This window comes from Eleutherodactylus coqui, chromosome 4, assembly GCF_035609145.1.
Source record: "Eleutherodactylus coqui strain aEleCoq1 chromosome 4, aEleCoq1.hap1, whole genome shotgun sequence".
Classification (NCBI taxonomy): domain Eukaryota; kingdom Metazoa; phylum Chordata; class Amphibia; order Anura; family Eleutherodactylidae; genus Eleutherodactylus; species Eleutherodactylus coqui.
This window is the reverse complement of record NC_089840.1, coordinates 207,047,019-207,119,107: the sequence shown is the minus strand read 5'-3', so window position 1 is coordinate 207,119,107 and position 72,089 is coordinate 207,047,019. Positions and strand designations below refer to the sequence as shown.

At 48.1% G+C, this 72,089-nt stretch overlaps 1 long non-coding RNA gene across 1 annotated transcript; it reads right to left on the bottom strand.

The window, feature by feature from the left end:
- Positions 1-20,009: 20,009 nt before the first annotated feature.
- Positions 20,010-53,861, bottom strand: LOC136624845 (uncharacterized). Its single transcript, XR_010792456.1, has 3 exons — positions 53,758-53,861; positions 52,010-52,069; positions 20,010-20,219 (listed from the first exon to the last, which is right to left on the bottom strand). It is a non-coding gene; the product is annotated as an uncharacterized lncRNA (long non-coding RNA).
- Between the last annotated feature and the right edge of the window lie 18,228 nt (positions 53,862-72,089).

The window sequence follows — 72,089 nt, the reverse complement described above, 5'->3', positions numbered from 1 at the left end:
CACATGACACGCCCACCGCGTCACATGAAAGCAAGTGGGGTTATACACTTCTGTATGGCCACATTAATGCACTTTGTAATATACATCGTGCATTAAATATGAGCCATACAGAAGTTATTCACTTACCTGCTCCGTTGCTGGCGTCCCCGTCGCCATGGATCCGTCTAATTTCAGCGTCTAATCTCCCGATTAGACGCGCTTGCGCGGAAGGGTCTTCTCCCATCTGTTCGGTCCGGCACGAGCGGCATTCTGAGCCTCCTGATTAGCTGGAATTGGCACACGTGACGGGGCGGAGCTACGCGATGATGCGTAGAAGGGGGCAGAGCCAGAACGCCGCTCATGCCGGACTGAACAGATGGGAGAAGACCCTTCTGCGCAAGCGCGTCTAATCAGGAGATTAGATGCTGAAATTAGACGGAGCCATGGAGACGGGGACGCCAGCGCAGGGAAGGTAAGTGAATAACTTCTGTATGGCTCATATTTAATGCACGATGTATATTACAAAGTGCATTAATATGGCCATACAGAAGTGCATAACCCCACTTGCTTTCGCGAGACAACCCCTTTAACTTTTGGCTGGAGTTATTAACATTTACTAAATTCCTAGAAAAAGTAGTTTCTACTTTAGAAACAAATATAATGCAATAAGTATATGTGAGTACAAGTTATGGAAGTTTCAATCCTCTGTGTTGATAGATAAGCCCCCCTGTAAACCCACCTTTTCTGTATACTTAAAAAAAATTATTTTGCCTAAAAATATGTATTAAAATTATATTGGTTCTGTTTTGAAAACCGAAGTCCTTACTGCACCTAAACTACTTATATGAGCGGCTTCTAACCTTACCTATTGTCTCCTCTTCTCTGGTAGTTTGTAAGCACTTGTGAGCCGGGTCCTTTCTCCCATTGTACCAATTTTTCATTCACCTAGTCATGTTTATTGCTCTTGTTGTTTCTTTGTTATCTACAGTAAACTCTTTTCCTATGTATAGCTCCTTGGAATTAACCCCTTGGTGACAGTCCATATGTCTTTTTACAGAGGTCACTCATGGGACTTATTCAGATGTATATGCCTTTTTATGGCACTGCACCAGAATACAGACACGGGTCCCCTGTGCCGGAAGGGAGTGGGGGCTCGGCTCTCTGATGCCATGTTCATAATGACCCATTTAAAAAAAAAAGTTAGTACATTAGTAAATCCACACATTGCACACCATGAAATATGAGAAACATGGCGAAAAAAGCTAATTTTGCATATCTTGCCTCTCAAAGAACAGAATAGAAAGAGATCAAAACTAAGAATCACCAAATGGTACCATTAAAAAGGACCACTTGTCTTGCGCAGCACCGAAGACGGAAAAAAATGTTAGGATTAGAGAAGAGCGAGCATACTTGTCCGAGCTTGATGCTCGCTCGAGTATTAGGGTGTTCGAGATGCTCGTTACTCGAGACGAGCACCACGCGTTACTCGAGTCAATTACATTTCCTTCCCTGAAAGTTTTGCGCCATTTTCTGGCCAATAGACATTCAGGGAAGGCATTACAACTTCCTCCTGTGACGTTCCAGCCCTATCCCACCCCCCTGCAGTGAGTGGTTGGCGAGATCAGGTGACCGACGAGTATTTAAAGCTTTCCCGCCTGCGGCTCGCCTCAGACACACTCTGGCAGAGATTAGGGAGGGTGCTGCTGGTGCTATAGTTAGAGTGTTGGCATCTTCAAGAGCCCCAACGGTCCTTCTTAGGGCCACATCTCAGCGTGTGCATTACTGTTGTGGCTGCTGTGAGCAGTTTAGCTCATTTTTTTTTCTTTTTATATTGGGCATGCAGGCTATAGCGTTCTCAGGCTGCAGTCTGTACTACGTAGTATAGGGGCAGTATTGATCAGGCAGAGACAGTGGGTAGTGTACAAGAACCCTAACAGTCCTTTTTAGGGCCACATCTTACCGTGTGCATTACTGTTGTGGCTGCTGGTAGCAGTTTTGCACCATTTTTTTTCTCATCTTGGGCTCTGCAGAGTATTGTGTTCTCAGTCTGCAGCCAATTATACAGAGTATAGGGGCAGTATTAGTGAGACAGAGACAGTGCTAGTGTAGAATCCTGTCAATAAGTACCCCAAAAAAGCTCCTGCTTAGGGCTATCTGTGACCGTCTGCATTTAACTCTGTGGCTGCTGGCAGTTCTAGTACCTCACTACTGCACAGCTAGGCCTGCTTGCAGGCTTCTGTATTATTTTTGGTCCTGGGTGCAGTTTGTGTAACATAAGTGCTGTTTCCCTCCAACTGCACTCCAATAATTCCAAAATTGTTTACACCGCTGTGTGTCTGCCGTCAACTGCATGCACAGCGGACGGCGACAGCCCCCGATAGAGGGAAAGTCAGATGCACGATATACAGCCTGCATTGCATTTCCCAAAAATTAGAAGAAAAAAAACACCTTACGGCTAGCTGTGACTCTCTGCATTTCACTGCGTGGTTGCTGTCAGTTCAGGTGCATCACTATTGCATATTGCACAGCTAGGCCTGCTTGCAGGCTTTCATATTATTTTTTGTCCTGGGTGCAGTTTGCGTAACATAAGCGCTGTTTCCCTCCAACTGCACGCCAATAATTCCCAAATTTTTTACACCGCTGTGTGTCTGCCATCAACTGCACGCGCAGCGGACGGCGACAGCCCCCGATAGAGAAAAAGTCAGATGCACGATATATAGCCTGCATTGCACTTTCCCAAAAGTTAAAAAAAGAACAAAACCTTCTTACGGCTAGCTGTGACCCTCTGCATTTCACTGCGTGGCTGCTGTCAGTTTAGGTGCATCACTATTGCATATCGCACAGCTAGGCCTGCTTGCAGGCTTCCGTATTATTTTTTGTCCTGGGTGCAGTTTGTGTAACATAAGCGCTATTTCCCTCCAACTGCATGCCAATAATTCCAAAATTTTTTACACCGCTCTGTGTCTGCTCTATTCATAATCCACCATGCTGAGGGGTAGGGGTAAGGCTAGAGGACAGGGACATGGACGCGGTCGAGGACGCGGATTTCCAAGTGAGGGTGTGGGCATAGGCTGAGTTCCTGGTCCAGGTGAATCGCAGCCGGCTGCTGCGGGATTAGGAGAGAGGAAACTTTCTGGGGTCCCCAGCTTCATATCACAATTTTTGGGTCTACGTCGTAGACCTTTATTACAAAATGAGCAGTGTGAGCAGGTCTTGTCGTGGATGGCAGAAAGTGCATCCAGCAATGTCTCCAGCAACCTGTCTTCTATGCTGTCCACTGCTGCAACTCTGAATCTTCTCGCTGCTGCTCCTTCTTCTTCCCAGCCTCTTCACTCCATGAAAATGACACATTCTGATGACCAGGCAGACTCCCAGGAACTGTTCTCGGGCCCCTGCCCTGATTGGGAAAAAATGGTTCCTCTCCCACCAGAGGAGTTTGTCGTGACCGATGTCAACCTTTGGAAAGTTCCCGGGGTCTGGGTGATGAGGCTGGGGACTTACGGCAACTGTCTCAAGAGCTTTCAGTGGGTGAGGAGGTCGATGATGATGATGAGACACAGTTGTCTATCAGTGAGGCAGTAGTAAGGGCAGTAAGTCTGAGGGAGGAGCGCACAGAGAATTCGGAGGAAGAGCCGCTGGACGATGAGGTGACTGAACCCACCTGGTTTGATAAGCCAACTGAGGACAGGTCTTCAGAGGGAGAGGCACGTGCAGCAGCAGGACAGGTTGGAAGAGGCAGTGGGAAGGCCAGGGGTAGAGGCAGGGCCAGAGCGAATAATCCCCCAACTGTTTCCCAAAGCAACCCCTCGCGACAAGCCACCGTGCAGAGGCCAAGGTGCTCAAACGTATGGCAGTTTTTCACTGAGAGCGCGGGCGACCGACGGACAGTGGTGTGCAACCTTTGTCACGCCAAGATCAGCCGGGGAGCCACCACTACCAGCCTCACCACCACCAGCATGCGCAGGCGTATGATGGCCAAGCACCCCACAAGGTGGGACGAAGCCTGTTCACCGCCTCCGGGTTGCACCACTTCCTCTCCCCCTGTGCCCAAACCTGCCACTGAGATCCAACCCCCCTCTCAGGACACAGGCACGAGCGTCTCCCGGCTTGCACCCACACCCTCACCTCCGAAGTCCTCAGCCCCATCCAGCAATGTCTCTCAGCGCAGCGTCCAGCTGTCGCTAGCACAAGCGTTGGAGCGCAAATACGCCGCCACGCACCCGCACGCTCAAGCTTTAAACGTGCACATTGCCACAGTGATCAGCCTGGAGATGCTGCCGTACAGGCCTGTGGAAATGGAGGCTTTCAAAAACATGATGGCGGCGGCAGCCCCGCGCTACTCGGTCCCCAGTCGCCACTATTTTTCACGATGTGCGATCCCAGCCCTGCACAACCACGTCTCCCGCAACATTGTATGCGCCCTCACCAACGCGGTTACTGGGAAGGTCCACTTAACAACGGACACGTGGACAAGCACAGGCGTGCAGGGCCACTATATCTCCCTGACGGCACATTGGGTTAATTTAGTGGAGGCTGGGACCGAGTCAAAGCCTGGGACCGCTCACGTCCTACCCATCCCCAGAATAGCGGGCCCCAGCTCGGTGCAGGTATCTGCGGCGGTGTATGCTACCTCCACTAAACCTTCCCCCTCCTCCTCCTCCTCCTCCTCCTCCTCCTACGCAACCTCTACCTCTCAATTAAGATGTGTCAGCAGCATGTTGCCAGCAGTCGCTGTCGCACGGCAGCACAGCGGTGGGCGAGCGTCAGCAGGCCATTCTGAAACTACTCAGCTTAGGAGAGAAGAGGCACATGGCCCACGAACAGTTGCATGGTCTGACAGAGCAGACCGACCGCTGGCTTTCGCCGCTGAGCCTCCAACCGGGTATGGTCGTGTGTGACAACGGCCGTAACCTGGTGGCGGCTCTGCAGCTCGGCAGCCTCACACACATGTGCCATGCCTGGCCCACGTCTTTAATTTGGTGGTTCAGCGGTTTCTGAAAGGCTACCCACACTTGTCAGACCTCCTCGGCAAGGTGCGCCGGGTCAGCGCACATTTCCGCAAGTCCAACACGGACGCTGCCACCCTGTGGACCCTGCAACATCGGTTTAATCTGCCAGTGCACCGACTGCTGTGCAACGTGCCCACACGGTGGAACTCTACGCTGCACATGTTGGCCAGGCTGTATGAGCAGCGTAGAGCTATAGTGGAATACCAACTCCAACATGGGCGGCGTAGTGGGAGTCAGCCTCCTCAATTCTTTACAGAGGAGTGGGCATGGATGGCAGATATCTGCCAGGTCCTTGGAAACTTTGAGGAGTCTACCCAGATGGTGAGTGGCGATGCTGCAATCATTAGCATCACCATTCCTCTGCTATGCCTGTTGAGAAGTGCCCTGCAAAGCATAAAGGCTGACGCTTTGCGGTCGGAACAGGAGACTGGGGAAGACAGTATGTCGCTGGATAGTCAGAGCACCCTCATGTCTATATCTCAGCGCGTTTTGGAGGAGGAGAAGGGGGAGGAGCCTGAGGAGGAGGAGGGGGAAGAGACAGCTGGGCCCACTGCAGAGGGTACCCATCCTGCTTGCCTCTCATCTGTTCAGCGTGTATGGCCTGTGGAGGAGGAGGCTGAAAGTGATCTTCCAAGTGAGAACAGCGATGTGTTGCGTACAGGTACCCTGGCATACATGGCTGACTTCATGTTAGGATGCCTTTCTCGTGACCCTCGTGTTTGACGCATTCTGGCCACTACGAATTACTGGGTGTACACACTGCTCGACCCACTGTATAAAGAGAACCTTTCGACTCTCATTCCCGAAGAGGAAAGGGGTTGGAGAGTGATGCAATACCACAGAGCCCTGGTGGACAAACTGATGGTAAACTTCCCATCTGACAGCGCTAGTGGCAGAAGGCGCAGTTCCGAGGGCCAAGTAGCAGGGGAGGCACGGTGATCAGGCAGCATGTTCAACGTAGGCAAGGGAACACTCTCCAAGGCCTTTGCCAGCTTTATGGCTCCCCAGCAAGACTGCGTCACCACTCCCCAGTGAAGGCTGAGTCGGAGGGAGCACTGTAAAAAGATAGTGAGGGAGTACGTAGCCGATCGTACCACCGTCCTCTGTGACGCCTCTGCTCCGTACAACTACTGCGTGTCAAAGCTGGACACGTGGCACGAACTTGCTCTGTATGCCCTGGAGGTGCTTGCTTGCCCTGCCGCTAGTGTCTTGTCAGAGAGGGTGTTTAGTGCAGCTGGGGGAATCATCACGGATAAGCGTACCCGCCTGTCAACTGACAGTGCCAACATGCTTACACTCATAAAGATGAACAAAGCGTGGATTTCCCCAGTCTTCTCTTCTCCACCAGCGGAGAGCAGTGTTACCTAAACATTCTTTTCGCTGCAACCGCGGATGCAAGCATTGTTCTCTATCACCGTAAAAAAGGGACATTTACCTTTGTCAATCTGTGTATGATATTAGTCCTCCTCCTCCTGCTCATCCTCCTGAAACATCCTGTCATCACGCTGAACTGCCAATTTTTCTGCGACCCAAAAGGCTCATTTAACTTTTTTCAAACAATATTTCTACGTTTATATTTCTATATTTCTATATTTTCTAACCAAAGCATTGAAACTTCAACATGAACCAATTTTTTTTAACAGGGCTGCCTCCAGGCTCCGTTACAAATTAAGCCACAGTAAGCTAAAATATTAATGGGTTTCACCTGCCCTCTCGGTTGAGCAATTTTTCTGTGGTACATTTGTACTGTTGGTACAGTAATTTTTTGGGCCCTCGCCTACACTGTAATCCAAGTAATTTTTCTGGCCTTCGCTACACTCATGGCACACCAATGTGTCAGGGGTTGGCCTACTCTCTTGCTACAGAAATGTAACTCGGGTCTGCCTGCCTATACTTCTGCCACACTAATGCTACAGGGGTCTGCCTATACTTCTGCTCCTGAAATGTTACTGTGGTCTGTCTATACTGTTACAACTGAAATGTTACTAATACTGGGCTCTGCCTATACTGCTGCTACTGAAATGTTACAGGGCTCTGCCTATACTGCTGTAACTGAAATGTTACTGGGGTCTGTCAATACTGTTTCTACTGAAATGTTACTGGGCTCTGCCTATACTGCTGCAACTAAAATGTTACTGGGGTCTGTCAATACTGTTACTACTGAAATTTCACTGGGCTCTGCCAATACTGCTGCAACTGAAATGTTACTGGGCTCTGCCTATACTGCTGCTACTGAAATGTTACTGGGGTCTGTCTATACTGCTAATACCGAAATGTTAATGGGCTCTGCCTACACTGCTGCTACTGAAATGTTATTGGGGTCTGTCTATACTGCTGCAACTGAAATGTAATTGGAGTCTGTCAATACTGTTACTACTTAAATGTTACTGGGCTCTGCCTATACTGCTGCAACTGAAATGTTACTGGAGGCTGTTTATACTGCTGCAACTGAAATGTTACTGGGGTCTGTCTATACTGTTACTACAGAAATGTTACTGGGCTCTGCCTATACTGCTGCAACTGAAATGTTACTGGGGTCTGCCTATACTGCTGCAACTGAAATGTTACTGGGGTCTGTCTATACTGCTGCAACTGAAATGTTACTGGGGTCTGTCAAAACTGTTACTACTGAAATGTTACTGGGCTTTGGCAATACTGCTGCAACTGAAATGTTACTGGGGTCTGTCTATACTGTTGGAACTGAAATGTTACTGGGCTCTGCCTATACTGCTGCAACTGTAATGTTACTGGGGTCTGTCTATACTGTTACTACTGAAATGTTACTGGGCTCTGCCTATACTGCTGCTACTGAAATGTTACTGGGGTCTGTCTATACCGTTACCACTGAAATGTTACTAATACTGGGCTATGCCTATACTGCTGCTACAGAAACGTTACTGGGGTCTGTCTATACTGTAACTACAGAAATGTTACTGGGTCTCTCTAGACTTCTGCAACATAACTGTTAGTGGGGTCAGCTTATACCTTTGCAACAGGAATTTTACAGGAGTCTGTGCATAGTATGGGTGCACAACGGTTTCCCATTGCGGTGTTCTATGTATCTGGCCATAACAAAAAAAAAACAGACTGACTAGGGCATGGAGTGTGGGCCGAAGCCCACCTGTACTTTATCTCACGTTACCGAAGCTATCTGGGGCACTGCATTGGGACAAACAAGAGGAGCGATACAGCGCTAATGAGACAGCTACGCTAGCATTGGAGTCCGTTCTAGGCCCGCGATTGCTGAGGGTTTGTGCAGAGGCCTATGTCCTGGGTGCAGTGAAAGTGCGCTTCCTGCCTACGATTGCTGAAACTGTATGCTGAGGCCTATGTCCCGGGGGAACTGCAACTATGCCAGGTTGGGGCTGTGCAACTTTTTCCAGGCTAATCCAGTCAGTGCAGCAGGGAAAGAAAACGTAACTGATTTACTTAGCCAGCTTAGCCTTTCTGCAGGCAAGCGTATAATTTTTTCGGCCTACAGTGTGCGTTACAGTACCACTGTCGGCTTTCAAGTGCAGGCCAATAATCGCCTAATTTTTTTACAACGCTCAGTGTCTACTGTATTCGAAATACACAATGCTGAGGGGTAGGGGTAAGCCTAGAGAACGTGGCCGTGGGCGAGGACGCGGAGGTCCAAGTGAGGATGTGGGCACAGGCCTCATTCCTGGTCCAGGTGAATCGCAGACGGCTGCTGCAGGATTAGGAGAGAGGAAAGTTTCTGGGGTCCCCTGCTTCATATCACAATTTTTGGGACCACGTCGTAGACCTTTATTACAAAATGAGGTTTGTGAGCAGGTCCTGTCTTGGATGGCAGAAAGTGCATCCAGCAATGTCTCCAGCAATCTGTCTTCTACGCCGTCCACTGCTGCAGCTCTGAATCCTGTCGCTGCTGCTCCTTCTTCCCAGCCACCTCACTCCATGAAAAGGACACATTCTGATGAGCAGACAGACTCCCAGGAACTGTTCTCGGGCCCCTGCCTTGATTGTGAAAAATCGTTCCTCTCCCACCTGAGGAGTTTGTTGTGACCGATGCCCAACCTTTGGAAAGTTCCCTGGGTCTGGGGGATACGGCTGGGGACTTACAGCCAAGTACTAAAATATGTGGGTGTCCAAGCAGTTCTCTCCAGTTAGTTGTTGATCTAAAAACTGATTGTGTATTCAGGGATCTACAAGGACAATCAGTCTAACATGATTTTGTACTCAACATTATCTATTATAACAATAGTTCCACCTTTATCAGAGATTTTAATGACTACTGATTTATCCTCTACAAGACTGACTTATAGCAGTCTTTCAGAGATTGAATTATACCTACTGTATGTTATGGCGACTCTCTAGTTCCCGAGTTACAACCTTAGTAATAATATCACCCATCAAGGCTATTCTGATGAGCAGGCAGACTCTGCTGTCCTCGGCCCCATCCAGCAATGTCTCTCAGTGCAGCGTCCAGCTGTCGCTAGCGCAAGCGTTGGAGCGAAAGCGCAAATACGCCGCCACGCAACCGCACGCTCAAGCACTAAACGTGCACATTGCCAAATTGATCAGCCTGGAGATGCTGCCGTACAGGCTTGTGGAAACGGAGGCTTTCCAAAACCATGATGGCGGCGGTCCCACGCTACTCGGTCCCCAGTCGCCACTATTTTTCCCGGTGTGCCGTCGTAGCCCTAAAGCAGCACTTCTCCCGCAACATCAATCGTGCCCTCACCAACGCGGTTACTGGGAAGGTCCACTTAACCACGGACACGTGGACAAGTACTGGCGGGCAGGGCCACTATATCTCCCTGACGGCACATTGGGTGAATTTGGTGGAGGCTGGGACCGACTCATAGCCTGGGACCGCACACTTCCTACCCACACCCAGAATTGCGGGTCCTTCCTCGGTTTTGGTATCTGCGGTGGTCTATGCCACCTCCTCTAATCCCTCCCCCTCCTCCTCCTCCAAGAATGAAAACATTCTTGGCAAATGGTTAAGCTTTGGTCCCTCTTGCGGCAGTCCAAGAATTTCACCTAAACCGGCACAATAGGAATCCCCCCCCCCCCCCTTAATCCTGGCCACAGTTCCGAAAACCAACTAAATACAACCGGGGTCGTATTCGCTTATCCCTAGCTGAAGCATTCAGCCGACCGGTAGAGCAATAGCGGCTTCCATCTTGTTGGCACTGATAATAATTACATATTGTAGTGTTCAGCTGAGGTAGGAATACAGCCGATTATAGAACACAGCATCCCTGCAGGGCTGGGGACAGAGTAGCAGCAGGCACATATCCTTGGTGGAAGCAGGCCAGCTGAGATCCACATACTCCCGGATTGATTTTGGACTGATTGATGAGGCCTTTACTTGTGATCATCTTTGGTAATTCCTGACAAAGATGAGTGGTATAGCCAGAAACATGCATTGCTAACACTTTGAAATGGTCAACAGAAAACATATGAATGAAGCCTTTCCATATTTCTGATTGAGATGAGGAGGAGTTCCAACTTTTAGTTCCTAGAATATCCTTTTCATTGCTATTTCATTGCCCCTCGTGTCTCAGAAAATACCAGCTTTTCCACATTGCTGTTGTCGCTTCCACTTTTGTTCTGTGGCTTCACTGTTGTCCATTGGCTCTTATTCGCATCTGAAGGTTTGATTTTGCCCATGGAGGCAAAATTCACAGTGGAAGCGGGGAACCCAGCCTGACCCTGGGCCCGCTAACGTGCTTCCCACACAGACTATAGGAGTCCTGGTCATGGTGTCTTGGCCTTGTAATGCCACCTCCTCCTCCAGCTTTGGGTCAGGGGATCAGCAATGCGCATCATGTATTTTCTCTCGTGTTACCACAGTTATCGGTGAAACTTGTTTGGGCCAAAGGAGAGGAGCGTAACTGCATTAACGTTACAGGGGTCTGCCTATACTTTAGCTGCAGAAATGTTACAGGGGTCTGTCAATACCGCTGCAACATTAATGTTTTTGGGGTCTGCGTATACTTCTGCAACTAAAATGTTACTGTGGTCTGTCTATACTGTTACTACTGAAATGTACCTAATACTGGGCTCTGCCTATACTGCTGTCACGGAAATGTTACTGGGGTCTGTCTGTACTGTTCCTACTGAAATGTACCTAATACTGGGCTCTGCCTATACTGCTGCTACGGAAATGTTACTGGGGTCTGTCTATACTGTTACTACTGAAATCTTACTAATACTGGGCTCTGCCTATACTGCTGCAACTGAAATGTTACTGGGCTCTGCCTATACTGCTGCTACGGAAATGTTACTGGGGTCTGTCTATACTGTAACTACAGAAATGTTACTGGGGTCTACCTAGACTTATGCAACATAACTGTTAGTGGGGTCAGCTTATACCTTTGCTATAGGAATACTTTAGGGATCTGTGCATAGTATGGGTGAAGTTTTCCCATCACGGTGTTCTACGTATCTGGCCCCCCCAAAAAACCCAGTCTGACTCGGGCATGCAGTGTGGGCCGAAGCCCACCTGTATTTTATCTGACATTAGCTCAGCTATCTGGGGCACTGCAATGGGATTTATATATGTACCGTTGGTGGGTTCCAGGGAGCCACCCATGCTGTGTGTGCACACAGACTTCCCATAGGGGAGTTGTACCTGCCTGTGACTATTAATTAAAAAAAAACATTCTGACTCGGGCATACAGTGTGGGCCGAAGCCAACCTGTATTTTATCTAACGTTAGCTCAGCTGTCCGGGGCACTGCAAAGGGATTTATTAATGTACCGTTGATGGCTTCCTGGGACCCACCCATGCTGTGGGTGCACACAAACTTCCCATAGCGGAGTTGTACCTGCCTGTGACTATTAATTTAAAAAACCCAGTCTGACTCGGGCATGCAGTGTGGGTCAAAGCCCACCTGTATTTTATCTGACGTTAGCTCGTTAGCTCAGCTGTCCAGGGCACTGCAATGTGATTTATTTATGTACCGTCGGTGGCTTCCTGGGACCCACCCATGCTGTGGGTGCCCACAGACTTCCCATAGCGGAGTTGTACCTGCCTGTGACTATTAATTTAAAAAACCCAGTCTGACTCGGGAATGCAGTGTGGGCCGAAGCCCACCTGTACTTTATCTGACGTTAGCTCAGCTGTCCGGGGCACTGCAATGGGATTTATTTATGTACCGCTGGTGGGTTCCAGGGAGCCACCCATGCTGTGGGTGCACACGGACTTCCCATAGGGGAGTTGTACCTGCCTGTGACTATTAATTAAAAAAACCCAGTCTGACTCGGGCATGCAGTGTGGGCCGAAGCCCACCTGTATTTTATCTGACGTTAGCTCAGCTGTCCAGGGCACTGCAATGTGATTTATTTATGTACCATCGGTGGCTTCCTGGGACCCACCCATGCTGTGGGTGCACACAGACTTCCCATAGCGGAGTTGTACCTGCCTGTGACTATTAATTAAAAAACCCAGTCTGACTCGGGAATGCAGTGTGGGCTGAAGCCCACCTGTACTTTATCTGACGTTAGCTCAGCTGTCCGGGGCACTGCAATGGGATTTATTTATGTACCGCTGGTGGGTTCCAGGGAGCCACCCATGCTGTGGGTGCACACAGACTTCCCATAGGGAAGTTGTACCTGCCAGTGACTATTAATTAAAAAAACCCAGTCTGACTCGGGCATGCAGTGTGGGCCGAAGCCCACCTGTATTTTATCTGACGTTAGCTCAGCTGTCCAGTGCACTGCAATGTGACTTATTTATGTACCATCGGTGGCTTCCTGGGACCCACCCATGCTGTGGGTGCCCACAGACTTCCCATAGCGGAGTTGTACCTGCCTGTGACTATTAATTTAAAAAACCCAGTCTGACTCGGGAATGCAGTGTGGGCCGAAGCCCACCTGTACTTTATCTGACGTTAGCTCAGCTGTCCGGGGCACTGCAATGGGATTTATTTATGTACCGCTGGTGGGTTCCAGGGAGCCACCCATGCTTTGGGTGCACACGGACTTCCCATAGGGGAGTTGTACCTGCCTGTGACTATTAATTAAAAAAACCCAGTCTGACTCGGGCATGCAGTGTGGGCCGAAGCCCACCTGTATTTTATCTGACGTTAGCTCAGCTGTCCAGGGCACTGCAATGTGATTTATTTATGTACCATCGGTGGCTTCCTGGGACCCACCCATGCTGTGGGTGCACACAGACTTCCCATAGCGGAGTTGTACCTGCCTGTGACTATTAATTAAAAAACCCAGTCTGACTCGGGAATGCAGTGTGGGCTGAAGCCCACCTGTACTTTATCTGACGTTAGCTCAGCTGTCCGGGGCACTGCAATGGGATTTATTTATGTACCGCTGGTGGGTTCCAGGGAGCCACCCATGCTGTGGGTGCACACAGACTTCCCATAGGGAAGTTGTACCTGCCAGTGACTATTAATTAAAAAAACCCAGTCTGACTCGGGCATGCAGTGTGGGCCGAAGCCCACCTGTATTTTATCTGACGTTAGCTCAGCTGTCCAGTGCACTGCAATGTGACTTATTTATGTACCATCGGTGGCTTCCTGGGACCCACCCATGCTGTGGGTGCACACAGACTTCCCATAGCGGAGTTGTACCTGCCTGTGACTATTAATTAAAAAACCCAGTCTGACTCGGGAATGCAGTGTGGGCCGAAGCCCACCTGTACTTTATCTGACGTTAGCTCAGCTGTCCGGGGCACTGCAATGGGATTTATTTATGTACCGCTGGTGGGTTCCAGGGAGCCACCCATGCTGTGGGTGCACACAGACTTCCCATAGGAAAGTTGTACCTGCCAGTGACTATTAATTAAAAAAACCCAGTCTGACTCGGGCATGCAGTGTTGACCGGAGCCCACCTTTCTATCTCACGTTAGCTCAGCTATCCGGGGGATTGCAATGGGATTTATTTATGTACCGTCGGTGGCTTCCTGGGACTCATCCATGCTGTGGGTCCACACAGACTTCCCAAAGCGGAGTTGTACCTGCCTGTGACTATGAAAAAAGACCATGACTGACTAGGGCATGGAGTGTGGGCCGAAGCCCACCTGTACTTTATCTCACGTTAGCTCAGCTATCCAGGGCACTGCATTGAGACAAACAAGAGGAGCGATACAGCGCTAATGAGGCGTTCACAGCTACGCTAGCATTGGAGTCCGCTCTAGGCCCGCAATTGCTGAGGGTTTGTGCAGAGGCCTATGTCCTGGGTGCAGTGAAAGTCCGCTTCCTGCCTACGATTGCTGAAGCTGTTGGCCAAGGCCTATGTCCCGGGAGAACTGTAACTGCGCCAGGTTGGGGCTGTGCAACTTTTTCCTGGCTAATCCAGTCATTGGAGCGGTGAAATGAAAGGTAACTGATTTACTGAGCCCATCGCAGATGAACTAGCATCGAAGTCCGCTTCATGCCTGTGTTTGCTGAGGGTGTGGGCTGAGGTCTATGTCCCGGGGGAAGTGCAAGTACGCCAGGTTGAGGCTGTGGAGCTTTGTCCTGCTAATCCAGTCATTGGAGCGGTGAAAGGAAAGGTAACTAATTTAATTAGCCCGTCGCAGATGAACTAGCATCGAAGTCCGCTTCATGCCTACGATTGCTGAAGCTGTGGGCCGAGGCCTATGTCGTCGGCGCGGTGCAAGTCTGCCATGTTTGGCCTCTCTGATTTATTTATTGTTCATGTCTTGGGTTGCCTAGGACCCACCTATGCTGTTGGTGCCCACTTAGTTCCCATCGCGGTGTTTGACCTGTCTAGCACAAAGACACTGACTGACTTGGGTAGGGGGCAGAGTGCAGATGGCTTTCCCCTTGCGGTGTCGATTGAGCTATTCGACACCTAGACAGAATGAATACTGTGTGGGCATATGGATTCCCCATAGCTATGAAACTCATGCCCACGTTTGCAGCTCCTGACGGAGGTGGCACAGGATTGGAATGAAGATCGAACGTCAATTTCTCATCGATTCTCTACAGCATTGTGGGCTATCGCCCCGCCCCTTTTAAAGAGGGTCGCTACCTGGCCCTGCCAGCCCTCTGCAGTGTGTGCCTCCAGTTCCTCCTCATGGCAGACGCACTTATAAATAGACATGAGGGTGGTGTGGCTATGAGGCCAGCGTGTGGCATGAGGGCAGCTGAAGACTGCGCAGGGACACTTTTGTGTGCGCTCTGGACACTGGGTCGTGCGGGGGTTGGGCAGCATGTCACCCAGGAGAAGAGGCAGCGGTGTGTCCCGCAGGCAGTGCTTGTGCTTGGTTGGAGGTAGTATGGTGCTTAGCTAAGGTATGCCTTGTTAATGAGGGTTTGTCCGAAGTAAAAATTGCTGGGGGGGGGGGTCTATTGTGGCTTAATAGTGGGACCTGGGAGCCTGAGATGCAGCCCAGCATGTTGCCCCTCGCCTGCCCTATCCGTATCTGTGTCGTTTCCATCACTTTCGTAGGTTTTGCAGATTTGCACAAATGAAAACCTTAGCGAGCATTGGCGATTTACAAAAATGCTCGGGTCGCCCATTGACTTCAATGGGGTTCGTTACTCGAAACGAACCCTCGAACATCGCGGAAAGCTCGACTCGAGCAACGAGCACCCGAGCATTTTGGTGCTCGCTTATCTCTAGTTAGGATTCATAGAATGCAACAAAACAAAAATACGTCTTTTTAAATAAGGTGTGAAAAAGTAGCAAAATATTTTTTTAAATCCTGCATACATTTGGTATTAACATAATCGTACTAACCCGCAGATTTAATGTAACTGATTGTGTATGCCAGACAATGATACACAAATACACAAGAGGAGGGGTGTGACACTGCGCAAAACGCAGAAAAATTAACACAGCTTTCCCTTATTAGACTTTATTAGCCCTTCAATTTCACAGAAAGGCCCCCTGTCCACTGGCGTTGCAGTATCCCGCGGCGAAGCTCCGCCGCGAGAGCTGCCGCCCGGGAGCAGGAGCCGCCGCTGAATCTCCGCCGGTCAGCCCTATCTGATAGATAGGCTGACCGCGGACAATCAGGGCAATTCGCAGCATGCTACGAAATGTCCGCCGCGAGCGGAGAATCGCAATGATTCTCCACTCGTGAACAGTGTGCCGGCCCTTTCCATAGCAGTGCTATGTAAAGCTTCAGAGGGCGTGAATCTCACCCGTGGACAGGCACCCAAATGGTCTGTCAGCAGCACAAGTGAACTGGCCCTGCGAATGCAAAAATGACTGTAATCTGCAAAGACACGTGCTGAATACCCTGATTATAGTTGTCTCCAAACCCCGTTCATGCCTAAATGCGCTGTGCTGCGGCGAGTGTATTTGTGCATACACTCGTATGAAGCTGCCCTCAGTAAATTTCCCTCGAAATATGTAGACATGATTTAGGTGTCGCAGCAGTTTAGAATTGATTTATATTGTGCAACTTTTTTTTTTTACGCCAGTGCTGAGGAGGCATATTGTCAGCGCAAACTTTCACACCACGGAGAAATGCTGCGTGTGACATTTAGAAGAATTGGTGCATCTTAGGCATAAACATAACCAAAAAAGTTGCTAAAAAACTCCACATGTGATAAATCTCCCCCCTATATCCTTATCTGTGAATATATTAAATACGTATATGAATAAAACAATTACCTTCTGAGATAACGGATTTGGATGGCGGTCTTATTCGAAAAGACACCCTAGATGTGTCTGACCTCCTGAAAACATCTGGAAAGCAAATATCATTGATAACAATTACATGTTTATTCCAACTGAAGTGATGATCTGAAATAACAAAACTGCATCTCGCTGAATATACTTACTGCTTCTGTGAAGATGAGGTATATCTGACGATATGGGTGACGCTAGGATGAAATGTAAAAGTTCACTTAGTTCATTTGTTATTACGATCAAAATGTATTTAAATGGAACATCTTAAAGCAAAGATGACTATTTATATATATATATATATATATATATATATATATATATATATATATATATATATATAAAGACGAAAGCCCTCACTGACTGACTGACTGACTCGCCACTAATTCTCCAACTTTCGCAGAATTCTCCCGATGTCGTAGAAACATGAAATTTGGCATGAGCATAGATTATGTCCAAAGTAGGAAAAGTTAATAGGTCCCAACTCGATTATTTAATTCTAGCGCAAAAGAATTAGCGTCCAAATTTTAGGTACGTAATCTAATTCTCTCACTTCCCAATGTCATAAAAACTTAAAATGTGGCACAAGCTTTGATTGTGTCATAAATAGAAAAAGTTAATGGGTCCCACCTCGATTATTCAATTCTAGCGCAAAATAATTGGCGTCCAAATTTTATGTACAGAATCTAATTCTCTTATTTCCCGATGTCATAGAAACTTGAAATTTGGCATGGGCATTGATTATGTCATAAATAGGAAAAGTTAATGGGTCCCAACTCGATTTTTCAATTCTAGCACAAAAGAACTGGCGTCCAAATCTTACGTACATAATCTATCTTTCTCACTTCTCGGTGTCATAGAAACTTAAAATTTGGCACGAGCATTGATTATGTCATAAATAGGAAAAGGTAATGGGTCCCAACTCGATTATTCAATTCTAGCGCAAAAGAACTGGCGTCCAAATTTTACATACGTAATCTAATTCTCTCACTTGAAATTTGGCACAAGCATTGATTGTGTCATAAATAGGAAAAGCTAATGGGTCCCAACTCGATTATTCAATTTTAAGCGCAAAATAATTAGCGTCCCAATTTTACGTATGGAATCTAATTCTCTCACTTCCTGATGTCATTTTATATAAAGGAAACGTTGCATGGTTACCTCCCTGTGGTGTTTCCTGGGTAACGCAGAGAACTATGCAAAATGGTTTTTCGGTATCTCTAAAGTAACCATGACTTCATAAGATTTTCCGTGTGAACACCAGATAAACACCAGTACCAAATTAACTCGGGCGAAGACGGGTATATTAGCTAGTTATATATAAAATACACCATATTCATTGATAGTTGTGATTTTGTAATAATCATTTCAGCAATAGATAATCAGCACTGATTCATAATAATATAGGGCATGAGTAACATTATTACAAAATCAATCAATGAAAATGTGCATGGCGCCAAAATACTGGAAATGACAGTAAATCTTTATTATGAACATAAAACACTAAAAAGAGATGACATGCCACAGTAAAAAGAAAGATACTATCTCAGATATGCAAAAAGGCGCCTATCCCCTAGCAAGTTACATGTCTAATCGCTACTTCCTGTTTCCGTCAGTGTCATAGACTTTGGAGTGCCCGCTGCACGCACACTCTTCCTTGCTGCAGGAAAAGAAATAATCAATATTGTAAGGTAGAATGCCTTTTAGTAACATAGTGTGCGAGGCTGAAAAAAAAAAATGTCCATCCAGTTCAGCCTGTCCCCCCCCCCCCACCCCCAGCTTGTTGATCCAGAGGAAGGCAAAAGAAAACAGTGAGGCAACCTAACCAGTTCTACCTGACTCCAAGACCCGGATCAACAACCCCACTGGTTATTTAATATCTATATCCTGTAATGTCATAGCGCTCTAAAAAGGCATCCAGTCCCTTCGTAAACTCCTCTATTGATTTTGCCATCACCACATCCTCAGCTTAACCTGTCACCGACTGTAAGCACTATAAACTAGTTATGGTGCTTATAGTTTATGTGATGTGGAGTCCGGGAGCCTCTTTTCATACCTATCTGGTCCTCCATTTCTGCGGTGTACGCCCAATATAGTAACCGCGCACAGAAAGCATGACTCTTTTCAGAAGACTGCAGCGTGTATTTCTATTGATCACTGTGGGTGCGCATGCAGTCTTCTGGAAGGAGTCAAGCTGGCTGTCAATGCGCTGACACTGCAGGAATGGTGGACCAGGTGAATATGTAAAGAGGTTCCCTGGACTCCACCTCACCTAAACTACAAAGGCTCTTTCAGATGAACGAATTTGCACCGCACATTGCGGACGCAGAGTTAGCACATGATATCATAGAATCATAAAATAGAATCATAGACTGGTAGAGTTGGAAGGGACCTCCAGGGTCATCTGGTCCAACCCCCTGCTCAGTGCAGGATTCACTAAATCATCCCAGACAGATATTTGTCCAGCCTTTGTTTGAACACTTCCACTGAAGGAGAACTCACAACCTCCCATGGCAACCTGTTCCACTCATTGATCACCCTCACTGTCAGAAAGTTTTCTAACATCTAATTTGCTTCTTCTCCCTTTCAGTTTCATCCCATTGTCTATAGTCTTTCCTTTCCAAATAAGAATAGGGCTGATCCCTCTGCACTGTGACAGCCCTTCACAGTGCAGAGGAATCAGCCCTATTACTGAAATATATGCAGAGAATAGAACCCATTGATCACAAAAAATATGACCTGCTCTATCTTCCTGTGTATTTGTGCACCAAAGGTCCCAATAGAAGGCTTAAGAGAATGTGCAAATGTGCATGCAATACACAATGGGATGTGCAAACCTGCCAAGAACTTGTTGGGCTTAGCCTTTTAAATAAAGATGGTGGGATGGGGGGGGGGGGGGGGTGCACGCATATGAGCAGGCCCTGTGTGCGCAAAAAAGTACAGGTCTATGTGCAGGCATGTGTGCAAATCAATGTTGTTTACTGTGCAAATATGTTGCGCTGAGGTGAGCGTATTTGCACATATCCTCGTCTGAAGCCGTCTTAAGCACCATAACATGGATTAGATTCTTATAGATTCCTTTTAAATAAATTCTAATGACTACAAATTGCTAACCACACACATTCTGAAGAAATTTTATTCTTTCGGATGGGTAATTAGTAATACTTACAATGATTGCTGGACATTGTAGACATTTCACATTTTTTTTTCCGGTCGCTTAGTGGGATCAGGGAGCATTTTATTTCAATTGTCTTGATCAGTTTTGGTAGTAGATAGGGATCCTGAACGCTGAATGAAATACTATTCCTAGAAACTGCAGGAGATTCAATACGCGATGCATTAAAGCAAAGAAACACAATCCTATCCAGGTCATTTGGGGGTATAAGAAACTTCTGAAGTTCTGAGAAAGTCCTGTCTTTATACACCGGCACAATGGTAGTTGGGATGATGGTCATTGGTTTACTTAATGCTTGTATGACATGTTCACCGCCAGCTATGTCCCTAGATCCAAAGTAACCTTTAAAACCGCGTTGCTCAAGAGGTTCCACGATTTTCTCATACATTTCCGTATCAACTTGTTCTTGCCTTGCATTTTGTGGATGTGGTGCTGAAACAACGTAGAAATCATAGCAGAAAAGTTCATGAAATAAAAAAGAACCTAAAAAAAAAAGGAAAAAACATTGGGATTTTACAATTCTGATCTTTATTAACCCTTGTGTGGTACCAGCCTGGGTGACCATGACTTTCCCTGGTGAGATCAGTTGTTGATCGCCTCAGCTGCTGAATTTTAAAACAGGTAAAACTAATATTTAGCTAACGTATTTCTCCTTACAAATAACAGTCAGTACGTTTGCTATTACAGTTTGCTAAGAGTCAAATATGGCAAATATTCAAGGGGGGACATGGCCGATCCTCCAGTAGACATCTAGGGCCGGCTGCGGCCTTGCTAAAAACAATAGGCACACTTCTATCCTCTCTGACCATTGGATTTAGTTGGGCTCCTTTTAGAAGAGACGATTATCCTTCCAGTGCTTTTTCTAATATATGAGCAATAATTAATCAGTGAATGGAGTCGGAGCGGTCCAGAGATTGCTTTCGGGTGCCCACCCACGTCCATTCACAGTAAATAAGCAATTGTTTGTAGTTGACTAACCTTCTGTTTACACGGGCTGATTGTTGTTTGATTTTTACGCCTGCGTAAACTGAATGATGAGCAATAAGCAAACAAATTATCATTCATTGTTGAGTCACGCGCAGTGTTTGCATTAAAAGATTATTGTTCAGTTTGACATAAACTGAACCGTAATCATGCTGCGTATAAGGGACCTAATTTTGTAGGTCCTCCAGTAAATGTACAGAGCCATGCAGCGACCCAGACTTAGGAGGTAGTTTAAGTAGTGGGGCAAAAATAAGATGTTAGTCACTGTGGCTCTCCTGCTTCTCCTGGCAGGTGGAAAGAACGGTGTCTATGGGCTGCCTTACAGCCGAAGGTAAAAACTAGAAAACAAAACAATGAAATAGTTTTAGGTGGCTTTGGCAATACCTTGAAGTAACTCACTTTCATCTTTCCTTCCCTGGCTTGGAATAAAGTCTAATACACAAATCTTCATCCCTTGCTCTTTCCCTTTCAGGTTACTCTTTCTGTCTCTGTTCCACTTCAATAAGTACTCCTTCTTTACATTGATCTTCTCCACAAGTTCTAGGGTAGATCCCCTCCTTCTCTTCTGAACTCTCTCACCCCACTTCAGACTACTCTCTTTTATTTCTTTTCTTCAACTTTCTTCATCTTTCTTCTCCTTCTCCTAGCTCTTCAACTCTCCTAAACACAGTCCTTACTCAGATGGAACTCACTGGACTCCACTACTCTACTTTGGCTAACCCCGCCCACTTACTACCTTTTATACTTTCTGGAACACCCAATCCTGTGCTAGGGCCCAACTAATTGTCCAATACCCAAGCTACCTAAGGATGATTGACAGTAGTGAAAGGGAGTTAGCTGACATTCTGCCTAGTCATGCAGTGTTAGTAAATATGAACATTAGAAATTAACCCCTAACAAGCCAGATATTACTGTTGCTACACAATAAGAGGGGATCTGTACTCAGACCAACGAGAGAGGAAAAAGTCTCCAGATTGCTTTATCCAATAAACTTGCAATTTTCTGCGATGTGATTTTAACATTAGAAAGTCTCATTGAAAAAAACAGCGATATTGCTGTGTAAAACAAAACACTAATGGGGAAAAGTCCTTAGCGCTGCAGACTCCGCCCCTGGGCAGTTCCGGTAACCACCCTCTCCCAGCTCTGCAGTGGGGGGTTCTCTCCCTGCTACTTTTTTTCTTACCATTGCATTAAAAGAGGCATAGGGGCGAGGGATGAGAACATTATCCTCCCACTATATAAGGCACTAGTCAGGCCCCACATGGAATACTGCGTACAGTTCTGGACACCGGTGCTCAGAAAAGATGTTGCAGTGCTTTAGGGGGTTTAAAGAAGGGCAACTAAAGTAATACATGGAATGAGAGGACTGGAATACCCAGAGAGGCTATCAAAATTGGGATAATTTACCCTGGAAAAAAGACGGTTAAGGGGCGATCAAATAACTATGTATAAATACATGAGGGGACAATACAAATATCTCTCCCATGATCTGTTTATACCCAGGACTGCATAGGTAACAAGAGGGCATCCACTGCGTCTAGAGGAAAGCAGGTTTCATCACCAACACAGAAGTGAGAATAGTGAGACTGTGGAACTCTCTGCCTGAGGACGTGGTGATGACAAAATCCATAGAGGAGTTTAAGAGGGGACTAGATGCTTTTCTTGAGCGGAAGAATATTACAGGATATAGACATTAGGCGACCAGCAGGGTTGTTGTTCTGGGTCTTACATTCAGGTAGGAACTATCAAAGGTTGATCCAGGGATTATTTTGATTGCGATTATGGAGTCGGGAAGGAATTTTTCCCCCGAATGGGCTAATTGACTTCTGTCTCTAGGGGTTTTTTGCCTTCCTTTGGATCAACAAGGGGGTTGAAACCGGCTGAACTAGATGGACATTGTCTTCATTTAGCATAACATACTATGTTACTGTGTTACTATTGGTGGGCTTTTGCTGGCGGGAAACTTTGGTGGGCTTTTCTGGCAGAGAAGAAGGGTTGGACTGGGTGCCGTTTTGAGAGTCCATTTCTGCTGACATTACATTAATGCTTAACAATGACAATTCCTCCAAAAGTACTATACAGTCCTCTCTCATCTTGTAGGGCATTTCCTTCACATACATCTTGTTCCACATGACGTTGCCAGTGTAATCCAAAGATGAGAGCAGACAAAACTACTTTTTAACATTGAAGGCACAGAGGTGTCATCCTGTTCATGACACGAAGGCAGGTCTTTGTAGCAGACAGGGTCAGTACTTTAGCCGGGGAAGATGGCATGGTAAAATCTATTAATATGTCACGGGTGGCTCTACCATCTTCTCCCATCAGATCCAAAGTGTAGTTGACACAGCCACACGCAGGACCCGGTAACAGCAGACTAAATAACTTTATTACCTGTTTTGTCCTTGTGCCGCCAGGATCTCTTTGCAGTGATTGAGATGAATAACAGTCCACAGTCAAAGAGATAGTTTTAAACCAGAGGCACAACATTTTTCTTTTACTTGTACAGTCAATGCTAATTTTTTAAACGGCATTTAACAGTCTTAGGCATTACAAAGCAAACACTCCTGTTCCTTATCCTCCCCTCAACAAGTTTGTATCCAGAAGTCACTCTTCCCTCTGAAGGGAAGAGGACACTCAGAGGGAAGAGTTATCTGTCAGACAATTACTGGGGTGCTCCCGTTACTTGTTTGGCACATACCGCATACACTTCACTTTTCTCCGTTACGGTCGCACTCATTGCTTTGGTTACTCAGTTTCTCAGTTGCACTTACTACTGTGGCAGATAAATGGAGGAACCATGCACTCGCCTCCACCGACTCCAAGAGAACACAATCTGCTTCTCACACTCCCCGGGGGCAAGACATCTCATTGCCACAGGAGTAAGCTCAAGACTTGGCACGGGTAAGCTTCAGAACTCCTGCCTTCTCCTGTCACGGTCTCATTCACCGATCACATCTCCACACTTCTCGAGCAACCTCAGCTGCTGCTCTCTCGCATCCCACCTCCTCTCTCTCTCTTCCCAACTAGTCTCTCCAAGCTCCTCACCCCAGTTCCTGACTCACCACACACATCACACATTCAGCAGGTTAGGGAGACAGAACACATAATCAACATAGGTTGAGTTGACACAAAGCACAGACACCAATACAATACACAAAAAGAAGACAAAACATCACAGAGGCACTCTACCTCTGGGCCACTACACAGCGGCAGAAGCAACCGCACAGTGACGGGCAGAAGCGGACACGGGACCCCATTCTGGAGTTTGGTGGAGGTCTCAGTGGCGAGACCCCTGGCGATCAACAAGTTAACTCCTATCCCTATCCGGCCGTGACGCTAGCACAGAGGAAGTATTGCGTGAATACGCATCCCCACCCACCGCCGGCCGCGTCATCCTGCACTGCCGTCACGTCACGAGCTGTACTGCGCATGCGCGCTGGCCCGACAGGCTGAGTGCATACAGCAGATCCGGAGTGGTTAGTATGGAGGTTTGGGGGGGCACCGTGGCGGACTCCGCTGCGATATTCTGCTGGCAGAGTCTGTCATGGCCATGGGCATGAAGCCTAAAAGGGACATTAGATGTGTGTACATTACAGAGGTGAACTGACCAACTTTACTTTTGTTTTCTCATATTTGTTATGTGTTTTTTGGCTGCAGACGACAAAACCCTGGTCTTTACATAGAAAATGTGTGGCGTCTTTGTAAGACACGTTCGGCTTTAAAAACTTTATTAAATAGTTTGATAACAAGGAACAGGAAGAAACCTTCTGATAAACAGCTGGCACTACGGAATCTCTTATTAATCGTTAAGCCTCAGGGAATACTACACCTTGAACAGGCTGCTGACCTGACAATTATGATTCATCAAGTTCTGTAATGAACAAAGATTAAAGTCTTTATGGTTTAAAGGCACAGCGGAAATATTTGAATTAAATGCATTACAAATTTAAAAAAAGCTTGCGCAGGATTTTGAAAAATTACTTTTGAAAAAGTACTCCAGTGGGACAACACACAAAGGGATCTATATTGGTTAGTCTCCTTAGGGGACTTAAAAATAGTTTACATTTTTTTTTCTTAATCATTACCAAAAATAATAAAAATTAAACATTTACACACCTATTTTCCCAAAGTCTTCATGAGAAAATCAAAGCAAAAAATATACATATTTGGTATTGCCTGTCTGATCTATTAAAATAATGCACTATTTATACCGCATTGTAAAAGCTATCAAAATGCAGAACTGAGCTTTTTCGGTCACCTTGTCTTCAAGAAAAAAATGTAATAAAATCAGTCAAACACTTACAAGTATTTTACACTGAAATGTTACCAATAGAAACCACGGGCGGTCCTGTAAAGAACAAGCGCTCACACAGCTGCATTGCTGGAAAAATAAAAAGTTACGATTTTTTGAAAAATGTAGAAACAAAACATGGCTGTATCCTCAAGGGGGTGAGAGTTACAGGGAATTCACTGCAATTAACATTAATAGAAGGACAATTAGATATGCTATACAAGTTTTGGTTGTTGGGAACATGACTGCTGGGACTGGGGGTGCCTGATCCCAACATCCTGGCAGAATGCAAGCAACCACTTTAAATAAGGGCCCATTTATAGGGGTGTAAGCAATCTCGGTGTATGAAAATCACAGCGTGTATGTGCATATTTAATGTGTTTTTGATATGTATGCGTTATTTTACGCATGTGTTTCACGTGTGCAAAGAAAACGCAAAAAGGTCCAACTGATGTCACTATTTTTTTTCCCACTGTTTCTTGGCAACATCTGTAAAAATGTAGCGAATACGCAAGCCACTGCAGCATTTTATATAATCCCATATACTTCAATTTGCACGTAAAGTACACACATAAAAAATGCTCATCTGAACACCCCAATGAAAATGAATGGGGTTTAGGGTTTCTTCAGAAGGCCATGTTTTAGTCCTGTTATGCGGCTGCGGTAATCACGTCCGTAAACCGTATGAATCAAAACCATTGATTTTAATAGTTTTGTTTTCCTTCGCTGTATTCTAGTCCGTTAATGGTGCGGTCAAGAAAAGATAGGACTAGCCCTATCCTTCCCACACATAGAATTTACTACCAGCAGGAAGGATAGTGCAGGACCTACATTCCTGCTGATTTTTCAAACTTGTGCGCACTAGGGTTAAGTTTAGGGATGAGCGAGCACCAAAATGCTCGGGTGCTCGTTGCTCGAGCCGAACTTTCCGCGATGTTCGAGGGTTCGTTTCGAGTAACAAACCCCATTGAAGTCAATGGGCGACTCGAGCATTTTTGTATATCACCCATGCTCCGCTAAGGTTTTCATTGATGAAAATCTGAAAAACCCAAGAAAGTGATGGAAACGACACAGAAACGGGTAGGGCAGGCGAAGGGCAACATGCTGGACTGCATTTCAGGTTCCCAGGTCCCACTATTAAGCCACAATAGCGGCAAGAGTGCCTCCCCCCCCCAGCAATTTTTACTTCGGACAAACCCTCATTAGCAAGGCACACCTTAGCTAAGCACCACACTACCTCCAACTAAGCACAAGCACTGCCTGCGGGACACACCCCTGCCTCTTACTCTGGGTTACATGCTGCCCAACCCCCCCCCCCCCCCGCACGATCCAGTGTCCACAGCGCACACAAAAGTGTCCCTGCGCAGCCTTCAGCTGCCCTCATGCCACACGCTGGCCTCACAGCCACACCACCCTCATGTCTATTTATAAGTGCGTCTGCCATGAGGAGGAACCGGAGGCACACACTGCAGAGGGTTGGCGGGGCCAGGCAGCGACCCTCTTTAAAAGGGGCAGGGCGATAGCCCACAATGCTGTACAGAAGCAATGAGAAATCCAATCCTGTGCCACCTCCGTCAGGAGCTGCAAACGTGGGCATAGCAATGGGGAATTCATGTGCCACACACTATTCATTCTATCAAGGTGTCGCATAGCTCAATCAACACTGCAAGGGGAAAGCCAGCAGTGCTCTGCCCCCTACCCAAGTCAGTCAATGCCTTTGTGCCAGACAGGTCAAACACCGCGATGGGAACTGAGTTTGCACCAACAGCATAGGTGGGTCCTAGGAAACCCAAGACATGAACAAAAAATTGATCTGAGCGGCCAAACATGGCAGACTTGCACCACGCCCACGACATAGGCCTCAGCCCACAGCTTCAGCAATCCTAGGCAGGAAGCGGACTTTCACTGCACCCAGGACATAGGCCTCTGCACAAACCCTCAGCAATCGCGTGCCTACAGCGGACTCAAATGCTAGCGTAGCTGTGCACGTCTCATTAGTGCTGTATTGCTCCTGTAGTTTGTCCCAATGCAGTGCCCCAGATAGTAGAGCTAACGTCAGATTAAATACAGGTGGGCTTCGGCCCACACTGCATGCCCCAGTCAGACGGGGGTATTTTATAAGTAGACACAGGCAGGTACAACTCCGCAATGGGAATTCCGTGTGCACCCACAGCATGGGTGGCTCCCTAGAACCCACCGGCGGTACATAAATATATCCCATTGCAGTGCCCTGGACAGCAGAGCTAATGTCAGATTAAATACAGGTGGGCTTCGGCCCACACTGCATGCCCCAGTCACACTGGGGTTCTTTACAAGTAGACACAGGCAGGTACAACTCCGTGTGGACCGACAGCATGGGTGGGTCCCAGGAAGCCACCGGCGGTACATAAATAAATCCCATTGCATTGCCCTGCACAACTGAGGTAACGTCAGATAAAATGCAAGTGGGCTTCGGCCTACACTGCATGCCCCAGTCTGACTTGGGTTTTTTATAAGTCGACACAGGCAGGTACCACTCCCTAATGTGAAGTCCGTGTGGACCGACAGCATGGGTGGGTCCCAGGAAGCCACCGGCGGTACATAAATAAATCCCATTGCATTGCCCTGCACAGCTGAGCTAATGTCAGATTACATACAGGTGGGCTTCGGCCCACACTGCATGCCCCAGTCAGACTCGAGTTTTTAATACATAGACACAAGCAGGTACAAATCCCTAATGTGAAGTCCCTGTGGACCCACAGCATGGGTGGCTGCCTGGAACCCACCGGCGGTACATAACTATATCCCATTGCAGTGCCCTGGACAGCAGAGCTAATGTCAGATTACATACAGGTGGGCTTCGGCCCACACTGCATGCCCTAGTCAGACTGGGTAAATATTTTTTGGGCCATGTATGTGGAACACCGCGATGGGAACACTTAGTGCACCCATAGTATGCACCGACCCCTGTAATACTCCTGTAGCTAAGGTATACGCACACCCCGCTAACAGTTATGTTGCAGAAGTCTAGGGAGACCCTATTAACACTTCTGTAGTTACAGTATAGACGGACCCCAGTTACATTTCAGTAGCTGTAGTATAGGCAGAGCACAGTATCAGTTACATTTCAGTAGTAACGGTATCGACAGACCCCTGTAACATTTCCGTAACAGCAGGATAGGCATAGCCCAGTATTAGTGGGATTTCAGTAGTAACAGTATAGACAGATTGACAACACCTAAGTGGAAAAGCTAGTATTTTCTAAGACAAGAGAGGGGCATTTGATTGCAATGAAGGTACTGAAAGTCTGCACTCCTTCTCATCTCAAGCTGGAAAATGGAAAGGCTACATTCGTATGGTTTCCGTTGTCCATTTCATTTATAGCAGTATTGACAGACCCCAGTAACATTTCAGTTCCAGCAGTGCAGACAGACCCCAGTAACATTTCAGTAGTATCATTAGGGACAGGCCCCAGTAGCATTTCTGTAGTAACAGTATAGACAGACCCCAATAACATTTCAGTAGTAGTAACAGTATAGACACACCCCTTTAACATTTCTGTTGCAGCAGTGTAGGCTGAGCCCAGTAACATTTCATTTGCAGCAGTAATGACAGAGTGCAGTAACTTTTCAGTTGTAGTAATAGTATAGACAGACACCATTAACATTTAGGTTGAAGCAGTATGGGCAAAGCTGCAGATTCACATTTCCCTGGCAGCAGTGTAGGGAGAGCATTTTTTTTTTTTAACATTTCAGTAGTAGCAGTATCGTCAGACCCCAGTAACATTAACGTAGAAGCAGTATGGATAAAGCAGCAGATTCACAATTCACTTGCAGCAGTGTAGGGAGAGTATAGCATTTGTAACATTTCAGTAGTAGCAGTATAGTCAGACCCCAGTAACATTAACGTAGAAGCAGTATGGACAAGGCAGCAGATTCACAATTCCCTTGCAGCAGTGTAGGGAGAGTACAGCAATTCAAACATTTCAGTAGTAGCAGTATAGTCAGACCCCAGTAACATTAACGTAGAAGCAGTATGGACAAAGCAGCAGATTGACAATTGTCTTGCAGCAGTGTAGGGAGCGTACAGCTTTTGTTACATTTCAGTAGTAGCAGTATAGTCAGACCCCAGTAACGGTTACGTAGAAGCAGTATGGGCAAAGCAGCAGAAAAACATTTTCCTGGCAGCAGTGTAGGGAGAGTACAGCATTTGTAACATTTCAGTAGTAGCAGTATAGTCAGACCCCAGTAACATTTATATACAAGCAGTATGGACAAAGCAGCAGATTCACATTTCCCTTGCAGCAGTGTAGGGAGAGCACAGCATTTGTAACATTTCAGTAGTAGCATTATAGACAGGCCCCAGTAACATTTATGTAGAAGCAATATGGGCAAAGCAGCAGAAAAACATTTCCCTGGCAGCAGTGTAGGGAAAGCATAGTATTTGTAACATTTCAGTAGTAGCAGTATAGTCAGACCCCAGTAACATTTACGTACAAGCAGTATGGACAAAGTAGCAGATTCACATTTCCCTTGCAGCAGTGTAGGGAGAGCACAGCATTTGGAACATTTCAGTAGTAGCAGTATAGACAGGCCCCAGTAACATATACGTAGAAGCAGTATGGGCAAAGCAGCAGAAAAACATTTCCCATTGCAGTGCCCTGGACAGCAGAGCTAATGTCAGATTACATACAGGTGGGCTTCGGCCCACACTGCATGCCCTAGTCAGACTGGGTAAATATTTTTTGGGCCATGTACGTGGAACACCGCGATGGGAACACTTAGTGCACCCATAGTATGCACCGACCCCTGTAATACTCCTGTAGCTAAGGTATACGCACACCCCGCTAACAGTTATGTTGCAGAAGTCTAGGGAGACCCTATTAACACTTCTGTAGTTACAGTATAGATGGACCCCAGTTACATTTCAGTAGCTGTAGTATAGGCAGAGCACAGTATCAGTTACATTTCAGTAGTAACGGTATCGACAGACCCCTGTAACATTTCCGTAACAGCAGGATAGGCATAGCCCAGTATTAGTGGGATTTCAGTAGTAACAGTATAGACAGATTGACAACACCTAAGTGGAAAAGCTAGTATTTTCTAAGACAAGAGAGGGGCATTTGATTGCAATGAAGGTACTGAAAGTCTGCACTCCTTCTCATCTCAAGCTGGAAAATGGAAAGGCTACATTCGTATGGTTTCCGTTGTCCATTTCATTTATAGCAGTATTGACAGACCCCAGTAACATTTCAGTTCCAGCAGTGCAGACAGACCCCAGTAACATTTCAGTAGTATCATTAGGGACAGGCCCCAGTAGCATTTCTGTAGTAACAGTATAGACAGACCCCAATAACATTTCAGTAGTAGTAACAGTATAGACATTATTAGGGCATTATAGACAGGCCCCAGTAACATTTATGTAGAAGCAATATGGGCAAAGCAGCAGAAAAACATTTCCCTGGCAGCAGTGTAGGGAAAGCATAGTATTTGTAACATTTAGGTAGTAGCAGTATAGTCAGACCCCAGTAACATTTACGTACAAGCAGTATGGACAAAGTAGCAGATTCACATTTCCCTTGCAGCAGTGTAGGGAGAGCACAGCATTTGGAACATTTCAGTAGTAGCAGTATAGACAGGCCCCAGTAACATATACGTAGAAGCAGTATGGGCAAAGCAGCAGAAAAACATTTCCCTGGCAGCAGTGTAGGGAGAGCTTAGTATTTGTAACATTTCAGTAGTAGCAGTATAGACAGGCCCCAGTAACATTTACATAGAAGCAGTATGGGCCAAGCAGCAGAAAAACATTTTCCTGGCAGCAGTGTAGGGAGAGTACAGCATTTGTAACATTTCAGTAGTAGCAGTATAGACAGGCCCCAGTGACATTTACGTAGAAGCAGTATGGGCAAAGCAGCAGAAAAAATTTTCCCTGGCAGCAGTGTAGGGAAAGCATAGTATTTGTAACATTTCAGTAGTAGCAGTATAGTCAGACCCCAGTAACATTTACGTAGAAGCAGTATGGGCAGAGCCCAGTATTAGTTACATTTCTGTTATAGCAGTATAGACATGCCCCACTAACATTTCTGTTGAAGCAGTATGGGCAAAGCCCAGTATTAGTAAAATTACAGTAGTAACAGTATACGCCAACCAAGGTAACATTTCAGGAGCAGAAGTATCGGCAGAATGAAGTTACATTTCTGTTGCTGAAGTATAGTCAGACCCCTGTAGCATTACTGTGGCAGAAATATAGGTAGGCAGAACAGAGTTACATTTCTGTAGCAAAACTGTAGGCCAACCCCAGACACAGTGGTGTAGCATGAGTGCAGGCGAAGCCCATAAAAATTACTTTGATTACATTGTAGGCGAGGGCTCGAAAAATTGGTGTACCGACAGTACAAATGTACCCCACAAAAAATTGCCCATGTCCAACCCAGAGGGCAGGTGAAACCCATTAATCGCTTAGCGCACTGTGGCTTAATTTTTACCTAGGCCTGGAGGCAACCCAGTCAAAATAAAAATTGGTTCAGGTGGAAGTTTCAATGCTTTAATGAGAATTGAAACTGATAAATATTATTTTGAAAAGTTATGAGCCTTTTGGACCACAGAAAAATTGCCAGTCCGGGGTGATTACGTCAGGTTTCAGGAGGAGGAGGACGAATATCATACACAGATTGACAAAGCTCTTTAGGTACTGCTGCTGTCTGCTGGTGGAGAAGAGAAGTCTGGGGAAATCCAGGCTTTGTTCATCTTTATGAGTGTAAGCCTGTCGGCGCTGTCAGTTGACAGGCGGGTACGCTTGTCCGTGATGATTCCCCCAGCTCCACTAAACACCCTCTCTGACAAGACGCTAGCCGAAGGGCAAGCCAGCACCTCCAGGGCATACAGCGCGAGTTCAGGCCACGTGTCCAGCTTTGACACCCAGTAGCTGTACGGAGCAGAGGCGTCACAGAGGACGGTGGTATGATCGGCTACGTACTCCCTCACCATCTTCTTACAGTGCTCCCTCCGACTCTGCCTTGACTGGGGAGGTGTGACACAGTCTTGCTGGGGAGCCATAAAGCTGGCAAAGGCCTTGGAGAGTGTTTCCCTTCCTGCGCTGAACATGCTGCCTGATCTCTGCACCTCCCCTTCTACTTGGCCCTCTGAACTGCGCCTTCTGCCACTAGCGCTGTCGGATGGGAAGTTTACCATCAGTTTGTCCACCAGGGCCCTGTGGTATTGCATCACTCTCAAACCCCTTTCCTCTTCGGGAATGAGAGTGGAAAGGTTCTCCTTATACCGTGGGTCGAGCAGTGTGTACACCCAGTAATCCGTAGTGGCCAGAATGCGTCAAATGCGAGGGTCACGAGAAAGGCATGCTAACATAAAGTCAGCCATGTGTGCCAGGATACCTGTACGCAACATATGGCTGTCCTCACTCAGAAGATCACTTTGAGGATCCTCCTCCTCCTCCTCAGGCCATACACGCTGAATGGATGAGAGGCAAGCAGCATGGGTACCCTCTGCAGTGGGCCCAGCTGTCTCTTCCTCCTCAGGCTCCTCCCCTTCCTCCTCCTCCTCCTCCACGCGCTGAGATATAGACATGAGGGTGCTCTGACTATCCAGTGACATACTCTCTTCCCCCACCTCCGTTTCCGCCTGCAAAGCATCAGCCTTTATGCTTTGCAGGGAACTTCTCAACATGCATAGCAGGGGAATGGTGACGCTAATGATTGAAGCATCACCGCTCACCATCAGGGTGGACTCCTCAAAGTTTCCAAGGACCTGGCAGATATCTGCCATCCAGGCCCACTCCTCTGTAAAGAATTGAGGAGGCTGACTCCCACTTCGCCGCCCATGTTGGAGTTGGTATTCCACTATAGCTCTACGCTGCTCATACAGCCGGGACAACATGTGAAGCGTAGAGTTTCACTGTGTGGGCACGTGGCAAAGCAGTCGGTGCACTGGCAGATTAACCCGATGTTGCAGGGTGCGCAGGGTGGCAGTGTCCGTGTTGGACTTGCGGAAATGTGCGCTGACCTGGCGCACCTTTCCGAGGAGCTCTGACAAGTGTGGGTAGCCTTTCAGAAACCGCTGAACCACCAAATTAAAGACGTGGGCCAGGCATGGCATGTGTGTGAGGCTGCCGAGCTGCAGAGCCGCCACCAGGTTACGGCCGTTGTCACACACGACCATGCCCGGTTGGAGGCTCAGTGGCGAAAGCCAGCGGTCGGTCTGCTCTGTCAGACTGTGCAACAGTTCATGGGCCGTGTGCCTCTTCTCTCCTAAGCTGAGTAGTTTCAGCACGGCCTGCTGACGCTTGCCCACCGCTGTGCTGCCATGCCGCACAACACCGACTGCTGGCGACGTGCTGCTGCTGACAAGTCTTGATTACAAGGTAGAGGTTACGTTGGAGGAGGAGGAGGAGGAAGGTTTAGTGGAGGTGGCATACACCACCGCAGATACCAGCACCGATCTGGGGCCCGCAATTCTGGGGGTGGGTAGTACATGAGTGGTCCCAGGCTCTGACCCGGTCCCTGCCTCCACTAAATTCACGCAATATGCCGTCAGGGAGATATAGTGGCCCTGCTCGCCTGTGCTTGTCCATGTGTCCGTTGTTAAGTGGACCTTGCCAGTAACCGAGTTGGTGAGGGCGCGTACAATGTTGCGTGAGACGTGGTCGTGCAGGGCTGGGACGGCACACCATGAAAAATAGCGGCGACTGGGGATAGAGTAGCGCGGGGCTGCCGCCGCCATCATGTTTTTGAGTGCCTCAGTTTCCAGCAGCCTGTAGGGGAGCATCTCCAGGCTGATCAATTTGGCTATGTGGACATTTAAAGCTTGAGCGTGTGGGTGTGTGGCGGCGTATTTGCGCTTTCGCTCCAACGATTCGATGCTGCGCTGAGAGACATTGCTGGATGGGGCCGAGGACAGCGGAGGTGAGGGTGTGGGTCCAGGCCAGGAGACGGTCGTGCCTGTGTCCTGAGAGGTGGGTTGGATCTTAGTGGCAGATTGGGGCCCAGGGGAAGAGGCAGTGGTGCAAGCTGGAGGCGGTGAACGGCCTTCGTCCCACCTTGTGGGGTGCTTGGCCATCATGTGCCTGCGCATGCTGGTGGTGGTGAGGCTGGTGGTGGTGGCTCCCCAGCTGATCTTGGCATGACAAAGGTTGCACACCACTGTTCGTCGGTCGTCCGCCGTCTCAGTGAAAAACTGCCACACCTTTGAGCACCTTGGCCTCTGCACGGTGGCTTGGCGCGAGGGGGTGCTTTGGGAAACAGTTGGTGCATTATTTGCTCTTGCCCTGCCTGTACCCCTGCCCACCCTACTGCCTCTTCCAACCTGTCCTGCAGCTGCAGTTGCCTCCCCCTCTGAAGACCTGTCCCCAGTTGGCTTATCACACCAGGTGGGGTCAGTCACCTCATCGTCCAGCGGCTCTTCCTCTGAATCCTCTGTGCGCTCCTCCCTCGGACTTACTGCCCTTACTACTACCTCACTGATAGACAACTGTGTCTCATTGTCATCGTCCTCCTCACCCACTGAAAGCTCTTGAGACAGTTGCCGGAAGTCCCCAGCCTCATCCCCCTGTCCCCGGGAACTTTCCAAAGGTTGAGCATCGGTCACGACAAACTCCTCTGGTGGGAGAGGAACCCGAGAACAGTTCCTGGGAGTCTGCCTGCTCATAAGAATGTGTCATTTTCATGGAGGGAGGAGGTTGGGAGGAAGGAGGAGCAGCAGCCAAAGGATTCAGAGTTGCAGCAGTGGACGGCGTAGAAGACTGGGTGGTCGATAGATTGCTGGATGCACTTTCTGCCATCCACGACAGGACCTGCTCACACTGCTCGGTTTTTAATAAAGGTCTACGACGTGGACCCAAAAATTGTGATATGAAGCTGGGGACCCCAGAAACTGTCCTCTCTCCTACTCCCGCAGCAGCCGGCTGCAATTCACCTGGACCAGGAACTCAGCCTATGCCCACACCCTCACGTGGAACTCCGTGTCCTTGACCGCGACCGCGTCCACGTCCTCTACCCCTACCCCTCAGCATGGTGGATTAAGAATTGAGCAGAGACAGAGCGGTGTAAAAATGTTTGTGAATTATTGCCGCACAGTTGGTGGCTGCCAGTGGTAATGAAGCCAGAGATAAATTATAAGTAAGGCTGCACGCAGGCCTTGCTGTGCACTATGCAGTTTGGATGGACGTGAAGTCCCACAGGCTACGCAGGCAAATGCACTGGGTCACCGGTAGCCGTAAAAAGGATTTCTTTTTAAAATGTCCTTTTTTTTCTATGCAATGCAGGCTGAGACTATGCAGTGTGTATTGCACTTTCAATCTCTGGGTGTCTGACACACCCCACACACTTCTGAGGCAGCTGGCATATAACACAGAGCGGTGTAAAAAATTTGTGGTTTCTTGGTGTACACTTAGAGGCAGACAGCGCTGACGTAAAGCTAAGTGCGGACAGAAAAATATTTAAATGAAGGCTGCACGCAGGCTCTGCTGTGCACTATGCAGTTTGGATGGACGTGAAGTCCCACAGGCCACGCAGGCAAATGCACTGGGTCACCGGTAGCTGTAAAAAGGATTTCTTTTTTAAATTTCCTTTTTTTTCTATGCAATGCAGGCTGAGGCTATGCAGTGTGTATTGCACTTTCAATCTATGGGTGTCTGACACACCGTACATTTCTGAGGCAGCTGGCGTATAACACAGAGCGGTGTAAAAAAATTGTGGTTTCTTGGCGTACACTTAGAGGCAGACAGCGCTGACGTAACGCTAAGTGCGGACAGAAAAATATTTAAATGAAGGCTGCACGCAGGATCTGCTGTGCAATACTGAGGTACCACAACTCCCAGCAACCACGGAGTTAAATGCACACGGTCACAGGTTGCCCTAAGAAGGACCGTTGGGGTCCTTGTAGACAGGATTCTACACTACCACTGTCCCTGCCTGACCAATACTGCCCCTATACTCAAGTACAGACTGCAGCCTGAGAACGCTATAGCCTGCACGCCCGATATACATAAAAAAAAATACTACAAAAGTGCTCACAGCAGCCACAACAGTAATGCACTAGGTGAGCTGTGGCCCTAAGAAGGACCATTGTGGTTCTTGTAGACAGGATTCCACACTACCACTGTCCCTGCCTCACCAATACTTCCCCTATACTACGTAGTACAGACTGCAGCCTGAGAACGCTATAGCTGTAATGGGGCTGCACGCCCGATATACATTAAAAAAAAGTTCAAAACTGCTCCCAGCACCCACAGCAGTAGTGCACCAGGTGAGCTGTGGCCCTAAGAAGGACCGTTGTGGTTCTTGAAGACGCTAACACTATCCCTATAGCAGCAGCAGCAGCACTTTCCCTAATCTCTCTTAGCTTGTGTCTGTGTCAAACCGCGGGCGGGGCTGATTTAAATACTCGTGGGTCACTTGATCTCGCCAGCCACTCACTGCAGCCACACTACCACTGTCCCTGCCTCACCAATACTTCCCCTATACTACGTAGTACAGACTGCAGCCTGAAAACGCTATAGCTGTAATGGGGCTGCACGCCCGATATACATTTAAAAAAAAGTTCAAAACTGATCCCAGCACCCACAGCAGTAGTGCACTAGGTGAGCTGTGGCCCTAAGAAGGACCGTTGTGGTTCTTGAAGACGCTAACACTATCCCTATAGCAGCAGCAGCAGCAGCACTTTCCCTGATCTCTCTTAGCGTGTGTCTGTGTCAAACCGCGAGCGGGGCTGATTTAAATACTCGGGGGTCACTTGATCTCGCCAGCCACTCACTGCAGGGGGGTGGGATAGGGCTGGAACGTCACAGGAGGAAGTTGTAATGCCTTCCCTGTGTTTCTATTGGCCAGAAAAGGGCGCAAATTTCTCAGGGAAGGAAATGTAATTGAGTCGAGTGCCGCGTGGTGCTCATCTCGAGTAATGAGCATCTTGAACATCCTAATGCTCGAACGAGCATCAAGCTCAGACGAGTGCGCTCGCTCATCTCTAGTTAAGTTTGAAAAGTCCGAGAAGAAAAAAAAAACTGTTCATGTGCAGCTACGCTCTGTCGCAGCGAGCATAGTGGCGCCTACGGATGTGTTTTTCCTATGAAAGAAAATAATGGTTGTTTTTTAGAGATGAGCGAGCCTACTCGGCCACGCCCCTTTTTCGCCCGAGCGCCGCGATTTTCGAGTACTTCCGTACTCGGGCGAAAGGATTCGGGGGGCGCCGTGGGTGAGTGGGGTGTTGCAGCGGGGAGTGGGGGGGAGAGGGAGAGAGAGAGGGCTCCCGCCTGTTCCCCGCTGCTACCCCCCACGCCACCACGCCTCCCTCCGCCCCCCGGCGCCCCCCGAATCTTTTCACCCAAGTACTGAAGTACTCGAAAATCGCGGTGCTCGATCGAGTAATTACTCGAAACGAGTATACTCGCTCATCTCTATTGTTTATTCTTATCGTTCAAAAAGTATTTCAGTAAGCAGCAATAAAACAGTTGTATTCACTTTCTATGTCTTCGAGTGCTTTTCTTTTCCTTTAACCGGTCAGTGGGTTGCTGACCAAATCTATCAACAGTTATAATACACAAGGACAAAACAGACAAACAAGGGGGAGGAGGTTAAAGGGTGGGGGGGGGGGGAAGGTATTGTGCTGGGGGGATCGGCCCATGGTATAGATCCTGTTTCAGTAGTGAGTGGCACCCGGTCTCTACTGTCTCATGGTCGAATTCCTGTATAATTTACAGCCGACCTGAGTTCACCCAATTTTTGAAGTTCTCAGTAGACCTGAAGGTAATTCAGGTCTGCCAGGTATTATAAAATTTTTCCTGGGTGTCACTCTCTCCCGCCCCCATCTTGTCGAAGCGCATGAGGTCGTTCAGTTCCTCCACCTACATAGCTCTTGATGGTGGTGTAGTGGATTTGCATAGTCTGGGGATAACTCTTCTGGTGGCGAGTATGAAAAATCTCAAGATGCCTCTCTTAATATTTTTAATTGAACCTGGGAGGACTGTGAGCAGAGCCATCTCCTGTGTTAGGTTTAATTACGTCTTGCAGATATGGTTGTATATTTCCATTGTTTCCCTCCAGATGTCTGTTACTCCTGGGTAGCTCCACCATATATGGGACATGGTACCTATGTCTGCGTTGCATCGCCAACAATTAGGTGATGTCTGGGGATAAATTTTGTGAAGGTGATCGGGAGTTCTATACCATCTGGATAGAATTTTAAAGTTCAGGTCTTGCGCTTTGCAAGCTGGAGACATTTTGTGGCAGAGGATCTAGGCTCTCTCCCAGTCCTCCTTTGGTAAAGTGCGTCCCAAGTCCCTCTCCCAGGCCTCTATGTAGGCTGGCCTCTGGACCTCCATTTCCAGAATCAGCATCACCTTGTATAAGGATGAAATCATGTGCCCCTGAGGGGAAGCTGACATGGCTATTTGTTCAAAGTGTGTAAGGGATTTTAAAAGATTCACCCTGGGGGCCAGGGACACCACGAACGCCCTCAGCTGAAAATATTGTAGCCAAGAGCCAGGGCGAGTTCCCCTCCCTCCCGTGATCTCTGTCAGTGACTTTAAACTCGAGTCTGACATCTCATCTCTGATTCTTGGTAGTGGCGTTGTTTGAAGACCTAATATTGTAGGCTCGATTAGTAATTAGAGATGAGTGAACGTACTCGTCCGAGCTTGATGCTCGCTCGAGTATTAGGGTACTCGAGATGCTCGTTACTCGAGACGAGCACCATGCGGTACTCGAGTCAATTCCATTTCCTTCCCTGCATGTTTTGCGCCATTCTCGGGCCAATAGACATGCAGGGAAGGCATTACAACTTCCTCCTGTGACGTTCCAGCCCTATCCCACCCCCCTGCAGTGAGTGGCTGGTGACTGCCGAGTATTTAAAGCAGTCCCGCCCGCTGCTCGCCTCAGACACACGCTGGCAGAGATTAGGGAGGGTGTTGCTGCTGCTATAGTTAGAGTGTTGGCGTCTTCAAGAACCCCAATGGTCCTTCTTAGGGCCACATCTTACCGTGTGCATTACTGTTGTGGCTGCTGGGAGAAGTTTTGCACAATTTTTTTTTTCATCTTGGGCTGTGCAGACTATTGCGTTCTCAGTCTGCAGCCAATTATACAGAGTATACAGGCAGTACTGGTGAGGCAGGGACAGTGGTAGTGTGTAATCCTGTCAACAAGTACGCCAAAAAAGCTCCTTCTTAGGGCTACCTGTGACCGTGTGCATTACTGTTGTGGCTGCTGGGAGCAGTTTTGCACATTTTTTTTTCATCTTGGCCTGTGCAGACTATTGGGTTCTCAGTCTGCAGCCAATTATACAGAGTATAGGGGCAGTACTGGTTAGGCAGGGACAGTGGTAGTGTAGAATCCTATCAACAAGTACCCCAAAAAGGCTTCTTCTTAGGGCTACCTGTCACCATGCGCATTACTGTTGTGGCTGCTGGGAGTTGTAGTGGCTCACTATTAGCCAGCTAGGCCTTTCTGCAGCCTAGCGTATAATTTTTTCGGCCTACAGTGTGCGTTACATAACCGCTGTGATCCTCCAAGTGCAGGCCAATAATTGCCTAATTTTTTACACTGCTCTGTGCGTCCCGTCAACTTCACGCACAGCGTACGGCCACAGCCGCTGATAGAGGGAAAGACATATACACGCTATCCAGTATGCTGTTTTTTTCAATAAAATCTGAAAAAAAACCTCCTCCTTAGGGCTACCTGTGACCGTGTGCATTACTGTTGTGGCTGCTGGGAGCTGTAGTGGCTCACTATTAGCCAGCTAGGCCTTTCTGCAGCCTAGCGTATAATTTTTTCGGCCTACAGTGTGCGTTACATAACCGCTGTGATCTTCCAAGAGCAGGCCAATAATTGCATAATTATTCAGACCACTCTGTCTGCTCTGTTCGTAATACACCATGCTGAGGGGTAGGGGTAGGCCTAGAGGACGTGGCCGTGGACGCGGGGGGCGAGGATGCGGAGGTCCAAGTGAGGGTGTGGGCACAGGCCAAGTTCCTGGTCCAGGTGAATCGCAGCCGGCTGCTGCGGTATTAGGAGAGAGGCAAGTTTCTGGGGTCCCCAGCTTCATATCACAATTTTTGGGTCCATGTGGAAGACCTTTATTACAAAATGAGCAGTGTGAGCAGGTCCTGTCGTGGATAGCAGAAAATGCATCCAGCAATGTATCGACCACCCATTCTTCTACGCCGTCCCCTGCTGCAACTCTGAATCCTCTGGCTGCTGCTCCTCCTTCCTCCCAGCCTCCTCACTCCATGAAAATGACACATTCTGATGAGCAGAAAGACTCCCAGGAACTGTTCTCGGGCCCCTGCCTTGATTGGGAAAAAATGGTTCCTCTCTCACCAGAGGAGTTTGTCATGACCGATGCCCAACCTTTGGAAAGTTCCCGGGGTCCGGGTGATGAGGCTGGGGACTTCCGGCAACTGTCTCAAGAGCTTTCAGTGGGTGAGGAGGTTGATGATGATGAGACACAGTTGTCTATCAGTGAGGTAGTAGTAAGGGCAGTAAGTCCGAGGGAGGAGCGCACAGAGGATTCGGAGGAAGAGCCGCTGGACGATGAGGTGACTGACTCCACCTGGTTCGCTAAGCCAACTGAGGAGAGGTCTTCAGAGAGGGAGGCAAGTGCAGCAGCAGGACAGGTTGGAAGAGGCAGTGGAGTGGGCAGGGGTAGAGGCAGGGCCAGAGCGAAGACTCCCCCAACTGTTTCCCAAAGCAATCCCTTGCGCCACCCACCCTGCAGAGGCCTAGGTCTTCAAAGGTGTGGATGTTTTCAGTGAGACCGCGGACGACCGACGAACAGTGGTGTGCAACCTGTGTCGCGCCAAGATCAGCCGGGGAGCCACCAGTTCCAACCTCACCACCACCAGCATGCGCAGGCATATGATGGCCAAGCACCCCACAAGGTAGGACGAAGGCCATTCACCGACTCTGGGTCGCACCACTGCCTCTCCCCCTGTGCCCCAACCTGCCAATCAAATCCAACCCCCCTCTCAGGACACAGGCACGAGCGCCTCCCGGCCTGCACCCGCACCCTCACCTCTGCTGTCCTCGGCCCCATCCAGCAATGTCTCTCAGCGTGTATCCAACTGTCGCTAGCGCAAGCGTTGATGCGCAAGTGTTGGAGCGCAAGCACAAATACGCCGCCACGCACCCGCACGCTCAAGCATTGAACGTGCACATAGCCAAATTGATCAGCCTGGAGATGCTGCCGTACAGGCTTGTGGAAACGGAGACTTTCAAAAACATGATGGCGGCGGCGGTCCCGCGTTACTCGGTCCCCAGTCGCCACTATTTTTCCTGGTGTGCCGTCCCAGCCCTACACCAGCACATCTCCCGCAACATCAATCGTGCCCTCATCAACGCGGTTACTGGGAAGGTCCACTTAACCATGGACACGTGGACAAGTACTGGCGGGCAGGGCCACTATATCTCCCTGACGGCACATTGGGTGAATTTGCTGGAGGCTGGGACTGAGTCAGAGCCTGGGACCGCACACGTCCTACCCAGCAGCACAGCAGTGGGCAAGCGTCAGCAGGCTGTGCTGAAACTACTCAGCCTAGGTGACAAGAGGCACACGGCCCCCGGGCTGTTGCAGCATCTGACTAAGCAGACCGACCTCCGGCTTTCGCCGCTGAGCCTGCAACCGGGCATGGTCGTGTGTGACAATAGCCGTAACCTGGTGGCGGTTCTGCAGCTCTGCAGCCCCACACACATGCCATGCCTGGCCCACGTCTTTAATCTGGTGGTTCAGCGGTTTCTGAAAGACTACCCGCACTTGTCAGACCTGCTCGGCAAGGTGCACCGCGTCTGCACACATTCTCGCAAGTCCACCACGGACACTGCCAGCCTGCGCACCCTGCAACATCGGTTTAATCTGCCAGAGCACCGGCTGCTGTGCGACGTGCCCACACGGTGGAATTCTACGCTCCACGTGTTGGCCAGGCTGTATGAGCAGCGTAGAGCAATCGTGGAATACCAACTCCAACATGGGCGGCATAGTGGGAGTCAGCCTCCTCAGTTCTTTACCGTGGAGTGGGCCTGGATGGCTGACATCTGCCAGGTCCTCGGAAACTTTGAGGAGTCTACCCAGATGGTGAGTGGCCATGCTGCAATCATTAGCGTCACCATTCCTCTGCTATGCCTGCTGAGAAGTTCACTGCAAAGCATAAAGGCTGACGGAACAGGAGACGGGGAAGAGAGTATGTCGCTTGATAGTCAGAGCACCCTCATGTCTATATCTCAGCGCGTTTTGGAGGAGGAGGATGAGGAGGGGGAGGAGCAGGAGGAGGGGGAAGAGACAGCTGGACCCACTGCAGAGGGTACCCATGCTGCTTGCTTCCCATCTGTTCAGCGTGTATGGCGTGTGGACGAGGAGGAGGAGGAGGAGGAGAATCCTGAAAGTGATCTTCCTAGTGAGGACAGCAATGTGTTGCATACTGGTACCCTGGCACACATGGCTGACTTCATGTTAGGCTGCCTTTCTCGTGACCCTCGCGTTAGACGCATTCTGGCCACTACGGATTACTGGGTGTACACCCTTCTCGACCCCTGGTATAAGGAGAACCTTTCGACTCTCATTCCCGAAGAGGAAAGGGGTTCGAGAGTGATGCCATACCACAGGGCCCTGATGGACAAACTGATGGTAAACTTCCCATCTGACAGCGCTAGCAGCAGAAGGCGCAGTTCAGAGGGCCAAGTAGCAGGGGAGGCGCGGAGATCAGGCAGCATGTTCAGCGCAGGAAGGGAAACATTCTCCAAGGCCTTTGCCAGCTTTATGGCTCCCCAGCAAGACTGCGTCACCACTCCCCAGTCAAGGCTAAGTTGGAGGGAGCACTGTAAAAAGATGGTGAGGGAGTACGTAGCTGATCATACCACCGTCCTCCGTAATGCCTCTGCTTCATACAACTATTGTCAAAGCTGGACACGAGGCACGAACTTGCGCTGTATGCCCTGGAGGTGCTGGCTTGCCCTGCCACTAGCGTCTTGTCAGAGAGGCTGTTTAGTGCAGCTGGGGGAATCATCACGGACAAGTGTACCCGCCTGTCAACTGCCAGTGCCAACATGCTTACACTCATAAAGATGAACAAAGCCTGGATTTCCCCAGACTTCTCTTCTGCACCGGCGGCGAGCAGCGGAACTTAAAGATTCTTTTCGCTGCAACCGCAGATAAAAGCACTCCCCTCTATATCACCGGTTAAACGGTGCATTTAGCTTTGTCAATCTGTCTCTGGCATTAGTCCTCCTCCTGCTACTTCTCCAGAAACAACATGTCATCGCTCTAAACGGCCAATTTTTTTGTGGCCCAAAAGGCTCATCTACATCTACCAAATTTTTTAACTATTTTTCTAAGTTTTAAAAGTATTGAGACTGTAACATGAGCCAATTTTTTCAACAGGGCTGCCTCCAGGCTCTGTTACAAATTAAGCAACGGTGAGCTATATCTTTAAAAAAATGTTTATGGGTTTCACCTGCCCTTTTGGTTGATAAATTTTTCAGAGGTACACTTGTACTCTTGGTACACTAATTTTTGGGGCCCACGCCTACACTCTTATCGAACTAATTTTTCCGGCCTTCGCCTACGCTCATGATATCCCAATGTTTCAGAGGTTGGCCTACACTATTACTACAGACATTTTACTGGGGTCTGCCTGCCTGCCTGCCTATACTTCTGCTACAAGAAAGTTACAGGGGTCTGCCTATACTGCTGCCACTTGAATGTTACAGGGCTCTGCCTATACTTCTGCCACTTAAATCTTACAGGGGTCTTCCTATACTGCTGCCTCAAGGATGTTACTGGGGTCTGCCTATACTGCTGCCCCGTTTATTTTACTGGGGTTTGCCTATACTGCTGCCACAAGGATGTTACTGAGGTCTGCCAATACTGCTGCCACGTAAATGTTACAGGGGTCTGCCTATACTTCTGCTACAGAAATGTCACTGGGATCTGTCTATAGTGTTACTACAAAAAAGTTACAGGGGTCTGCGTATACTTCTACCACAGAAATGGTGCTGGGGTCTGCCTATACTGCTGCTACAGAACTGATACTGGGGTATGCCTATACTGCTGCCACATGAATGTTACTGGGGTCTGCCTATGTTTCTGCCACATAAGTGTTAAAGCGGTTTGCCTATACTTCTGCTACAAGAATGTTACTGGGGTCTGCCTATAATTCTGCCACGTAAATGTTACAGGGGGTCTGCGTATACTTCTGCTACAAAAATGGTACTGGGGTCTGCCTATGCTTCTGCTACATAAATGTTTCAGGGGTCTGGTTATATTGCTGCAACAGAAATGTTACTGGGGTCTGCCTATACTTCTACTACAGACATGTTACAGGGGTCTGCCTATGCTTCTGCTACATAAATGTTACAGGGGTCTGCTTATACTGCTGCTACAGAAATATTACAGGGGTCTGCCTATACTGCTGCTACAGAAATGTTACAGGGGTCTGCCTATACTGCTGCTACATAACTGTTATTGGGGTCTGCCTATACTGCTGCCACTTAAATGTTACAGGAGTCTGCCTATATTTCTGCTACAAGAATGTTACTGGGGTCTGCCTATACTTCTGCCATGTAAATGTTACAGGGGTCTGCCTATACTGTTACTACAGAAATGTTAATGGGGTCTCCCTAGACTTCCGCAACATAAATGTTACTGGGGTCAGCTTATACCTTTGCTACAGGAATATTACAGGAGTCTGTGTATACTATGGGTGCACTACGTCTTCCCATTGCAGTGTTCTACCTATCTGCCCCCCCCCAAAAAAAACAGACTGACTAGGCTAACATGAATTTCCTCTCATGTAACCTCAGCTATCCGGGGCACTGCAATGGGATTTCTTTATGTACCATCTGTGTGTTCCTGCTAGCCACCCATGCTGTGGGTGCACACAGACTTGCCATAGCGGAGTTGTACCTGCCTGGCACTTTAAAAAAAAAAAACAGAATGTCTAGGGCATGGACTGTGGGCCGCAGCCAACATGTATTTCCTCTCACGTAACCTCAGCTATCCGGGGCACTGCAATGGGATTTCTTTATGTACCGTCTGTGGGTTCCTGCTAGCCACCTATGCTGCGGGTGCACACAGACTTGCCATAGCGGAGTTGTACCTGTCTGTCCCCAAAACACTGACAGACTTGTGTAGGGTGCAGAATGCAGATGGTTTACCCCTTGCGTTGTCGGTGAGGTATCCGACACCCAAACAGAATGAGTAGTGTGTGGACACATGGAGTCCCCATTGCTATGTCACTCGCAGCACCTTGGGCCACACAAGATATTTTGTTTTTTGCATCCGTTTTTATTGATAATTTCCAATATATGACAGACATGTAATACATGAAAGGAATACAAACAACTTGGTCAGATGAAAAGGGACTACTAGTTCTATGTCAGGTCGAAGCCAAGTAGTCCTGCTAATAAGCTTAACAGTGAACTTATTAAACATGGTTGGGGTGACTCACAGACAAGACGTACAGGTTGGGGGGAGAAAAGAGGGGGGAGGGAGGGGGATAGCTAATGGATTCATACAGTAAGCAAAATCCTATAAGTTAGCGCTTCTGATCAGTGTGTGAGTAATGCCCGGCTGGGGTGCTCGGTCTCCGCCTCGTCCCACCTCCAAGCACAGACTGGGCGTAACCGCCTCATCTGTCTCTCCCGGACAAGACAATGATAGGACTACAGCTCAAGGCGCAATCTACAGCAAGGGCCCCATAGTTCCAGGACTTTGTCATGGTTACCTTTGGACCAGCTAGAGAGTTCCTCCAAGTTGCAGGACAAATCCATTCTATCTCTCCATTGAGATATTGAGGGAGGTAGTTTTTGCATCCATAAAGAGGGGATAAGTGCCTTTGCTGCGTCAATTGCCTGTGCCAATAGTTTCTGCTTTAAAGGGTGAAAGCACCCAGATGGTCTCCATAGAAAGATAATCTCCGGGGTCAGTGTAAAATTACGTGCTAGCTTCCTAAGATTTCTCTCCACTTCGTGCCAGAAGGGCATCAAGATCTGGCATTTCCACCAAATGTGTAAGTAAGAGCCTGTGCCCGTCCCACATCTCCAGCATTTATCGCATGTAGTTAGTTTGTGGTCAAAGAGCCACTGGGGTGTCCTGTACCATCTAACAAGTAGTTTGTAATGGGCCTCCTGTGAGAGAATGCATTGGGACAGGCCATATGCCAACTTCAAGATTAATTGGATGTCAGAGGGAGATAAAGTGATATGTAGTTCCTTCTCCCAAGAGGAGAGGAATGCGGGCTTCGAAGTTAGAGATGGTGAAATAAAGTGCTTCCGAAGGAAAGCTATTTTCCTGTGGTTAGGTCTGTTCTCATCCACTGTTTTCTCAAAAGCAGTGAGAGGTCTTGTGGAAGGATGTGTCTTAAGAAAGTCCCCAATTATTCCTCTTACATGCGCTAAATGTAAAAATGACATAGGCTGGTCGGGCAGAAGGGAATGTACAGTTTCACTCGGGCACAGGTGGGCCATAGCCTGTAACTCCCTAATGGGTCTGTTCTTGAATTTAGCCCAAATCTTACTGAGGCATGGGTCTGAAGGGGTCCATATAAGGCTAGGCAGCAAGCACAGGGGAACGATTGGGGAGGGCGTTGGAGCCAAAGTCTCCCTTCATAGATCCTAAGTCTCGCATGGCCCCCGCAGGAGGGGGTTGAATTTCTTATTTCTGTAGAGATTTTCCCTAGGGAATCACAGATCTTCCACCAGGGAAGCTCTGTAGATCTCACCGACTAAGTGCTGCAGTAGTGGGTCTCTTGTAGGAGTGGTCAACTCCAGCCAGTAGCTGAGGTGAGATGCTAAGTAGAAATCGTGGATGCAAGGCAGGCCAACCCCCCCCCCCCTTCTTCTCTTCTCCGTATTATAAGGCTATACGCTAACCTTGGTCTTTTCAATCTCCATATGAAATTAGTGAATAATGAGCGAAGGGTATGGAATAAAATGCGGGGAAGATAGATCGGAAAGGTTCGGATCTGGTACAGGATTATTGGGAAGATATAGGATTTTAGTATGTTTTTCCTTCCGAACCACGAGATATATGGGCGGTCGTAGCTCTGTAAGAGGGTCTTTATTTTAGTAATAAGCGGAGGAAAATTGAAGAGATACAAATCCCCAGTTTTCTTTGTGAGTTTTATGCCAAGGAAGTCAATTGCAGAATTGGACCAGGAGAATAGAGAACCCGTCATCAAATTTTTACAGCGTATAGTAGGGATAGAGACATTTAACACCGTCGATTTGTTAAAATTAATTTTAAAATTAGACACGGTCCCAAACTGTTCCAAGCTGCGGGTGAGCTTGGGAAGGCCCTTCTCTGGATTGGTAATAAGGAATATGATATCATCCGCAAATGCTGCTGTCGGCAGTTCATGACTCCCTACTGAGAGGCCTCGTATCTCCTGGTCCAACCTAATACACTGGAGCAGGGGTTCCAAGGCTAGAATAAAGAGGGTGGAGGAGAGAGGACAGCCCTGGCGCGTGCCATTCTTTATATCGAATGGCGGCGATAGGGTATTATTGATTTTCAGTCTGGCGTAGGGTTCGGAATATAATGAAAAGATAGCTGTGACAAAGACAGGAGGAAAGTTGAAGTAGAAGAGAACAGAGTTCATGTATAGCCAATCAACCCTGTCGAAAGCCTTTTCAGCATCTGTGCTTACTAAGGCCAGGGGTAGTCCTTTCAATTGGGCATGGTACATTGCGTGGAGGATGCGTGCACAATTGTCTCTTCCCTCTCTGCCTCTTACAAAGCCTGCCTGCTCTCTGTTTATTAAGTTTGGGATGAAAGATTCTATTCGTTTCGCGAGAAGTTTGGCCCAAATGTCTAGATTAATTAAAGAGATGGGCCTATAGCTGCCACACATCTCCGGATCTTTATTATCCTTATGGATGAGGGTGATGTGTGCTTCTGTTTTGGAAGTTTGCCGCCCTGGAGGAGAGAATAGAAGACCTCGGTTAGGCGGGATACTAAAGGGGAGCGGAAGGTTTTATAATAAATGAGTGGAAGGCCATCTGGGCCGGGGCTATTTCTGGGGGGAGAAGAGTCTAATGCTTTCTCTACCTCCGATTCCGTTACCGGAACCAGTAGTGAGTTTGCCTCCTTCTCGTCTAGCCCGGGTATTTGTAGGTTTTTTAGGAAGTGGTTGATTTGCTTTCTAGTATTACTAATATTACTAATATCTTCTTGGGGTGCACGTGGGCGCAGGTTGTACAGCTGAGAGTAATATTTCTGGAATTCGATAGCTATGTCCAGGGTGGACGAGACTCGCGAACCCAACTGGAATTAAATTGAGTTTATATGGTTTTTAGAGTCGGCTTTCTTAATCAATGCAGACATGTATTTACTGCCGCGGTTCCCCTGAACAAAGACCACGTGTTTAAGGTGGAGGCATTTCTTATTAAATCTCGACTCAAGGCAGAGTTTTAGTTCTTTTCTAAGGGCGGTCAGCTTAGAAAGATTTTCTTTGGAGGTGGAAAGCTTGGTGACATATTCTAGTTTGACAATCTGTTTCAAGCGCTCATCTATATCTTTTTGTTGTATTTTTTTCTTCCTAGAGCCGAGCGCGATCAAAATGCCTCTTATGAAGGCCTTATGCGCCTCCCAGACCAGAGGTGCTGTTTGGACTTTGTTCATGTTTAGGTTAAAGAATTCTTCTAGGAGTTTGGAGAGGGAGGCCTTGTCCTCCGCAGAGTCTAGGAGTGAATCGTTAAGTCGCCATCTCCATTCCCGATGGTCGTTACATAGTGGGAGGAGGTGTTTGCTGGGACCGAGGCTGACCCAGGGCCCGCTCACATACTTCCCACACCGAGTATTGCTGCATTGTGGAGATGTGTAGAAGTGTTGGGCTGGCAGCGGACTCCCCTTTATGCCCACGTTTGCAGCTCCTGACAGAGGTGGCAAAGGATTGGAATGAAGATGGAACGTCAATCTATTATCAATTCTCAACAGCATTGTGGGCAATCGCCCCCCCCCACTTTCAAAGAGGGTCGCTGCCTGGCCCTGCAAACCCTTTGCAGTGTGTGCCTCTGGTTCCTCCTCATCGCAGACGCACGTGGAAATAGACATGAGGGTGGTGTGGCTATGACGCCAGTGTGTGGCATGAGGGCAGCTGAAGGCTGCGCAGGGACACTTTTGTATGCGCTGCGGGCGCAGGGTCGTGCGGGGCGGTTGGGCAGCATGTAACCCAGGAGAAGAGGCAGCGGTGTGTCCCGCAGGCAGTGATTGTTAATTTGCTTGGTCGGAGGTAGTGTGGTGCTTAGCTAAGGTGTGCCTTGCTAATGAGGGTTTGTCCGAAGTAAAAATTGTTGGGGGGGGGCCCACTCTTGCCGCTATTGTGGCTTAATAGTGAGACCTGGGAACCTGAGATGCAGCCCTCCATGTTGCCCCTCGCCTGCCCTATCCGTATCTGTGTCGTTTCCATCACTTTCGTAGGTTTTGAAGATTTGCACCAATGAAAACCTTAGCGAGCATCAGTCATATACAAAAATGCTCGAGTCGCCCATTGACTTCAATGGGGTTCGTTACTCGAAACGAACTCTCGAGCATCGCGGAAAGCTTGACTCAAGCAACGAGCACCCGAGCATTTTGGTGCTCGCTCATCTCTATTAGTGATGCTTTGAATTGTGGATTGGTTAACAGGGGGGTTAGGGGGCCCGAGATTGATACCAGACCATTTTTTGGAGCGAATTCTGACCAGGTCCTGAGTAGTTGGCTTATGAATGGGGATATGTTAGGAATTGAGTCTATGTGTCAGTCATATACAAAAATGCTCGAGTCGCCCATTGACTTCAATGGGGTTCGTTACTCGAAACAAACTCTTGAGCATCGCGGAAAGCTCGACTCGAGCAACGAGCACCCGAGCGTTTTGGTGCTCGCTCATCTCTATTAGTGATGCTTTGAATTGTGGATTGGTTAACAGGGGGGTTAGGGGGCCCGGATTGAGACCAGACCATTTTTTGGAGCGAATTCTGACCAGGTCCTGAGTAGTTGGCTTATGAATGGGGATATATTAGGAATTGAGTCTATGTGTCTGGATGGGATCCACGCCGCCCCCTGTAATGTTCCAGGCACCTGTATGTGTTCTGCGGTGACCCATAGTTTGTGGTTTTCCTCTCTGGTGAGGTCTATTACACAGTTTGCTATACAGGCTTTATAGTAGAGGGTAAAGTTGGGCAATCCCAGGCCACCTTTCTCTTTTTGTCTGGTGAGAAGTGGGAGACGCATGCGTGGCTTCCTTCCCCTCCATATGAACGCTGTGATGAGGGTTCGGAGACGTTTTAAGAAGTAACCTGGTAGTTTCACTGGGACCATCTGGCACAGGTAAAGAAGTTTGGCAGGGAGTCCATTTTAACTACATTAACTCTTCCGCTCCAGGACAGAAACAGCGTTTTCCATTTATTGAAGTCTCTTTCCAATTCTGCCAAGTAGGGGAGAAAGTTTAGTTTGAATGCCTGTGTGGTGTCAGTCGGGAGCTGAATTCCCAGGTATTTTATTGAGGGGTGTTTCCATCGGAAGGGAAACTGGGCCTCCAATTGTGATGCCTCGGTCTGCGGCAACGTCACGTTCAGGACTTCCGATTTTTGTGTGTTTACTTTGTAGTTACTTATACTTCCAAAACGTTTGAACTCCTGTAGTACTACTGGGATCCCGACTCGCGGGTTGGAGAAGTATAGTAGGAGGTCATCGGCAAAAAGTGCCATCTTGTGTTCAATGTCTCCAGTCCAGGTACCTCTAATTGCGTCATTCTGGCGTATCGCGTTTGCTAGTGATTCCATTCTTAGAACGTATAGGAACGGGGATAGGGGGCACCCCTGCCTTGTCCCATTTGATATTTTGAAGGCATCTGACAGGGAGCCGTTGACCCTGATCTTAGCTGTGGGGTTTCGGCATAAGGCCATAATCCGGTCTTTCGTTTTCTCTCTCACTCCTATTTTGTCTAGCGTGGCCGAGAGGAAGTGCCAACTGACCCGGTCGAATGCCTTCTCTGCGTTGACCGCCAGGAGACATAGGGGCCTGTTGGTGGCTTTTGCTCTGGCTATCAGCGATAGTGATTTTACCGTATTGTCCCTAGCCTCTCTGCCTGGGATAAACCCTACCTGTTCCCCGTGGATCAAGTGCAGGATAATATTTTGGAGGCGTGAGGCGATCAATTTTGCAAAGAGTTTTATATCGATGTTAAGGAGGGAGATTGGCCTGTAGCTGCCGCAGACCGAGGCGTCTTTACTTGGTTTGGGAATGACTGTAATGTGGGCCATTAAGGTTTGTGCTGGGAAGGGACACTCTCGTTCCACCGCGCTGAGGGCTCTGATAATCAGAGGAGAAATCTTCTCTCGAAAGACCTTGTAAAACCTGGCTGTGAAACCATCGGATCCCGGGCTCTTGCCCACTTTTAGGTCTTTGATAATATTCTCGAGTTCCGACGCGTTGAAGTCTTCGTCTAGGTTTTCTGCTTGTTTATCAAGCACAGTGCTGTACTTTGCATAGTGGCTGTACTCGGTACTGCAGCTCAGTCCTATTCACTTAACTGGGATGCAGTTGCAGTGAGCTGAAAAATCATGTGCAGCCATTACAAAAAGTACAAAACTACGTTTGGTAAACGATGAAGGGTATGTGGCACTTCATCAGCAGTTGGATCCCCAACAAACTGATAACAACGGGATTATCCCAAGACAAACTTTATCACTAATCCATAGAATATATGATATAGTCTGATCAGTGGGGGTCTCACCTGTGGATAGGTGCTAAAAGTCTATCCTGGGATAACCCCTTTAATGGCCTATTCTGAAGAAACCCCTTTAAGGAAAAGTTGAACTTTAATAAATTCACTCCCATATAATCTAGGACAGCGGGTGAAAATCTACAGAATTTGTAACTTTCAGGACTTGCTAGCAGTTTCAGTTTTGCAACAGGAGAGCCACAGTTGGGACCACTGATTTTGGGCATGTCCAGAGGCCTTTTTTCTTGTCTTATTCTGCTTTCGTTACCTTTCTTATTTAGTATTTGTTATAAACTTAACAGTGTACTGGAAATGTACTCACCGATACCTCTTTTATGACAATCTGGACAAATTTCTGAATCTGTGTCATTCATTTTTCAGTCTGCATAAAAATAAGAAGAAATGACTAGTATATTCTAGTCAACTACAAAATGCCCTAATGTATCATTCTGTACTGTTCTGCTACACCTGAACATGGAATTGATATAAAGTACTAATCCAATGATATTTACATAAGGCTCATTGATTGCTTTTCCCCATTGACGTGTATGTAAATGTTAGTATCATTAGTTTTGTAATATTCTTTCATTACATTTTTATTGGTTTTACCTCTGTAAATCAAGCTTGAAGTGCAGCCCTTCTGCAATCTACTGCTTGTCGTCAGGCTATGTGAGTAAAAAAATGTTAGCCTTACCCTCCAATTAGGTTTTTTAAGAAAACCGCTCCTAAAAAACAAGTATTTTCCTAAAACACTTATTAGTTTCTGATAAATCACGCGCATTTGTGACATAAAATAGATTTCCAGTTCAATACAATTTTCCACTATTAAGTGTAACTGAGCTAAGATGTCGGGTTCTTTACCCCTTAACACTACAGGACGTAAGTTTATGTCCTGTGGATGGTGTAGGATCAGAAGCTGAGCCCCCAACACCCAGCAGCTGGAACCTGCTGTAAGTGATAGGCGGCCTCCCACTGCACCAGCAGGGATAGCTAATAACATCGATCCCCGCTGCTAACCTCCTATGTAGATCACTGCATGTAAATGGTTAACAGAGGGAGCACGCACCACATCATCGTCCCTCTGTGATGCATTGCCATGGCAACAGGATGCCAGATTCCGGTGTCCCAGCGTGCCATTACCTATATTAAGCAATAAGTCATTGTAGTTCAGAAGTCCTGCAATGCATAGCTTTTACAGTTCAAGTCCCCTATAGGGACATAAAAAAATGTAAAAAGAAAATAAACAATTTTTGTCCACTTTTCTCTATTTGTATCAATATATTTTTTTTTTTAAAGTCCCACATATTTGGTATTATCGTATCCATAACGACCTGTACAATACATTGAACACATTATTTATCCTGCACATCAAAAACTGTAGAAAAAAACCCTAAAAAACAATCAAAATGCATTTTTCTTCATTTTATCCTCCAAAAAAACGCAATAAAAGGGATTTTAAAAAAAACGTGTGTACCCCAAAATGGTAGCAATTACAACTACAGCTCGTCATGCAAAGAACAAGCCCTCACAGAGCTCCGTCCACAGAAAAATGCAAGAGGTATGCAACTTTGACTGCAACAATGTAGAAAAAATAATACTTTCCAAAAAAGGGTTTTTATTGTGCAAAAGTGGAAAAACATAAAAAAATAAATTAATAATTTTGGTATCGTCATAATTATACCGACCTGCAGAAAAAATGCATCATGTCATTTAACGCTGTAAAAAAAGAAAAAAAAGAACAACAGCAGAACTGATGTTTTCTCTCTTTGTTCTAAAAAAAATAATACAAGTTATACAATGCATTATATGTACCCAAAAGTGGTACCAATAAAAACTACAGTTCACCATGCAAAAAATAAACCCTCATACGGCCATATTGACGGAAAAAACAAGAGTTATGGCTTTTGAAAAATGGAGATGAAAATCAAAAAAAATCATTGCATCTTTTGGACCAAAGTAGGCCACGTCCTTAAGGGGATAATGTTGGCTTGTTAATAGAACACACATGAGCACAGTTACATATAAATCATATTTACTAATCATGATATACTTGTAATAAATAATACTTACATGCATGCAGATCAGGCATGGGGTACTGTCTGTGTTTGAACCTTTAGTGCTCTGAAACCAGATTTGAGAGGTATTTATACCTGCACCATTTTTACTTCCTCATCGTGTCTTGGGTAGAATCCCTAGTGAATGCCAATGCTTCTTGAGGAAGTACATCAAAAAAATATCCAGCATGCAGCCACACCTAGATATACAGTCAGATAAGGGAGCTGTCATACACTGAAGGGATTTTCTCTCTAAGAGATCTATCCTAACACTACAAGTCTATTTCTAAATTGTTAAAGAGGTACTCAGGTATCAGCAGGCAAATGTTATTCATTGTATAATGAAATGTTATACAACTTTCTAGTTTACATTTTCAAGATCTCTGCTTGCAGTTGTAAGGGGGGAACATAAGGGGTTAAGTACTGTAATCCCTTTTGATGTGCCTACCTGTACATGATTAGACTTCTCTATGTTCAAAGACCTTCAGAGACAGAGGTCACATGATTATTTACTGGGATTTTGACGGCTAAGGGGTGATCAAATAACTATGTATAAATACATGAGGGGACAATACAAGGATCTCTCCCATGATCTGTTTATACCCAGGACTGCGATGGTAACAAGAGGACATCCGCTACGTTTAGAGGAAAGCAGGTTTCATCACCAACACAGAAAGGGGTTCTTTACTGTAAGAGCAGTTAGACTGTGGAACTCTCTGCCTGAGGATGTGGTGATGGCAAAATCCATAGAGGAGTTTAAAAAGGGACTTAATGTCTTTCTGGAGCGGAAGGATATTACAGGATATAAATCTTAGCGTAATTGTTATTCCGGGTATACAGGCAGGTAGGAACTATTAGGGGTTGATCCAGGGAACAGTCTGATTGCCTTTAGGGAACCGGGAAGGAATTTTTTCCCCAAAAGGGCTAATTGGCCTCTGCTCTTGTTTTTTTTTGCCTTCCTCTGGATCAACAACACAGGAGGATAAATAGGCTGAACTAGATGGACATTGTCTTCATTCAGCCTTACAAACTATGTTACTATGATTATTTACTGGGATTTTGTGGCTGTGGAGTGAAAAGGGCCTTTGGCCGGACCCCCAGACAGGTCCTGGAACACACAGGATCAGAAGGAGTGCAGCAGCAGCCTGAGGTGGATTCAAGAGAGCTGTGGGAGAGTGTTGCAAAGAGGTCATGTAATGTAGACTGGTAGCTGTCTGAGAGGGGCAGCACAGCAGGTCACTCTACCATGCTAGGGAGTAGCCAGGGTGCTGAGTGACTGGACATGAAAGGGCCCCGATGACCAGGGGGCAGAAATATAGATTCGTGAGGGCAATAATAAACGGGGGGCCGGAAAGATCATTGGTGCAAAGGACCCTGCAGAACGTGGGAAGAGAAGGAGTCTCCCTCCCTGCAGTGCCTGACATTGCAGTGGTGATGTTGAAGATGGAAAGGTTTGTCCGGGATGCTCTTATGTGATATCCATGGCCAAGATGGGGAATGAGGACACACCAGGACTATGAGAACAGTAGCATAGTGAGGTAATGGTGACATAGTTTAAGTTTCTATCAAGGCCTTGCAAAGTTAGTGGTATTGTTACTGTGTATGATGCATTATGTGGGATGTTTATGAGTAACGGCACAGTAAGGCACACGGTAGAGAGCTATGTAGATAATGAAGTTTGGTCTAAAGGGGGTGCTGAATTTAAGTAGAAGGTGTCGGGCATGAGTTGACGGCTCGGGGAAATGTTTACCTTGTTGCTGCCAAGGAGGAGGTGGAGAGCTGATGTACGCATCGGTGGGTTAGATCAATAAATGTAAATTATACTTTGTTATGTTATGTGTAAAATATGTTGTGACGGGACAGCAAGGCACTTCCATATAAGGAAGATGGAACAATACCTCTTCAGCGCCACCTATTGGATAGCAGCATTCCTGCAAATAAATATCAGAACCATTATACAAGTCTTTATAACAATGATTGGGAATTGACCAAAAGCCACAAATGCTGCCTTCCAATAGATGGCGCTGCAGAGGTATTGTTCCATCTTCTTTATTTGCATATATTCCCCAGAGGAGCTTGCATGGCTTTATAAGCCTCCTCACTCACCTCCTGAGTGCTCTCCCTAAAGAGAGATGCTACCCTTCTCGACCAACAAGGCACTTGGTGATGGTGCTATGCACTATTTAAAGATTTATGTTAGATGGAAGTGATGTACCACATTCTGTGCAGTCATTCGATATACTCTGGCACCTACAGTGCATTGAGGCTGCGATGATAACGTAATGCCATGGGCCTTCAAAAATATAGTATGCAGTATTACAACGAAGATGGTTAGTAATAGTTACAAATGAGTCCAAGGGCCTTGTTGGCCCAACGGGAGTGATGGAGAACTACCCTGCTAAGGTGCATTGAGTTTGCTTGCCATACAGCCCCAAAGGTAGAGTATGGAGATAGTTCTTTAAAGCCTAAGGGCTTAAACACATGACTGTGGTTGCGGAGCTTACTGCGGATGAGATAATCACAGTCGCAAAATTTGCCGAAACGAAGCCATTGATTTCAATGATTTGGTTTTCACGAGCGTGATTCTTGTGCAATATTACTATGCACGAGAAAAGATAGGACTTGCCCTATCTTTCTTTGCACATAGTGCTACATGCACAGTAGTGTAGAGTTTGAATAGTCTAAAAAAATTCACTGGTTTATTCGTAACTACGCTCCATAGTGGCGAGTGCATTTGCACAAGTGCCTGTGTGTTTAAGCCCTAAGGCTGGCTTTCCACGGCCAAGAAAATTGTGCGAGATTTGTGCATTGCTATACGCACAAATCTCGCACACATATGAACCATATTCTTTTGAATAGGGTCATACACATGAACGTTTTCCTGCATGATACTACAGGGAAACAATCTGGCCCGCGTGATCTCGCATCACAGCCCCATTGAAAGCAATGGGAGAACTCTGCAATCCTCTGCCGCAGTTGTAGCAGCTGAACCAGAGGATCCCTGAAGTGAAAACGCCTTGCATCCTCGCATAGGGATTTCGCAGGGATGGTGAGGGCAATATGGGGGCCGGATTCACAGCCCGATATCACCCTCGCCCATATGAAACTAGCCTAAGGCCCAATGTCCATGGATGTTTTTGATTTGCGGAAACCACGCGTGGCACATGGGCGTTTCGCAAATTAATTAAATCATGCAGATCTGTTTTGCAGACCTTTTGGTCCAGAAAACAAATAGCAACATGCTCCATTTTTGTGCGGTTCCTGCATGAACGGCTTCCATTGAAGTCAATGAAAGCCGTCCAATCCGCAGCATACCTGTAGCTGACACTGTGGACGTGCTGTGGATCCCGCGGGGAAACAGGAGACTCAAAAGAAAAACTGTATTTCGCATGTCCAATGGTGAGCTGTGAGGACCATGTACAGTACAGCCAACCTGGAAGTAGAAAGGTCCGCGCTGATGCTGCTGCCGGGAAAATACAGGTGAACAGGGCTCACTGGCCACAGGCAGGGTGGGTCGGATTCCACAAGGAATCCGACCCGCCCGTGGACATGAAGCCCAAGTGTGCAATATTCCTGCAGCAATACCATGGTGGAAACTAAGCATTACGCAGTGCCCATTCACATCACTGAGCTGCAGGAGACAGATTGAAATAGTCCAGTCCTTGCAGATTATTAATCTATTTAAAAGTCAGCAGAACATCCAATGTGGTTCGGACAGACTATATCCTTACTCACTGAGCCATGAGTTGGACTTTCCAACCTGTTTCCGGGGATTTTTCAAGACTCACTGACCCATGACAGGCACAAGCACTAATACAGGATATTCTTCCCCCTTGTCTGAGGTCCAGTATGGGTAAACTGGCTCCATGTTGCTTATGTTAGTCTGTGTAATGCAGGACAGGACGGATCCTACATATTAAGGGATGCTCTTTGCAACCATTCAGCATTCTAGCCAAGAGAGGAGGATACCAAAAAGAAGAACTTTCTAAACTGGACAACCCCTTTATGGCCACATTATAGACTTGTGGGGTACAGATCCACTGTGCCTCCAATTTTATACAGATGTACACAATGTTATTTTTTGAGGCAAGCAATGCTTCTAGTGAAGAATATGGTGGTAATGATGCTCATGACTGGTCAAGAGGATGTGAAGCAATGTATAAACTTGTAAGGGGGATGAAAAAGTAATGTAAAAAATTAAACTGGTGAAGTATGAGAAATTCTACACCTGCTTGATAAATTAGAGAGACGATGCACTATGCTAATATATAAGGGGAAATTGGCATAGCTTTATAGTAAATAATGCTGACTATGCAAATGCGTAGTTGGAACGCATTTACTGTGTATTCTTGATGTGCATTATGCAAATTAATGTAAAAATCTCTGTCGTACCCCCTGTTGGTATGAGCCGAACCTAAGGGCTTCGACTGATGTGCAAATATGCTCGCTGCAACGGAGCGTATTTGAGCATTAACAAGGTTTAGAGAGTGCAATAGTCAGGCTGATACACACCGGAAAATAACCCATCTGAACGGATGCATTTTTGCACAGCATTTTATATCACGGCAAAATTGCCACAATAAAACACTTGTGTGAAGGTAGCCTTCCCCTTCATCCATCTACTATAGACTTCTACACACTCACGAGTATGAATCCATTGAAAGCAATAGGTTTGATTCATCACATTTGCGGCTGTGAGTTTCACGCATGCAAAAACGCATGCAACCACATTAGGCCTCGGTTAAACGGGCGTTTTTTCGTGCGATTTGCGCATGCACATGTGATCCGCGCATATATAGACCCAATGCTTCGCAATGGGTTCGGTCACATGTCCGCTTTTTATGCGGATGTGCGATAAATTATAGGACACAACAATTCGCAGAACGCGCCTATCTGCGTTCTGCGATTCCTTGTATTCTATATATGCGCTCAGCGCCGACCCCATTGAGAACATATACTATAAAGATCGTTCTCCTCTGCCACAGCTGTATCAGCTGTGGCAGAGAAGAACGATGTTCACCCATTGAATTCAATGGAGCCGGCAATACAGCCGGCTCCATTGAAAGCAATGGGCTGCCGGCGAGCGCGGGATGAATTTTCGGGAAGGGCTTAAAAATATAAGCCCTTCCCTGAAAACCATCCTAAAATGTGTAAAAAAAAAAAAAATAAAGTATACTACCTTTTCCCTCATGAATTCATAAATGGGTAAGTGAGTGCTGCCTCTGATTGGCTAAGCGCAGGGACCAATCAGAGGCAGCTCACAGCTATTGAATGACAGCCCTTCCCGAAAATTCATCCCGTGCTCGCCGGCAGCCCATTGCTTTCAATGGAGCCGGCTGTAATGCCGGTTCCATTGAATTCAATAGGCGAACATCGTTCTCCTCTGCCACAGCTGTGCCACAGCTGTGGCAGAGGATAGTGGGCAGTGTGGGGCGGTTTCACTGAAAACGCTGCTCAGTGCAGCTTTTTCAGCGAATCGTTGGCCCCCGTTGCGCGATTTGCGGATGCGCATCCGTTATGCGATCCGCAAATCGCTGGAAAAAACGCCTGTGTAACCGAGGCCTCAGTCTGTTTAAGTCCTAAGTTAGAGCAGTTTTCTGGAGTCTTATTCAGCCATGCTCACTAAATTTGGTGCTTTGAAAGTTCAGTTCCAGATATGATCAGTGGGGGAACTAAATGGCAATTAGTCCAAAACCAGTGTGAGATCACAAGAGTGTGCATGAACTACATTACTGATGTGGACCTGTGGGTCTGTCTATAAAAGGGAATACCCTTCCCGTCAAAATGGAAGAAGGAGATCCAAGAGCAGAAGCCACGGACCAGTCTGAGCTGAGAAGAATGCCCATCAGGCGGTCCTAGAGCTCATTTGCATACAGTGTTCGGGGCAGAAGAACAGAGATTGTTAGCACTACCAGCTTTAGCATTGACCTAATAGTGCTAATACCTTTCATTTCTACTAACAAACTTCTATTAAAAGGTGTTTCTGGTTTAATGCTAATAGTTCATTCATTGTGTAATAAAAAGTTTTTCCATTTTACTGACGTACCTTGCGTTAAAACTCGGGATGAGTGAGTATACTCGCTAAGGCACTACTCGCTCGAGTAATGTGCCTTAGCCGAGTATCTCCCTGCTCGTCCCTAAAGATTCGGGGGCCGCCGCAGCTGACAGGTGAGTTGCGGCGGGGAGCAGGGGAGAGCGGGCGGGAGAGAGGGAGAGATCTCCCCTCCGTTCCTCCCTGCTCTCCCCCGCAGCTCCCCGCCCTGCGGCGGCCCCCGAATCTTTAGGGACGAGCGGGGAGATACTCGGCTAAGGCACATTACTCGGACGAGTAGTGCTTTAGCGAGTATACTCGCTCATCCCTAGTTACAACTTCTTACCATTTTTAAGGTCTTTGCTCACTGTCAGTGGGTGACAACAGATAATCCTCAGTGCACTAAATAAACCTGGAGTCCTGAACTGATATGACGTCAAAACATCTGTGGATATTATAAGGCTGTTTGGACTAGATACGGTAATAGTTGTAATTAATAGTTTTGCTCATCTTAATTGGCCGGGCAGAAACATGATTCTGATTTTTGCCCAATTGGATCGAGTAAATTTGATCCTATTTTGGCAAAAATTGTGGGAAAATCAAATTCCCCAAAATGCCTGCTAAGGAGCTCAGCTAATCAGAAGCCATGGATGTGAACGTGGCAGCTCAAATAACTAGAGCGAATAGACCACAACAATGAATGCACTGATGCCCAAACATTTAGGCAATGTCTATTTAAGGGGATGTGGAAATGGAGGTGCCAGCTCACTGTAATATGGAGTCTAATCAGGAGGCAAGGAACAACAAAGGGGGAAAAGGAGGTGGAAAGGATGAGGTACTTGATCTAACATGGAAAGGCTGTAAGAGCCATCATGACAGTTCACAAAGGGAGGACGAAGAGGCGAACGCTGCAGAGCAGCACCCTGGCAAAATAGGGTGCAGAAAAACAAAACGGCCGGACTGCACCATCAGCTACTACTTATCACAGGAGCAACATCAGGCCCACAGCTAGGTCTGCTCACAGGACTTGTGCAGTCTAGACAATCTTTGAAACCGAAGGTGATGACAGAAGAATGGTCATCTGCAAGATCTGCGGTAAACATTTAAGACCCGGCAAGAATATTAACAACCTCAACATAACATATATGAACAGCCACATTGCTTAAAGGAGATGTCTCGAGGAAGCAGTGAATTTTTTTTTTTGCCCAGTCCCCCTAATTAAGCATACATTACTAATTACCCCTGTAAATGACTTTTCTAGCTGGTTTGTACTTACAGTTCCAGCGTTTCAGCAACTTATAAAAATTTTCCCAAGATGGCCGCCAGCTCTTTTCCCTTTGCTTGCTGTAGCCCGATGTGCGCGCTCCTGAGACGCTACCAGCTGTGTCTCCCTGACAACCAGACACCCCGCAGCCGCCGACCGGACCCCTGGATTCAACGCGGCCGACCACGGCACACAGTCACCCACCGCCATGCAGCAGGTAACCGGCGCAGCCCCCCCGGCCCAGCGACAGCCCCCCCCCCGGCCCAGCGACAGTTCCCCCGGCCTAGCGACAGCCCCCTCCGGCCTAGCGAGAGTTCCCCCGGCCTAGCGACAGCCCCCCCCCGGCCTAGTGACAGCCCCCCCCCGGCCCAGCGACAGTTCCCCCGGCCTAGCGACAGCCCCCCCCGGCCTAGCGACAGCCCCCCCCCGGCCTAGCGACAGTTCCCCCGGCCTAGCGACAGTCCCCCCCGGCCCAGCGACAGTTCCCCCGGCCTAGCGACAGCCCCCCCCGGCCTAGCGACAGTTCCCCCCGGCCTAGCGACAGCCCCCCCGGCCTAGCGACAGTTCCCGCGGCCTAGCGACAGCCCCCCCCGGCCCAGCGACAGTTCCCCCGGCCTAGCGACAGCCCCCCCCCGGCCTAGCGACAGTTCCCCCGGCCTAGCGACAGCCCCCCCCCCGGCCTAGCGACAGCCCCCCCCGGCCTAGCGACAGTTCCCCCCCGGCCTAGCGACAGCCCCCCCCGGCCTAGCGACAGTTCCCCCGGCCCAGCGACAGCCCCCCCCCCGGCCCATCACTTACCTGGACGGCTGGGCGGCTTCTCGGCTGGGCTGCTGGGCTGGGCTTCTCGGCTGGGCGGCTCTGCACCTCCTCTAACAGAGGATGGTACAGAATGGCCGCTCCAGCGCGCTCCCGAGCAGTGACAGCTCGTCTGCGCATGCGCAGAAGAGCTGTAGTGGCGAGCACACTGAAGCGGCTCGTGCTGAAAGGAGAAGACCAGACTGGGCAAGCACGTCTAAAAAAGCAAGCTGCCAGCGAATTTAGACGGAGCCATGGAGACGGGGACGCTAGCAACGGAGCAGGTAAGTGAATAACTTCTGTATGGCTCATAATTAATGCACGATGTATATTACAAAGTGCATTAATATGGCCATACAGAAGTGTATAACCCCACTTGCTGCCGCGAGACAACCCCTTTAAGTTGCAAAGATAAGCCAGCAGCAGTGAGCGATCACGGAGTACCAGAAGGTATATGCAGTTAGTAGGCGTATGGAGGTCGGTCAATTGACGCCCGTGGAGTGGCTGCAGATCAAAGACATGAGTTCCATTGTATCCTGCTTTGAGGAAGTAGCCAAAATGGTCAGTTGTGGTGCTGCACTAATCTGTTGGACCATCCCTGTTGTCTGCCTGATGCAACACACACCACAGGGCCTCAGGAATAATGACATATTGTTGTCATAGGAGGAGGAAGGGATATCGGTCTCCCACCTGTCTGGCCAGTCCTACATTACTCAACACTGCAAAGAGGGTGCCTTTGGGCAAGAAAGCGGGGCATCTTCTCCACCTATAGGTGAAGTATAAATAATAATAATATTCTTTATTTGTATAGCACCAACATATTCCGCAGCGCTTACATAGACAAGGGGAATACAGAAAGCCAAAAAATACAAAAATTACAGAACCACGGTTACATAGTAGTCAGTTGATGGAAACAATAGGGGTGAGGGTCCTGCTGCAACGAGCTTACATACTACAAGTAATGGGGTGATACAGAAGGTAAAGGGGCTGGAGATGTGCACTGTATGGCGGGGTGGAGAGTGAGACTGGGGGGACTTACCCATTAAACCCGCTCCCCTTACAAAAGGACCAATACAACTATATGCTGGCTTGTTGTGGGTAGGCCACAGCTTTTATTTAACCGTATAAATTTTAACCAAATAATCCTTTTCTTCTCTCCTTCCATGCCAAATACTAAATGTCCAATTTTAACCGAACGATAACTGTATAACTGAGGCGTAAGAAGGCCCCTAACGGCCTGAAAAGCCCTTCCGTTCCGTTGCTGGCATGGAAGTCCTAAATTTCCGCCTACCGGCTGTGACGACTTCCGAAACCGCTTTCAACCCCCTTGTATTCCCTTCACCCCCCCCCCCCCCCTCAGCTCAGAGGGCGGGTGGGCGGGCGTCTTCACTCTTCTTCTCCACGGTCCAGACTGATCTTCCTCTTCCTTCTTCTTCCCCTCATCCACTTAACCCCTCCCCTTCCCCTGGTCGCTTCCTCCTCTTGTCTCCCCCCCCCCCAGTCCTCAGCATCTTCACTAGCCGTTTTGCTGCTATCTAGACTGGGGGGACTTACCCATTAAACCCGCTCCCCTTACAAAAGGACCAATACAACTATATGCTGGCTTGTTGTGGGTAGGCCACAGCCTTTATTTAACCGTATAAATTTTAACCAAATAATCCTTTTCTTCTCTCCTTCCATGCCAAATACTAAATGTCCAATTTTAACTGAACGATAACTGTATAACTGAGGCGTAAGAAGGCCCCTAACGGCCTGAAAAGCCCTTCCGTTCCTTTGCTGGCATGGAAGTCCTAAATTTCCGCCACGAAGGATGCAGCATATTCCTATGCTGCACTCCGCCCCCCCACATGCCAGCAAAAGCGCCGACTCTACCCCATCCTACAATCCGGACAAGAATGTGTCTAGCCCTATGTCACTGAGATGCACCCCATCACCTCGCATCATCCCGCGCTCTCTTCGTTCCAATTCCCAGTGACGTATAGCTACTCCACCTAACGCTTGCACGTGCTTCGACAATCTAAAGTTAACGCTCCTCCGAACTCGCTCGATCGCTTCGTTGTCTCTTGCCTCCCTCCAAATTCTTCTGGCCACAATATCCGACCACACTAACACCACCTTCTTAAAAAACTGCTTGAAGCGATATGTGTCCTCCTTCATCAACGCAATAAGCTCGGCTACTTTAATTTTGCCAAGATCATTTCCTCCTGCATGGATCACTAGAATCACTCTATCTTTTGTCCAGCTGCTGATTCTCAAGACCTCCTGAAGCAGCCTGGGCCATTGTAATCCTCTGATTCCATGCCACCTCACTTGAACATTTAGGCCTAAGTTCGCACCGATAGGCCTACTCTTGGCTCTCTTTTCCGCCCAGTACACATAAGAGTGGCCTACCACCCATACTGTCCAATCCGATGCTGTAATAAAATAAGAAAGAAAACACCGAAACACAACTCGCAACGTATTTACAATTCCTTATAAAACTCTTAGGTGCGGTCGCACGTATGAACGGTATGCATCCGACCTCCAACGGCCCACCTTTTTAACTTCCTCAATTCCCATACAGCACGTAAACGCAGACGTCGCGGCCCCAATTCTAAATGAGTGTGACCCGAATTCCACTGGGTTGAGGCCCAATTTACTCAGGCTAGCGCACATGACTGCCGTGAACTGGAATTTTGTTAGTGGGGGGCCCGACGCGTGTCTCAAAAACGGGCCCGTACCGCAATGCCGGACCTTCAATTCTTTTATCATCAGTACCGGGCACCACTTCGTCCCCAATTTGCCTATCCTGATCCACTCTCCTGTCCCGTATATATCTGTTTTTGATCGTCTAATACATATCTTGATACAGTCTCCGTCAGCTACCACATCTGCGAAAAGAAGGCCGCCGGGTCTTGCTTTACACGCCGACACTAACTCCCCTATTCGCAATGCAGCAAAAAAGGCAAGTGAAAAAGCCACGCGGAACAGCTCCGTTTCGGAGCCCTCCGAGCAGACTGTTTCTAGCACGTCGAGTATAGCACTTAATAATTCAAATGTAATCGGTCGCCTGCCGTCCCTGGTTACCTTGTCCTTCTTCCAACCCTTGATGATTTGCCCGAAAACCAATTCTTTTGCCACGTCTCGTAACCCGTGTAAACGTAACAAAAAGGCTATAGCCGATAACCGTTTTCTCGCCGCATCCGCTGACGCCCCTTTTGCTCGCATCGCTGACAAGATATCTAATGTTACAGCCCTGGCTCGCTCTTCCTCTGGAAAAATTCCTCCCGCCGCCGCCGCCGCCAACCATTCGCTCCATACGTTGTTAAATCGTCTCCATGTGGCACTTGTTACTGACGCTTCGACGAGAGCTAATAGCTCTCTTCTATCATTTCCCACAAGAAAGCAGGGCAACCTACCCCCTCCACATCCGCCGTCGGGTGCAGCTCCCTGAATTTCGACATCTGAAAACGAGAAAGAGCGTCAGCCGTAGCATTTAAATATCCAGGGACATATCTTGCCTTAAATTTAACGTTGTGCTGTAAACATCGTAAAATCAGGTGGCGTAATGCTGCCAGCACCAACGTCGACGACGACGATTGTTTGTTGACGGCCTGTACCACCGTTTGATTGTCCGACCAAAAACAAATACTCTATTGGCCAACTCGGGACCCCAAATTTCCATCGCCACCATTAACGGGAAAATCTCCAATAATGCCGTATTCTTTATCCACTGTTTTTTTATCCATGCTGCCGGACATGCGGCACAACACCACCGGTTACCAAAAATCACTACAAATCCATATGAGCCAGCTGCATCTGACACCAAACCGATCTCCTCATGTGTGCAGATCCGACCTCATCCCTTTTGTCACTCTGACAAAATGATGAGGTTCCCTTGCCCCTTTCGTCGCTAGCGACAACCGACGGGAAAACGCTCGCCCCATGGGGATAACTCTGCACGCAAAATTAAGTAAACCTAACAAAACTTGCAGTTGATGCAGTGTGACCTTTCGTGAACTGCCGATCAACTCAACCATTTGTCGCAACCGCGCTACCTTGTCCTCCAGCAAGTGGAAAGCCATTTCCGCTGTGTCGATTTCTATTCCTAAGAAGACTAGCCGCGACGCCGGGCCCACCGTTTTCTCATCCGACAGTGGTACCCCGGCTTTTTGCATTAGTGCTCGAAATGACAAAAGCAAAAAGCCACATACCGCCGAATTTGCCCAACCAACAAACAAAAAATCATCTAAATAGTGCAACACCGATGGGATGCCCGTCTCAACTCTTAACATCCACTCCAAAAATGAGCTGAAAACCTCGAAATAATAACAAGAGATAGAGCAGCCCATTGGTAGGCACATGTCCACAAAATACTGGCCCTCGATGCTGCACCCCAGCAGGTGGAAACACTGCGGATGCATTGGCAACAGCCGGAAAGCCGATTCGATATCGGCCTTCGCAAGCCATGCACCTCTACCAGCCTGTCTAACCAGCTCGATAGCGCAATCGAAAGACGCATACGACACCGCCGTTTGTTCTTTTGATATACCGTCGTTGACTGATTCGCCCGACGGGTAGGATAAGTGATGAATAAGTCTGAACTTGCCAGTTTCCTTCTTTGGAACTAATCCCAAAGGGGAAACCCGCAAGTTCCCGAAAGGCGGCTCCTGAAATGGGCCCGCCTTTCGTCCCAATTCTACCTCCTTCAGCAACTTTTCCATCACTAACTCTTTATTATCGCGAGCGGATTTTAGATTGTGGCAAAACGACGCAGAGGAAACCGGGGAATGTGAAATGAAGAAACCTTCGGCAAAGCCCGCTCTAAGCAGGTTTGCTTCCAGTCTCCGGGGGTACCGGTCGAGCCACGGCTCCAGGTACCGGACGCTAACTGGCGTTCGCTCCTGTGCCAGGAACTCCTGTCGCTCGTTGGCGTCGGAAACAACGCAGCGCTGCGTGCGAACCTCCGCAGATTGAACATTCGTGCCGAAATTTGCACGATGCATAAAAACGGCAGTGGCCTTCGTTGAAGGCCCAGCATGAACCGGATGGCTTTGGGGCCACAGGAGCCTGCTGTCCGCTGGCGCCTGTGGCCGTTCCTTGAAAAATAGGTTTCACCGGTTTCTGCACCAGGATCAGCTGGATCCACACATCCGTCGCCTTTGACGCCCAGCTGATATGCTTTGAACCCGAGATCCTACGATGAAAATCCTCGTCGTAGCGCCACCAAGCCGATCCCCCGTGCAACTTATATGCACTGTGGATCGTGTTGATGTACACGAGCAGCTCAGGCCCCTTCTGCGAATGCTGTTTGCACACTACGTATGCCAAAATCAAAAAGGCCTGTAGCTAGTTCCCAAAGGTTTTAGCCACCTTAGGTTTCTTATCACTCCCACGCTCCGTGAAACGTTCCTTGTCGACTGACACGTGTTCGACGGATAACAGCGACCATATGTCCACATAGCATCCGCTTGCTATTTTAGACACCACCTCGTCCTCCAGTCCCGCATCCAACGGGGCTACGCCACAAAAAAGCGAGTCTGCTAATTTCAGACCCTCACTCACTCCTGCCCCCGAAGGCAGGCACCTTTGTCCTTGTAGTGGACCACCAACCTCGGGCGAGCCCGACCTCCCCAGTTGATTATAGGACACTAGTAGCCCTTTATCCATATCGTAATTTTCCACCAAGGCTCTAAGAGCCACCATAAAATCATCCTTCCGGCTCGCGCCGGGCACATTATCCCAAACTTTATTAAATTGCACCGACTCACCCGCCTCGTTGACCTCCGGCATAGCCAAGGGAAAATTGGGGGCTGGCAGTGACGATTGCTGGTAATCTCCTCGTGCCGCGTGTCGTGCCGTGCGATTATCGTGGGTGACACCCCGGCGCCTCGGGCTCCTTGGCCTTGTAGCCCCACAGGCTGAAATCCTGGTATTAGGTCTGCTACTACTCTCTCCTTGTCTGAAATCTGCAGAAGAAGCCGATGAACGTGAAAAAAGGTGCCTTGCGACCCGCGTGTCCAAATCTCGGCTGCTCTGCCTATCCCTCCGTGTCACCGCTTCTGACTGACCGCTCGGTGCGAACGCTCGTGGGAACCTGCTCCTCCTATTCTCCACTTGTGCTGCTGGGGAAGACGAGCTGCTACGCTCCTCCCGCGCGCTAACTGTCTGTCTACCCTCCGCAACCGCTAGCCGCCTGCGCCTGTTCTGCCCTAGGTCCCTAAGGCTGGTATGATGGGCGTGCCATGTGCTTCGCAATTCTCAGGGGAGTCCCTCTCTGCACTACTGCTGACTACTAGCTGCAGCCCTGTAGTCCCTGCGCTTAGCTCTAGCTCCCCCGGGGTGCCCAGGGCACCCCTCGCGCTGTGGCGTGAAAATTCGCCGCCTCTTCGGCCCTGGCTACCGCCCCCCCCCCCCCCTGCCAAACTCCCCCCTTTCATCCCCTGAACGCTGCTGGCGCAGGACCCTTCGCTCCCCGCCCGGCTGAAAACTGCTCGTTTCCCTCCCTCCCCACCCGCTTTCCCCCCCCCCCCCCCCCCGCTGCTGTCTGCGCACGATGAGGGAGATGCACTTTCCGGCATCCCCCTCCTAACGGCCGCCGTAGATCCACGGCCGGATCTACTTTCTTCTTGAGTATCCCTCCGCGCGTCTGCCGGGACCTCGCTCCTCGTTCTGGAGACAGCCACGGGGATACCTCCCCTCGCGCTGGACTTACCCGACCTGGACCCCACCGGACCTCCACAGGTTGGTGCTGCACTCCCGGTTGCCTCCGGTACACTTCCACGCGCACGTCCTGCCGGCTCTGCTTCTTCCCTCCCGCGCTGCGACCACGCGGCGCTGCTCCTGCTTGCACGTTTGGTCCTGGGGCTGCCGGTACGTCCGCCTCTCTTCGCCACCGGGCTGGGGCTCAGTCTCGCGGGGGGGTTTCTTCTCCGGATCGGTCTTCCGCGGGGCTCCACACTGCTGGGCAATTCCGGTTGGCTTCCCCCTGCCCCGGCTTCCACTGCTGTCGTTCCGAATAGGTCTTCGGCCATCTTCACGAGCCAGCTAGTGCCCTGGGTGGCCACCACGTCCTTAATCTTCCTCATCAGTTCTTCCATTCTTCAGCTCTTCTGGGTCCGTCTTCACTCTTCTTCCCCACGGTCCAGACTGATCCTCGTCTTCCTTCTTCTTCCCCTCATCCACGTAACCCCTCCCCTTCCCCCAGTCGCTTCCTCCTCTTGTCTCCTCCCCCCCCAGTCCTCAGCATCTTCACTAGCCGTTTTGCTGCTATCTAGGGATGCTATACACAGACAATGGTCAGACATTTAGCCGTGTGATGGCAGAATCGTTATGACTGCAGGAGCAGTTGATGATGGCTAGCAGGGATTGCAGTTAATAGGTCAGGGAGCAATGTTATCAGGCAGCGTACAGAGGAGTTTGTTTACAGTATGCGGTATGCCTCTCTGAAGAGGTGCATTTTTACAGCACACCTGAAGTTCTGCGAGTCCTGGATTGCTCGGGTAGCCTTTGGTAGTGCATTCCAGAAGACCGGTGCTGCTCTTGAGAAGTCTTGGAGGCGGGAATGAGAAGTTCGAATTAAAGGGGCACTCAGTCTGGTTTCATTAGCAGAGCGGAGAGCCCACGCTGGGTGATGGATTGAGATGAGGGAGGCAATATAGGGGGGCGCTGCACTGTGGAGGGATTTGTGGATGAAGGTAGTGAGTTTAAATTGAATTCTGTTTTTAACGGGCAGCCAGTGCAGTGACCGGCACAGGGCAGAGGCATCCGAGTTGCGGCTGGACAGAAAGATGAGCCTGGCGGCTGCATTCAGAATGGATTGGAGAGGGTAGAGTCTGGTGCAGGGGAGGCCGATCAGCAACGAGTTGCAATAATCGAGCCGTGAGTAGATGAGGGCAACAATAAGCATTTTTAGCGTGTCTACAGTGAGAAAAGAGAGGATTCTTGCGATGTTCTTGAGGTGCAGCTGACATGTTCGGGCAAGAGATGGGATATAGGGGGTAAATGATAGATCAGAGTCAAATATGACCCCAACACAGCGGGCGTGCTGTTTGGGAGCTATGGTGGCACCACACATTGAGATGGAGATGTCAGGATGAGGTCGGTTAGTGGAGGGTAGAAATACCAATAAGTCAGTTTTAGAGAGGTTTAGTTGTAGATAGAGAGAGGACATAGTGTTTGAGACAGCTGACAGTTGGTGATGTTTTGGAGGAAAGGTGCAGAGATGTCATGGGAAGAGGTGTATAGCTGGGTGTTGTGAGCCTAGAGGTGGTATTGGAGGCCAAATCTCCTGATGGTTTGTCCAATAGGGGCTGTGTAGATAGAGAAAAGGAGGGGGCCAAGGACTGAGCCCTGGGGGACCCCAACAGCAAGGGGAAGAGGAGAAGAGGTAGAGCCAGCAAAGGAGATGCTGAAAGAGCGGTCAGATAGGTAGGAAGAGAACCAGAAGAGAGCGGTGTCCTTTAGGCCGATGGAGCGAAGCATACTGAGGAGGAGTTCGTGGTCAACAGTGTCAAATGCTGCAGAGAGTTCGAGCAGGATCATGTGTATGATGAGACCACCTGTAGGACATTCTTTGGTCTGATTCTTAGGCATTTTGAGGCATATGAGTGCTTTAATGCTGCATTTCTTGCAGAAGGGCCGTCACATAGCCCACATCTAAACATCAGATTATTACTGGGTAGCCACCCTCCTTTATCCCTGCTATATGGCCAATTTGACAATTGTCATTCCAATGGTACACAGGGACCTCAAAATGCATCAGGTAGCTCTACTGCTTTTCCTTGGAGGAGACGTTAAAGGCCCCTTCTTGGCTGTCCTGTTTTACCTGGTAGAATTTGTCCTTTGAAAATGTATGGCATTGCTTTTAAAACAGTCAGCCGAGCTGCTTTTCTGTATAGCGCAATTTTTGGTAGCTATACAGCTGTTCATTGGAGAAGGCCTGTAATTGAATGTTGTTCTCACTTGTCAAAACCTGTCCTTGTACTGTGTTTGAGCCTGTTTCTGGGACTGCTCTGGGACTCATAGTTGTGACCTTAACAACCGAGCACTGTGAAGATGCTATGGCTGAGTGTTATATTTACAGAACTAGTTAGTGAAAATAAAGCATTGTATGCACATTTTTATGCAATTTAAAGTTTAGATCTGGTTCAATTACTGAACTAAACTAGTTTAATTTATGTGATATATACGGTAGATACATGGCTAAATTCACACCATTTCACACCTTTGTCTCAAAATCATATTCATTATTTAGATACCTAGAACATTCTAAAAATGCCACCCAACACTTTAATCTTATAGGCAGCCTGAGTAAAACCGAATGCACACAGGTGTATTTGCACTGCGGGATCCAGAGCGGGCGTTCGTTTCTGGATCCTACAGCAAATACTGCCCATAGACATGCTATTGAAAAATTGCTGTTCCCTGCCCAGTAGCGGAAATCAACTGCAATCTTCTGCTCACGGGGGGAAAATTGCAGCATGTTCTAATTTAGTGTGGGCCTTTCACGGACTTCTTCCATTGAAGTCAATGGAAGCCATCCATCCTGCAGCCCTTCTGCAATGAGCACTGCAGAAGAGTGGCGGGATCCGTGTCCTCGCCTAGCAACGGCATGGCACAATCTGTACTGCACATTTGCGCTGGCGCGACAGCTGGCACATCTGCAGTACAGAAGCTGCCTGCACACATACACTTTGGACAGGTACGCGGGGGTCACCGCCAGGGCACAGGGTTGAATTCCGCTGCAAAATCTCGCAGCCGGTATCCTCCCATTCGTGTACAGGCGGCCTTACACAATCTGACTATCGGCTTGTTTGTTGTTGCGATACTTAGCCCCAACATGGCCCTTGTGATTTTATGGAATTACAATAAAGAGACCCTTTTGAAGTATTGGTGAGTGCCTCAATATTTCTTTTTTGGAACTTGATTTGGTGCACTTTAAACAGGTTGCAGAGCACCAAAAAAGAGGTCTACGAGCATTTCCACAGTTCGAATGCATATAAGCAACTGAACCAGCAATGACTAAATAAGAAGATTAAGCCGGCTACTGAAGCGGGGTTGGATAGAACGAGGTGGTGAGCGCTTATATTTTTTCTTATAGTCTATCACATCAAGTGTCATTGTAAGGGCTTATTCAGATGAACATATATCGACTCCAATTTTCATGGCCGGCCGATATACCCTACCATCTGAGCTGTCTCCCCCTTCCCTCCCCCTCGCAGGCTCTCTACCTCTCTCCTCCCCTCCGGCTGTCTGCAAAGAAAGGGTGCGAGACAGG